Source organism: Antechinus flavipes, chromosome 4, assembly GCF_016432865.1.
Source record: "Antechinus flavipes isolate AdamAnt ecotype Samford, QLD, Australia chromosome 4, AdamAnt_v2, whole genome shotgun sequence".
Taxonomy (NCBI): Eukaryota; Metazoa; Chordata; class Mammalia; order Dasyuromorphia; family Dasyuridae; genus Antechinus; species Antechinus flavipes.
The window spans coordinates 417,819,375-417,891,463 of record NC_067401.1 but is presented as its reverse complement, the minus strand read 5'-3'; positions in this window follow the sequence as shown (position 1 = coordinate 417,891,463).

The following is a 72,089-nucleotide window of genomic DNA, read 5'->3' as shown; positions in this document are numbered from 1 at the left end:
ATCCAAGACATAGTAAAATAGTTAAATGTTCCTGATGAGCATGTGGTATGTTCTGTGTTTTCTTTGAATTAGAATAAGTAGCATCCTATCACCCATTAGTCAAAAGTTGGCTTGGAGAGAAGGAGTAAGACAGTCCAACAATCATCCTTCAGAATATGTTTTGAAGTCATTAAATTTATGGAGGACATATAGAGTTAGCTCTGAATCAATTGTTACTGAAATAAAAAGAGTTATTATTTGGAGAGATATTGGATATTAATGGTTAGACTGATTAAATATAATAAACATAATATTTCCTAAATTAATCTCTTATAAACCCAGTCTATTCTGTATTATCAATAATGTAGACTTTCACAAAAGCAAATTTTCTAGAGAACTGAAGTTTTTTGATTGTCAAAACTTTTTTTTAATTTTAAGAGTCTTTATGAAAATCTTCCCTGAATGAATTATATTGTTATATTTAAACAGGTAATTTTTAAGCAAGAGGAGGAAAGAGAAAGAAGAAAAAGAGACAGAGAAAGACAGAGATGGAGAGAATGTTCCCAAAGTCATTAAACCGTGCTTACCTTTTGACTTAGCAATACCAATACCAGGTCTTAAAGTAGTCAAAGAAAAAAAGAAGAGAACTCCTATATTTAAAAATATATATTTAGAACAACTCTTTTTGTAGTGACTAAGCTCTGGAAACTAAGAGGATAACTCTCAACCAGGTAATTGACAAAGAAATTATGGTATATAAAAGTAATGTAATAGTATTTTGTTATAAAAATAAAGGAACATTTTCAGAGAATACTAGGAAGACATATCAACTAAAACAGAGTGAAATGAGAAAAATCAGAATACAATTCATGCAACAATAACAATATTATGAAAAAAACAACTTTGAGAGACTGAACTCTGATCAATGCAAAATATAGAGAACTAGGGATGAAGCATGCTCCTTTATAGAAAAGGAATGGACTCAGGTTATACATATAAAATATTCATTTTTCAGATTTGGCCAATGTGATGATTAGTTTTTTTTTGACTTTTCATATTTGTTACAAAGACTTTGTTTTATTTTTCTCTAATAAGGGAGGAGCAATAGATATAGGGTAACAACAAAAAGAGAAAGGGAGAGAATTGATGAGGAAAATGGGGAAAAAGAGAAGGAGAAGGAAAAGAAAAAGAGAATAAGGGTTCTTTGAGCTCTACAAGATTATAATTAGTTCAGTTATATAAAGATATTGTATCTATTATGGATTACGGAGTATCTAATTGTTCAGTTATATATCTAATTAGATTATTTTCCTCATAAATTCAAATGTTTTTCAGTCATCATTTTCTTGATCCTTTTAGTCTTCCAATGAGAGATGCATAAGAAGAGAGGGGTAAGAGCTCTGAACTTAGATTTAGAAGTGCAGCTATGTTCAAATCTTAGTGCTACATTTAATTACTGAGGTAATATGATAGGTACATCAATTTACCTCTCTGGGTTTCAAAATTCATAAAATGAGGCATCTTGATGAGATGATCTGTAATGAAAGTCTCTGATCGAAATCTGTGATTTAATGATACAACTGATTTTCAGAGACAGATGACCTTTTCAGGATTACCATCAAAAGTAGCAAGTCAAATAAGAAAACCAAGTCTCCATACTGCCACTGCAGAGTAGTATCTATCATTGTTGTCTATATTTGTAAAATATTATTGTTTATTTCTTTTAAAAATGTATAAATTAAATGCAATTGCAAAGCATTAATTAAAGAAATAAGGTACAGTTTAAATTATTAGAAGGACATTCATTGATCATGCTGACCTGTGTCAACAAAATGAAAAATGATGATACTATCTAAATTAATTTATTGATTTTAATTCTGTACCAATTAAACTACCAAGAGGATACTTTGTAGAGATAGAAAAAAAAAAACAATAAAATTTATTTGGAGGAACAAAAGGTCTAGAATCTCAATAGAAATAATGAAAAAATAATGAAAAGGAACTAGACCTTCCTGGACTACAATTATACCATAAAATAATGATTATGAAAACTATTTAATACTAGTTAAAAATTAGAAAAGTAGATCAGAAGAAGAGACTAGATAAGAAAAAAATTATCAGTTGTTGAACTTAATAACACAGTGTTCAATAAATCTGAGAAGATAAATTATTACTGGTAAAGAATTTCCCCTTTGACAAACTTTGGGAAAACTAAAAAGTAGTTGGGTAAAAATTAGATTGTAATCGATATCTTAATACTATATCTTATTTTTCTTGAGTCATTTCAGCGATGTCTAACTCTTCCTGACCCCATTAGGAGTTTTCTTGGCTGAAATGGTTTCCTTTTCTAATTCATTTTATAGCTTAGGAAACCAAGGCAGAGTTAAATGACTTGCCCAAGATCACATAGCCAGTAAATATCTAAGAATAGATGAGTCTTCTTAACTCTATCCACTGTGTCACTTACCTGATCCTATGTATAAGAAAAGAACAGTACTAAAAATAAATTTATGGTAGTCATGATATAATTGTAATGACCAAGGTTGTAACAAAGAAGAGATGAGCACTATCTTCTACTATCCTTTTTAAATAGAAGTTTGCCTTGCTATGGGTGGAGGACATTGTGTAGACTGTCAGAGTTGTTTGATATATTGGTTATCTTTGCTAAATAGATGTTTCCTTTTGTTTTGGTTTTCAAAAGGATGATGGCTTACTAGGACAGAGAGGAGGGAAGGCTATGGGCAAAAATAAAAGTGATTATAAAACAACTATCAATAAAAAGTTACAAATTTTAAAATAATTTTTGTTAAAATAAAATTTACTTAATTTATAAAATATAAATGTACAAAAGAGAAACTGCATATCTTCCTTCCTTGTTGAGCAGAGCCCATCTAAAATAATTTAACTCTTTCTTGATGTCTCGTGTTCATTTTTTTTGGAACATCAATTCTGTGTTGTGATGCTCTCAGTTGAGCAGGTTAGAGGTGAAGCTGTCCATACTGACTCCAAATGACCTTCAGACTTCTGTGTTTTTATAGTTTAAGATTTACTATTTCTTTCCTTTCTGTTGGCTGTCACTTCCCCATGTGTCTGCTTATGACAGCACATCCCTCCTCACTGTCATTTTATTAATAAAAATAGCAACAATAGTAATAATTCACCTTCATATAGCATGGCAAAGCTCCCCAAATTCAATCTTTGGGGAGTTAGAGGTTGCCAAAGCAGGCAGGAGGTTGGTGTGAGCTAGGGAAAGTTTTTCTTGAATCCTGTCTGAAAGTGACTCTCTATATGACACTAGCAAAACCACATGGTCTCTGAGCTACAATTTAAAAAAATCTTCATCTGTGAAACTAGAATGGTAAAATCTGCACTACTCACCTCCAAAGGTTCTTAGGAGAGAGGCATCTTGTGGAACTTAAGTGTTAGCTTAAATAGGAGTTATTAAGACAGATAAATGAGAAGTTCGGCTCATTTGTCTTAATCTTCCAGACAATTTTAAGTCAATAGTCTTGAATCTGAGAGTAGCTCTTTGCCTCTTCTGTGAAGTAAAATGTATGGGCTTTGTGACAGGTACATCCATTGCTATTCACACCACAATTGACTAAAAGGTGCAGAGAATATAAACTTTCACTGTGTTCACTCTTTACCAAAAAAGGGGTGGGGAATCATTTGACTCAACAGAACAGAGAGCAAGCATCTCATCCAAGGAAGCATCTCTCATGCACATTTTAAGATCACATAATATTCCTTGAAAAATTTAACCCCAGAGAACTGTTCAACAGCCCTCTGGTTATCAATATCGATTGAAGTAATTGCCACTGTTGTGGGAGATATCCTACACTAGGACCAAATGGAAAAGGAATACCCTCTAGATGCTCCTGTTTGTGACTAATATTTTTCAAGCCCTAGATCCTAAGAGACCTTCTCAATGGGACGTATTCTTACTCAAAAGAGATTAGCCTAACAATCCATATAAAGAAAAATGAAATGGATGAAAAATGGCTGCAGTTGAAAGGACAATCCACTGAGTAAGTATATTATTTGTTGTTGTGGACACCATCATCCTTCCACTCACCCAGGTTCTCAACCTTAAGTCCTCTTCCCTCTTGTCATTGCCCACCTCCAGTAAACTGTCAAAACCTGTCTATTCAAATTCCACAACATGTCTAATTTTGCCCCTTTTTCTCTATTCACACAATCTCCAGCCTCTACCTTAGTTCAGGAGCTTATTACCTTTCAGAAGCATTATAATAACCTTCAAAATGTTCTTCCTTTGTCAGTTTCTCCCTTAATAGAAAATAAATGAAATAAATTGGGTTACACTGGCAAAATTATACCTTTAACTGTCCCAAATTGCTCTATGAAAACTCATTTTTTTCAAAAGAATACATCTTCTTCTGGTGATGTTATAGGGTTATAAGTTATATAACACCACAATCTAAAGAATTTGGGAATGAGTAGACTGCAATATCTTTCCAACAGAGACCTTTCCTTAAGCAATGACATGAGGAATATCATCATTGTACAATTTAAAAGGTGAAGAGCCAGTCCAGAAGCTGGGGGGAGAGGGCAGGGAGGAAGAGGTAAGAAATAACATGTATTGCAATGGTACCCATGTAATGAGAATCTGTTATTATATAAAATGGTAAAAGGCTTGGAGGAAAGCCATCAGCATATTGAACAGCTCTTTGATGGAAGAATTTAGGAAGAATATGAACAAGAATTATGTAAAATATAAAGGTGGGTGTGTATAGATTACAATCTCACATCAATGGGATCAGAGATTGAGTGAAATCATATATCTATATCTATATCTTCATACACACACACACACATATATATACATACATATATATATATATATATATTGCTGAGGCAGTTGGGGTTAAGTGACTTGCTCTGGGTCATACAAGCTGTGTGACATCAGATTTGAACTCAGGGCCTCCTGACTTCAGGGCAGGTGCTCTATCCACTTCACCAACTAGCTGCCCCAAAGTGAAATCATATTTAAAATTTGTTCTTTTCTGGTGAGTGGGGGTGGTCAAAGCTATAACTCTAGGACTACCACTTAAAGGAATTGTGTTATCTCCATGCAAAATTGTTTAAAACTTGGTTGCTAAGGAAAATTCATATATATTTATTTTATGTGACATTTTATCCTTCCTGATGGACTATCTTTCTTATGTAAAATACCATAATTTAATAAAGGTCATATGCTTCCATGCACCCCCAACCTACATTATTCTCTTCACACTGAACTTAAAACTGAGGTCAGGGTGCACAGGACCTCACTGAATCTCACTTTCTCTGCTCCACTTTGTTAGAAGGTGCCTTTCAAAGATAACTTTTTTCACTAATCAATTAAAGTAGAGAGAAATTTTCAAAATCACTCAACTATTCCAGGCGAAGGGGCAAAGGGAAGAAGGGCAGGACGAGAGGTGAACTGCCTGATCCTCCTAATGAAAATTTCAAGGAGCCTTGGTTTATAAACACTGCAAAATCCATTCCAAACAAAAACATCAGCTTTCACCAGAGCTTGGCTATTAGCCAGCAGTGAAGGAGAGATTGACCTGATTTCAGGTTGATTGCACAATATGAAAACTGACTTTTTTCTCCCTAGACCCAGAGTTAATAGTTTTGTTTGTGTCCTCCTGATCAACAAAAAGAGAACAATCTTTTAGAAAATGAGCATGCTCAAAGAGAAGCCCCCTGCCTGGATGGACCCCTCCCATGCTGCAAAAAACTTCAAAGGGAATGTATATGTTTTGATGCAAAGAAAAAAATCAGTAGAAACAGCATACACAGTGACTATGGCAAAAGCAAGTGAAAAGATTCTATGAAAGCTCAACTGAGTAAATGAAAGAGCCAAAAATGGTCCCAAGTAAATGGCATTAAAATGTAGGATCATGGATTTAGAGCTGGGAAAAAAAACCTTAAAGGTTATCAAATGGCACTCACCCATTTTTATGGATGAAGAACTAAGGCCCAGAGAGTTTTATACCAGTCATAAGCCCAGTAGTAAGAGTCCGGCTCTAAACATGCGATTACCAACCCCAGATTTTTGTCCATGTATTATGTCCACTATACAGACTTCCCTGGATACAGGCACCAAGAATTGAGAAACAATATTGCTTTTGCCTATTTATCTTTGTTACAAGGAGGGAGAAAGGGGGAATATTTAAATATGACATAAAAGCAAGCAGTATCAATAAAATTGATCATTCTTTTCTTTTCTTCCTTTCTTTCTCCCTTCTTTACCTTCTCTCCTTCCTCCTCTCACTCCCCCCTTCTCATTTTCTTTCTTTGCCTTCTTCCTTACTTCACTCTTTCCTTCCTTTTTCTATTTCCTAATTTCCTAATTTTCTTCTCTCTTTCTCTTATTTCTTTCTTTTAGGTTTCCTTATCTCTCTCCAACTGAAAATGTAGTTTCCACTTCCAGATCTAACAAACCCATAGTGCTGATCAGCAAAATAGTTTTAACTTTCTCCATTTCCAACTGAAACCGCTTCCTCTTTCTGCCTGATAATTCCCCACTGCCAGGAGCTCCCTATATTGGTATCAGACTCTTAAGACTCTCATAGAGTCAAGTTATCTACTAGTTTTAGCCTCCCCAGTAATAAGGAACTACAAACTCCACCCTGCCCTGCTAAACATATTATGGAATAAAACAAGGTCTTACAGTGCTCTACAGATGTCAGAAGGTGAGGGAAGCCTCTAGCAGCTTGAATAATGAAATTCTTATGAGAAAACACAGGCAAGAGTCATATAGAGGGACTTGCAATCCGAATGATTAAAGGCCACAATGAGATCTAGGAGATCAAAGAACCACCTGAATAGTTGGGTACAGTCAGTTAATAAGCACTGAATAAGGTGCATGAGGGGTTGTGTCAACACAGATGGTTAAAGCATTTCACAGGACTGTCCTTCCTACATTCCATATTTAAGCCACACTGGTCTCTTGTGGTTTTCCAAACTGTTCCTCCCACCTCCCCACCTTTGTCCAGGCTGTACCCCATGCCTAAAACTCAGTCCCTGCTCATCAATAACTTCAGAACCCCTTGTTTCCTTCAAAGGTCAGCTATATACATCTCTTCCCATGGGAAGCTTCTCCTGTGGAATTAGTACTGTTTCCATACTCAAAGTAGAATTCATTCACCTCTCTGTTTACTCGTTTGTGTACCCCTATAGAATAAAATCTCCTTGAAGACAGGGTCTGTCTTTCCCGTGGGTCCTGTACCCAGAATGGTGCCTTTGATAGTTGATTCTTAGTAAATGCTGCTGAATTGAATGAATTTGAATTTTATTGATTTGAAGTAAACAATAAAATTACCTTTTAAAGTTGGTGTTAGTTCTTTCCCCCTGATACCAGGGGGACTTTCAAATGTAGATATGCTTTTTCCAGATGATTTATCCTCCTAATTAAATCTGGCTTAGCCTAACATTAAAATTAAATTGCTTTCCCCAATCCTACATCAAAAAAGGAAAGAAATAGCCATTCCTGGAAAGGGGTAGATAACAGAGCAAAGCCAGACTGCTGTGGAACATGGGCCAAGGGTAGTCCATCTTTGTTTGGTATTTAAGGTTCTTTGAAATCTGGCTCTTTCTAAGTTTCCAATCTGGCCACTTTACTCCCCACTCTGACCTAGCTAAACTGACTTGACCTAACCGTTCCTTAAACACAACATTCTACAACTCCTTTCTCTGTGTCTTAGCATGAGCCATTCCCCAAGGCTGATGGCGTGATCCTCAGCTCAGATACCACCTTATGCAGAAGGCCTTCCCTGGTTCTCTAGCAACTAAGATTATTTTCCATCTATTCTGTGTCTACCTTGTATATATCCATCTATTTTAATTTGTTTTCTCATTTAGAACATATATTCCTTGAGGACAGGAACTATTTCTGTCTTTCTTTCTTGAATCCCAAGCATTTAAAGTTCTGTTGACTGACTGACCTTATTAAAAGGGAATAAACTATGACATCTTAAAAAAATATTGAACATAAGCCTCAGTTCTTTTTTAAGACTGCCATTGGCACAAGGTTTAAAGAGGATAGGGAAAGAATTTTGTGATTGGAAGACGAGGCATTTTCTAAAGAAGCTGATATAAGAGAGAAAACTCTCTATACTCTTGGGCAAGTTTACTTCTCTCTGGGTTTTAATTTTCTCATCTGGAAAATAGGAATACTATTTCCTATCTCCACAAAATTTTGCTGAAATTCAAATGAGAAATGCATTTGAAAGTACTTTCGATGGTGTTATATTAACAGCCATATGTACAAATATATATATAGTAGCTCTTTTTGTGATAGCAAAGAACTAGAAACTAAGAGAATAAGATGTATTGAATAAATTATACTGTGAATAAATTACATATGAATAAATTATGGCATATAAATGTAATAGACCACTATTGTACAATAGAACGATACTGTACTGTGATACAGTGATAGTTTTAGAGTTTTAGAGAATATGAATGTGATAGCTTTAGAGAACACTAGGGAGACTTGTATGGAACTGATGCAGAGTGAAGTTAAGAAGAACCAAAAGAACAATTAATATAACCACAACACTGTAAAGACAATGAACTTTGAAAAACTTAAGAACTGAGATCACTGACCAACTATAATTCCAGAGGGCTGACAATGAAAAATGCTACACAGAGAGATGATGGATTCAGAGTACAGAATTAGATATATTGGGGGGGATTTGTATTGTTCAACAATTTGTATTTGTTACACAGTTTTTTTTATTTTGGTTTCCCAGTAGAAGTGGGGAGAAGTTGGAGAAAAAAATTGATTTTCTATCATTAAAAAACTAAAATTTTACTTAAAAAAGACTGCCGTTGGCTTCTGCTTTACCTTGCACTCCATTTCTTACTCTACCTACCTTACAAAGTTGTTGTAAGGATCAAATGAGATCATTTGTAAAGTGCTCAGTATAATGCATAGCACATAGTAGGACTATATGTTAGCTAGTACTATTTCAAAGAGGAGAGACTTTTATGATTTCTATTTCCTTTATTCTTGTCTCATTATGGACCATGAAGTTGTCTATATAGCAGAAAAATTCTTATATACTTTTTGATCAGAGAATTATCATGCAGAATATTAGAGGAGGAGGAGAATTTAGAAATCACCTTCCTAAGCCACAGAAAGAGATGTGGAAAATAAGGCCCTGAGAGATCAGACTTTTATAAGATCACATGTGTATCCATGAAAGAGTAGAAATTGGAATTCACCCTTCTGATCTTTCTTAATTCTAGCACCTTCCCTCTGTTGATTATCTCTAATCTATCTTGTTCACATAGCTCATTTGTACAGTCATTTGCAGATTGTTTCCCACTTAGATTATTAGCTTTTTGAGAAAGGGGACTGATTTTTACCTTTCTTTGTATCCTTAGCAATTGGCACAGTGCCTGGCACAAAGAAGGAGTTTAATAAATGATTATTAGCTAACCTACTGATATACATTTCCCCCACTAACTAATTTTGTGTTTTCTCTAGGTTTGAATTGAGTACAGCTTTGTAGAAAATATCCAGTTCCAGCACTGGGTATTTATGGTGATAAATGACAACTCTTTTACTTGGTCAAAGTAGAAAAGATTAGTGTTTTTGAAAGCCAAAAGCAGATGAAGTTTATTGCTGCAAAATATGATTAAGTGTATCATAGAAATTACAACCATGAGGAATCTTTTTATAAATCCTCATCGAATCTAATATTGAAGAACTTTAATTCAATGCAATATATCAGCTGGTTTGTGTTCTATACAGTTCAATAAAATGCACCACAATATAATCTAATCACTTCCATATATAAGATAAATTTTCTTCCTTTTGGAAAAGTACACTGTGTACATATAGGTATCTAGTTCAAACTCTTAATTATTACAAAATATATAACCTTATTTAAGAATCTGCTTCACTCTTTCACTATCTTTGTTCTTCTTCCTTATAGTTCCACTTAAGGTTTCCTTTCCAATTGGATTTCATTTATTCTTGTTTTCCTTTCTTCAGAGGAGGTAAAGACTATGGGTTATTCAACTTAGAAAAATGGATAAAAGATCCCTAACCAAGATCTGTATTGTTAAAGTGAAATCCCAGATCTGAAAAAAATAACTGCAAGGACCATCAAATCCCTGAGGCTGAGGGAAGTCAACAAAAATTTATTAAGCATCTACCATGTGTCAAGCATTGGGATAATTAGTAGGAATACAAAAAAAAAAAAAAGGCAAAAAATAATCCCAGATCTCAATGAGGTCATAATCTACTAGAAGAGATAACATAAAGATACCTATGCACATATAAGTGACACACAGGAGAAGCTGGAAATGATCAATAGAAGGAAGGCATTAGTATTTAAAGCAATCTAAAGAGTCTTCCTGTAAAAGATAGAATTTTAGCAAGGACCCAGGTTCTAGATGGAAGAGAAAGAGCATTTCTGGTATGGAGGATAGCCAATAAAAATGTCCAGAGGCCAGAGATGGAATATCAAGTGCAAAAAACAGCAAGAAGGCTAGTATCAGTTTGAAGGAAAAAGCACATCAATTAATGCAAGATTTTTAAAATAATGTTAAACATTTGTATAATTTTATCATAATTTACTTTATTGAATACAAGCTATTCCCCAACTGATAAATTGTAAAATGATATGAGCAGACAATTTTTATATGAAGACATTAAAACCATTTCTAATCATGCAAAATGCTCTAAATCACTATTGAATGAAGAAATGCAAATTAAGACAATTCTGGGGTACCATTAGACACCTTTCAGATTGGTTAAGATGACAGGAAAAGATTATGATGAATGTTGGAGGGGATGTGGGAAAACTGGGACACTGATACATTGTTGGTGGAGTCGTGAAGTGATTCAACCATTCTAGAGAGCAACTTGGAACTATATTAAAAGACCATCAAAATATACACACCCTTTAATCCAGCAACTAGTCCTGTATCCCAAAGAGATCACAAAAAAAAGAAAAGGAAGCACATGTGCAAAAGTGTTTGTAGCAGCTATTTTTTCTTTTTTTAGTGACAAGGAACTGGAAACTGAGTGAATGCCCATCAATTGGAGAATGGCTGAATAAGTTATGATACATGAATGTTATGGAATATTATTTTCTATAGGAAATGATCAGCAGGATTATTTCAGAGGGGCCTGGAGAGCCTTACATGAACTGAAAGTGAAATGAGCAGATTCAGAAGATCACTGTACATGGCAACAGCAAGATTATACAATGATCAATTCTGATGGACATGGCTCTTTTCAACAGTGAGGTGATTCGGACCAGTTCCAATGATCTTGTGATGGAGAGAGCCATCTGCATCCAGACAGAGAACTATGGGAACTGAGTGTGGATCACAACATAGCATTTTCACTCTTTTTGTTGTTGTTTGCTTGCATTTTGTTTTTTCTCATTTTTTTCCTTTTTGATTTGATTTTTTGTGCAGCATGATAATTATGAAAATGTGTAGAAGAATTGCACAGGTTTATCATATATTGGATTACTTGCTGTCTAGGGGAGTGAGTAGGGAGAAGGGAAGGAGGAAAAAAATTGTGGTTTTACAAAGATAAATCACATTTGAAAATTATCTGTGCATATGTTTTTAAAATAAAAAGCTTTTTTAAAATTTTCCTTATTTTCTTCTATATGTGCAAATTCATTTTAAATACAAATAATTATGAGCAGGAGTATTCACATTTAACTTTATAATATAAACTTTCATACAACTATCTCTACAATCTGCAAATGTATTGCATCAATTTATATAGCTTGGTCCTTCAAGGTACTCTCAAATTCCAGGTCCTCTTTAAGCATGCTGACTTGCAGCAGTCAGACAGGCAGTTAGATTGTCCATTCCTTGTCCATTCATTCACATAAGTGATGTCGACTCTTTCCCCCAAGACTGAGACCCTGAATCACAGCCTACAGCTTACTTTTCTACTTCATTGGGAGCAATGGTGATGTCAGTGGTCTCCATGGCAACAAGCCCAAATTTAACATTCCTTGGACTCCTGCATGGAGCCACTAATGTCACCAGCTAATTGCACAGGCTACATATAGCACTAGCATGTCATCTTGAATCGGAGTCTGTGAAACTGTTTGAAAGACTCAAAAGTTCAAACCTGATCGACTTAAAGGAAGCATTTCAACAATGTCAGTACATTGTGTATGTCTGTGTGTTTGTATGTGTGAACATATGCACATGTACATGCAAATGTACTTTTTATCTGTTTCATCCAAAGGCCAAAACTAATTGCCTCCCCTGAGTTCATTGAAATCATGAAAAATCAGATGGCACATCTACCCAGGATTCTAAGATCTTCTGAATAAAACACGGAGACAAGCTGACTATAGAGATGAACCCAACTGAATTCATTCAGCATTTATGAAGCTCTTATGGGCTTCCAAGAACTGTGCTAAGACAGAAGCACAAAGACAAAAAGGGAAAAGCCTCTGCCCTCGAGAACCTGACATTCCAGTCAGTGAGGATAGGAAGAAGGAGGAAAAGGGATGAACCACATATTCATAAATAATGCCCAGAGTGTTAGCCAGTCTCAAGGAACACGGTCTATACAAAAGTCCAAAAAGAATCAAAGAATCGCTTTTTGTACAGCAAAATAACTGTTAGGACATGTATACTTATATTGTATTTAATTCATATCTTAACACATTTAACATGTACTGGTAAATCTGCCATCTGGGGGAGGGGATGGGGGAAGGAAGGGAAAAAATGGAACAAAAGATTTGACAATTATCAATGCTGTAAAATTGCCCAATAAAGAAAGAAAAAAAATTTTAAAAAAGAATCAAAGAATTGGAAATTTAAAAGTGGAAAAGATATGAGAAGATTTCTAGTCCAATCTACTCATTTTATAGATAGTAAACTGGAAATGAAAGAGATTAAGTGATTTGCCAAAAGTCACACAAGTAGTAGTGGTAAGATTTGAACTCAGAATCTTTAATTTCAAATCTAGCCTCTTTTCACTATTTTGTGCCTTCTAAAAAAAGTCCTCTTAGGAGAGAAGAGTTTCAGGAGCTTCTATTTGTCAGTGAGTTTGTCCTAATTACATCAAACACAGAGCACTTACCTAATTTCTTCATTTAGATATATGTCCAGTCTAAAGAAATCAGTTTAACCATCCTTTTTGGGAAAACAAGGTGGATGAATAATGCATATTGTCCAGACTGCAGCATGTACTTAGTCAATCTATAAGCACCTTTACATGCCTTCTATGTGCCAGGTACTGTGCTAAGCACTGCAATTAGACAAGTAAACCCATAACTTAGTATATTAGAAAATACAGCATATTTTGTTGTATTCATGTGTCCAAAATATAAACAAGAGCTGTAGCTATACAATGAATTGTGAGAAGAATTGAATAGTGGAAAGAGATTGTGCTGGATCCTTGTATAAGATAAGTGCAGATACAATATTGTTTTTGCCATGTCTTTAGCACCTATCACAATGTCTTACACATAGTAGGCATTTCATAAATATTTTGTTGAATTAAATGGAATTGAATCACATTTAGAAAATTAAACAGCTCTCTTAGGAATCTTGAAAGCATTTGTTAATAAAAAGATTCCATTAGAAAACTGTGTGCATTTGTAGATATATATGCACATGTTTTTGTGTGTGCATGTTTTGCATATGTTGATGTATGTGTACATACATGCAAGCATATGTGCATTAGCCAGTGAGCTCACTGAGGGCAGAATTAGTTTCTGCCCCTTTTTTAGTCCCCAGAACTTAACACAGCACATAGCATATAGTAGGTGCTTAAACAATTTTTCTTTGCAAAAAAAAAAATCTACACAAAACCTAATTTAAGTTTTCTCAAATTAACAATTAATAGCATGCACACAAACAATATTCTCTTGTGCTATGATATAGCTGTAAATCATGAAACCCATCACAATCTAAAAATCAAAATTGCAAAACTAGAGAAACTCTAGAGATTACCCAGGCTAATCCTTTTATTTTATATAGGAAAAAAACTGAGGCACTGAGAGATTAAATGATTTGCCCTTGGTTGCAAAGCTAATAAGTAGAGATTGTTGTTACTCAGTCATATCAACCCTTCATGACCCCATTTAGGGTTTTCTTGGCGGAGATGCTGACATGATTGCCGTTTCCTTTTCCAACTCATTTTATAGATGAGGAAACTCAGGCAAACAGGGTTAAGTGACTTATTCAGAGTAACATAGTCTGAGGTTAGATTTGAACTCTAGGCTTGAACTCTATCCTCTGCACCACCTAATTATCCCAATAAGTATAAAGGCTGAATTTAAACCAAAATATTATCGACCCCAATCTCAGCATTCTCTCCAGTTTTTCACATTTCTATTTTACTTTTCTATTCACATGCTGTTGCCAATGGGCAATGAAAAAATCCACATTGAGAGCACACAAAAAAACACAATATGAAAATCATTGTCAAAGATATATAAGACTAGGAAAAGAGAAAGAGAAAGGCAGGAACATGTTGGTGCCAGTTTGAACCAGCTCAAAGAGCTGATTGTTAAAATTTTACTGTGAACATTTATGCTTTTGAAATTGACAAAAGCTACATAGTCAGGATTTATTTTTTGATTATCTTAAGAAAGTGATGGAGAAAATGTTAATGACATAAAACTTAAATTAGGTTTTGTGTAGATTTTTTTTGCAAAGAAAAGAGATATATTATATACTCATATATATATTATATATATATTTCTTTCAATACATACCAGCACACCCCAGGAATAAGGGATCAGGGAAAAACAGTGACAATGATTCATTATAAGCTACAAAATATTAAAAGAAAAAGAAGCTCTCTAGTACATTCACTGATTCATTAAAAGGTATGGACAAGACTCACACATGATGGGAATAATAGAGGGATTGCACTCTGCACCCCAGGAAGGTATAACAAAACAGATGAGATTCCCCAATCTACCAGTACATTAATGCTAAAAGATAAATACAAAGAGAGCCTAGAATTTTATTTAATTACTATCACCTATTTTACAAATGAGAAAAACTATATTAAAAAAAATCCAGAAAGGATCACAAGGTCACACAAAAGATATTGGACTTGGGGTATCTTGTAACATCAGTGCCATTGTGGACTTAGGAACATCACCCAGGAATCATCGTTGGCAGAAATGAAACTTTTCCACAAGTATACTTTTGTTGAAAAAAATCATATTTTGTACTGTTTGAAATTTCTGCTTTGATTAATTTCTCACTAATTACTTGTTCATTTTGTTTAAGTTAGTTTTGCTTTATGACAGTGGCCCTCACAGTGATGTGACTCTGGAGTTACATTTGTAATCACCATTAACCCAAAGTGCCACATGCTTTTCCATGCCCTGAGGAGGCATGTGTAATAGAACATTCTAATCAGATACCAGAGATCTCCAAAAACAAGAAGTCTCCTAGAAGGGAGCCAGACACAGTTCTGGGTATTACTGATTCATCTCATAAAATCCTACCTTATTCTGTTCAGCTGCACCATAACAGTCTCTACTCCCAATAAGATCAGGGTGAAACAAGAATGCCCATTACTACCATTATTATTCAATATTATACTAGAAATGTTGGCTTTGGCAATAAGAAAAGAAAAGGAAATTAAAGGAATTAGAATAGGCAATGAGGAGATAAAACTATCACTCTTTGCAGATGACAGGACGATATACTTAGAGAATTCTACAAAATCCTACCAAAAAAAAAAATCCTACAAAAACCTACTCAAAACAATTAAAAGTTTTAGCAAAGGTGCAGGATATAAAATAAACCTACACAAATCATCAGCATTTCTATATATTATTGACACAATCTATCAGCAAGTCCATCTAAAATCCATATGCAAAATAAAATATTTGGGGGTCTGTCTGCCAAGACAAACACAAGAACCATATAAACACTCTTCTCACACAAAGTCACATCTAAACAATTGGAAAAATATCAATTACTCATGGGTAGCAAGTTAATATAATAAAAATGACAATTCTAACTAAGTTGGTCTACTTGTTATTGCCTTTGTTAGTGCCAAGAAGAATTAGACAACCTTATGAAATGCAAAATGGACAACTTTAATTACATTAAATTAAAATGTTTTTGCACAAACAAAACCAACAGGAACAAGATTAAAAGAGAAAATAAAAAAGCGGGGGGGGGGGAGGGAATTTTACAGCCAGAATTTCTGATAAAAGCTTCATTTCTACAATATATGAAGAACTGTGTCATATTTATAATACAAGTCATTCCCCAATTGATAAAGGGCCAAAAGATATGAACAATTTTCATATGATGAAATTAAAGCCATTTAAAGTCATATAAAAATGTTTAAAATCACTATTGATTAGAGAAATGCAAATTAAAACACTCTTAGGTACTACCTTACACCTCTCAGATTGGCTAAGATGACAGGAAAAGATAATGATAAATGTTGGAGGAGATGTAGTATTGGGACACTAATACACTGTTGGTGGAGTTGTGAAATGATTCAACCATTCTGGAGGGTAATTGGAACTATACCCAAAGGGTTATCGAATTGTACATACCCTCTGACCCAGCAGTGCCATTACTGGGTCTCTATCCCAAGAAAATCATAAAGGAGGGAAAAGGACCCACATGTGCAAAAATGTTCTTTGTAGTAATAAAGAATTGGAAAATGAGTAAATGTCCATTAATTGGGGAATGCCTGAATAAATTACGGTATATGAAAGTAATGGAATATTATCATTCCAAAAACAATGATGAACTAGCTAAATCTAGAAAGACCAGGAAAGATTTACACAAATTGATGTTAAGCAAAACAAGCAGAACTAGGAATATATTATACACAACAATATTAAGTGATCAACTATGATAGACATCGTTCTTCTCAGCAGTTAAGGGATTCAAGGTAATTCCAATAAACTTTGGATAGAAAATGCCATATGCATCTAGAAAGAAAACTATGGAGATTGAATATAAATCAACAGATGCTATGTTCACTTTTTCTTTTGTTTTTTTCTTTCATGATTTTCCCCTTTGACCTGATTCTTCTCTCCCAACATAATTCATAAAAAAAATGTAGATTCATCTCTGATTAGCTAAGATAATGGGAAAAGATAATGAGAAATTTGTGATGGGATGTGGGAAAACTGGGACACTAATATATTATTAGTGGAGTTGTGAACGTATCCAACCATTCTGGAGAGCAATCTGGAACTATAACCAAAGGGCAATCAAACTGTGCATCCCCTTTGATCCAACAATGTTTCTACTAGATCTATATCCCAAAGAGATCATTAAAAATGGAAAAGGCCCCATATGTGCAAACGTGTTTATAGCAGCCCTTTTTGTAGTGGCAAGGAACTGGAAACTGAGTGGATGCTCATCAATTGGGGAATGGCTGAATAAGTTATGGTATATGAATGTTATAGAATATTATTGTTCTATAAGAAATGATAAGCAGGCTGATTTTAGAAAGACCTGGAGAGCCTTATATGAACTGATGCTAAGTAAAGGGAGGAGAACTAGGAGAACATTGCTTACAACATCAGCAAAATTATACAAAGATCAATTCTGATGGACATGGTTCTTTTCAACAGCAAAGTGATTCAAGCCAATTCTGAGGACTAAGGGAACTGAATGGGGATCACAAAATAGTATTTTCACTTTTTTGCTGTTGTTTACTTGCAATTTTGTTCTATCTTATTTTTTCCTTTTTGATCTGATTTTTCTTGTGTGGAGTGATAATTGTGGAAATATGTATAGAAGAATTGTATATGTTTAACATATATGGATTACTTGCTGTCTAGGGGAGAGAGTGGGGAGAAGGGAGGTAAGAAAAAAATTGGAACACATGGTTTTAGAAGGATGAGTGTTGAAAACTATCTTTGCAGGTATTTTGAAAATAAAATGCTATTGTTAAAAAAAAAGAAATGTATATTTTAAAAGTTAATGTATATTTAACTGGAAAAAATAAAACAAGTTTCCAATCCAAAAAGGATATCTTTCCCCAAAAACTCGTATCTTCTGACCTTGCCTATTACCTACAGCCAAGGACATCATCATCTTTCCAGTTCAGTATCATCCTCAACCTCTCCACATAACCAACCTGCTACCAAGTCTTATTGTTTCTAACTTCGTAACATTTTTCATACATACTCTTCTCTCCACTCTCATCAAACTTCTGGACAATAGTTTCTGGTTGATTTCCCTGCCTCAAGCCTCTTCCCTCTGGAATCCATCTTCCACTCAGTTATCAGTGATTTTCTATGGCTCAGACTATATAAGCCTCCTTCCCCTCATTACTTAACAAACTCCAGTGGCTTCCTATTTTTTTCCAGGATAAAATATAAAATCTTCTATTTATTTTTCCCTCCACCTTACTCATTACCACTACAATTTGGCTTTCTGGCTGTTCTGTCTCCCAACTTTTTACCTTATTATTGGCCTTTCCTCATGCCCAGAATGATCTTTTTATCTCAACTCCCAAGCTTCCTTCTAGAGTCAACTCACATCCTACCTTCTGCCAAAAAAGCCTTTCCTGATCTCTCATCCTACTTATCTACCCAATTGTTAACAGAAAGAACTATCCCCATTTTATAGATGTGTGTTTATTGATTGACTTTAATTCAAAGGGCTTAGTTCTATGCCAAATACATCTAAGTTCTTTTGAAGAACATCACAATTTATCTGTAAAATATAGAGGTGGCCATTTTCCCATGACAATGTATCAAAGTCATAGTTAATCATTTTTGAAATTAAGGTAAACAGCACAAAACATGCCCTTGAACACTACTGCAATAACAAAAGATCAATAGAGAGGGAAGAACTCACCAGGTGCTTGCTTCTAGTTTTTACCTAATTATTCTTGCTAAATGGTTTAAGTTCAGTTAATTCTACACTACTAATGGACTACAGGTGCTGTCAAAGATCTCTTAATTTTAGCACTCAGGAGTCAAAGCCCCAGTTTCCCCACCTTAGTAACAGTTCTATGGAATATTAAAGTGGCCAGTTCTGAAGGCATGTGGGCAGATAGCCATATCAGTTATACCCCACCATTTATTATTTATCTGTTTAAAAGTTCATTTCAACCTTCCTTGTCTCCACACATTCAAATGATATAATAAAGTTGTGTATGTGTCATGAATCCTTCAATATCCGTCTATTTCTCAAAGGTTTGGATATCCAAAAACTACTTAATGAGGTAAAAGGAAAATTTTTTTAACCTTTCAGAATTTTACCCTGGTTCTTTTTTTTACATTCAAAATCCCCAATATTATGTATCAAAGAAAAGCACATTTGTTTGGTGTCCTAATTGCCTAGGGGCCATTTTTTTAAATGGCAAAGAAGTTGCCAGCAGGAGCACACATCTGAATGTTCCGTTTAAGGATTTTTCAAAGAGCTTTTAGGATATGGCACCCAGGGCTATTCCATAGCTATATGAAGCCCAAGTTAATTCATATCATGGGGCCTCCAAGCCCCAACTTCTTTTAAAATATTAAATAAGGTTAGATGAAATGTCAAGAGAAAAAGAGGAAAACAATTTTTTAAATGACAGGGAGGAGGAGGAAATAGAAGGTGACTCCCACCCACTTTGCCTTGGTAATGGAGTGGTTTATGGGTGGGTTGTACATATGTATATAGAAGAGCTGCTTTCATTAGCACCAACTAACAGAACATTTCCTTCTCTCTAGGCAGTTACAGCTCTGCTGCTGGTTACTAAAGGGGAGAGAACCTTAGTTCAGAAGCAGTTGCTCTACTTCTCCACACCCTAGGGATACCTTTGGGAGAACCCACCAGTTATAAAGAGTTTGAAAGACTTCTTAATCACAGTGTGCAGATTTCACACACACAATCACAGGACAGGGAAATCAGCATTATAAATGAGCCAAGAAAGATGATTTAATCTAAACCAGACCCATATAAAACCAGAAGAAGTAATCACCCAGTCTTCACTTGAAGACTTCAAGTAATGAGGAACTCACTACTTTGTGAGACAGTCCATTTTGCTTTTTGACAGCACTAATTGTTTGTAAACTTATCCTTCTATCAAACCAGTATCTACCTCTCCTTAACATCTAAGTATTACTCCTAGTTCTTCCTTTAGGGACGAAGTAGAACAAAGTCTTCTTCCAAAGGACAGCTTTCCAAATTCATAAAGATAACCACCATGTGCTTCCAAAGTCAATTTCCTCCAGCAAAAACATCCCCAGAGTCTTCAAATTACTATTATATAAAACCATGTCCTGCCTCATCATTATTCTGGTTGTTCTTCTTTAAACCATTTCCCTTCCCACAAGGCAATGTTCTTCTTAAAATGTGTCACCCAGAGCTGAACAGCATACTCTCAATGTAGTTTGAGCAGAGAAGAGTAAATTGGGATTATTATCTCCTTCACTTTAGACTCTATACTTCTTTTAATGCATCTGGTTCAAAGCAATACATATTAAGCACTTGCTGTCTTTCAGGAACTGTGTTAGATGTTAGAGATATAATGATAAAAGCAAAACAGTCCTTGTCCTCAACGAGTTTATGTTCTATTGGGCAAAACAACAGAGATGTAGATCATTAAATATAATATTGTGTGTGTCTCAACCTCCCTCTGGAAGTATATTTTGTATAAACAAATATATTTTGTACTGTATAAATATATGTATATTTTGTAAACAAAATATATATTTTGTATATGTAAAATCTCTCTATGTATTTATATATATGAGGTTATAGGTGTACTGTGAGGTTGTGAATATATATATATGTATTATATATATAATATATATAATACATATATATATATGAGAGAAACACACAGAGAGAGATTGATTGCAACTGGGAAGAGAGGAAAAATCAAAGTTTTCTATTAAGAAGTAACATGACCAGAGCCTTGAAGGAAGCTAAGAATTCCAGGTGGTAGAAATGAAGAATGAATTCCAAGAATGGAAGCCCATACCTTTAAAGGCACAGAGAAAGAAAAAGGGATACTGCATGTGGGAAACAATCAGTAGAGCATCTATGGTTAGATTTAGAGGTCATGAAGAAAAGAAATGTATAATAAGTCTGGAAAGCTAGGATGGTATCTGATGAGTAAGGGCTCTGACTCATTCATCTTCTTCAAGCAAGTCAGAATGAGAGACAACACTTCCATTGTTAAGGGAGAAATTGTACTTTTCTACCCTCAGCAGACCTCCCTGGAAATAAGTACCATTCTCCTGAGTACTGTAGTTTAAGAAGTCTATTAATAGATATATTTACATTTATATAGCTCTTTAGGTTTACAAATCACTTTACTCTTGTAATCTCATTTTTCCTCATAATAACCCTATGAGGTAGAGCTACTTTTAATATATTTTTATAAAAGGATACTGAGACTGAGAGAATTTAAGTGATTTGTAACTGACAGCTATCCAGAGCAGAATCTGAACTCAACTCTTCCTGATTCTAAACCACTGTGTCAACTGACTGTCTCTTGTAGACAGTATCCAGAGCAGGGCAAATGGGATAGTGAAAAGTCTAGAGTTCATGACAAATGAGGGTCAGTTGAAGAAACTGGACAATAAGTACCAACCTCCTTTGAGTGATTACAGGTCTCTTCCCAGAAGCCTTAAAATATGCTGGTGCTTGATGTAATCAGCACAATGTTAGTGGCAAACAAAAAGATTCAGAGGACCTCACTCTGCTGAATCTCATCCATCACAGTGATGAAATCTTTGGTGAGCATGTATATTCTTTTAGTAGTTACTGATGTTGTCCCAGGAACCTTTCTTTTTTAATTACTAATGTGATTTTAAACTTTATTAGTCGTAGACCATGAATAAATTTTAATTTGTCTCAATGTTGTAAATGTGAGATTCTGGAAGAGCTAAGTTATACCAGTTCTGACATTCTTTCTACAAACAAGCCAGAGGGGGAAAAAGAAGTGTCAGGGGGCAGCTGGGTGGTTCAATGGATAGAGCACCAGCCTGAAGTCAGGAGGATCTGAGTTCAAATCTGGTCTCAGACACTTAACACTTCCTGACTGTGTGACCCTGGGCAAGTCACTTAACCCCAATTGCCTCAGCAAAAAAAAAAAAAAAAAAAAAAAAAAAGAAGTTGTCAGATAAATGGGAGAATGGCTAACAGAAATTGCTAGGAGAAGCAAAGAGTCAATGGAGTAACTTTATTTTATGCCTCAAAGCAACAAAAAACAGCATTTCATGGAATATTTGGTCATCACATTTTTGTATTATGAGTAATAATATTTTCAAAAAGACTTACATTAAAATAATTAGAATTTGTGCATCAATATTAGTTCTTCAGGGTTATATAATAGAAATATCCTATAAATAACTTGATAAGATCCACAAATCTAATCTCCACATACTCTGATACTTAAAAGATTTGATATAAAAACAGAAATGGATAACAATTGGGAGAAATATGTGGCAAAGCATGGTTTAAGAAGAACAAATGAGAGAAATTGAAGTTAAATTCCAGAAAAGCTCCATGTTTTTATATCATTTATATATCATATAAATTTATAGCACATTATTTATATATTACATAAATTAAGTATTTCTATATATTTATTTTTTAATTGTTTATTCTGGGACATGACAAATACCAAATAATGCCATAAAGAAAGAAATGGATTGTATTTTAATGGTAAAGAAGAGACTTATTATCGATGTGACAGTCATTTTTGTGTTAACTGTTTGTACATGTAGACAAACCATTAGAAGCCTCAAAAGTAAGATCAGAATTAATTTTTTAAATGAGAGGAAATGATAATGGAAAATATAGTATGCAATTGAAATAACTTTGAACTACTTAAAGAAATTATTTAAAATGGAAAATGGACAAGAGAAATTATATAGCATTAATTATAATCATTTTTTGAGAAGTTTAACCAATTAAATACCCACTTCTGTATTTATAAGTGGTGGTATTTAGTTGTGGGAAAGTGTCATAGCTAATTTGACAATTTATTAACCACAAAATAACAATAAATCTCTAGCTTTTTCTTTTAAAAAGAGAGAGCTTAAATGTTATGAGACCCAAACAGACCAAAAAGTACCTTAGTCAAAAACATCTCACTTATTTCATTCCTCTTCAGGTCATAGTCCTGGCTCTCTAGTCTTCTCTCTCATGTATACCATAGAAAACTCTTTATGCTGGAACTTTACTCCATCTCTTAATTTTCCCTTACTAGAAGTAGCCTCTGCCCTGTGATCTCTCAACCTGATGAGTTGGTTCCTTCCAAGTATTCCCAGAACAGCTGTCTTCTTCATCTCTCTCCAGGCAACTCTCTGACTTTTCTCTACTATACCCTCCATGCATTTTCCCATTCTTTATCATCTTGCTTTTATGTGCTATTTTGTCCTATTAAAATGTAAGCCCATTGAGAGCTTAAAAAGCTATCATTCTTTCTTCTTGCATTTGTGTTCCTATAGATGAGCATAAGACCTAGTACACAGTATTAACAAAAGATTGTTGACTTTATTTACTTTTCAAACAGAAATAGCTGCCAAAGGCAACACTGGGTAAGAATATAAAATTATTTACAAAATCTTTCAAAGGGGGATGATGAATGATTATGAGCCATATAATTATATAAAGTTAAAAAAAAAAGGAGTATTAAGGAGTAAAAATCAGTTTAAAGGAAGTATGACAACTAATTAGAGTCATCCCAGAGGCATTCAAGGAAAAAAAGGAATTAACTTGAACAGAAGGAAAGTAGGAACTACCACATCTGAACCCCAATATCACAGTTCAAGAGAACTTAAGATTGACACTAATGATGATGTTATATTTTATAATCACTCATCTTCCTCCTTTGAAAGATTTTTCAAATAGTGTATATGTAGGACAGAATATGTAGCTGGACCAGACCAACTACATGTAAAGGAAACATAAGTTGGAGGCAAAATGTTATTGTGAGGCTATTGAAGGTCCAAGGTGCATGTTGTCTCAAAGAGGGGAAAATACCAGCAAATTTTTTTAAAATCCCAGACTTAATTAGTACAAAATAAAAGAGAAAAAATCCCTTTGACAATGTCCTCAACAAGTACAATTTCAGTCTTCTCCTGAAGACCTCCAATGAGGAGGAAGGCAGCTGTCAGCATGTTCCTTTGTAAGGAAGTTTTCCTTACATCCAACTCAAATTTGCCTCTCATCAACTTCCACCCTTTGTACATCATTTTGCCTTCTGGGGACAAGCAGAACTTGCTTAAATCCCCTTCCAAATGACAGCCTTTCAAATACTTGAGGACAGTTATCATGTTGCCCTTAAGCCTTCTCTACTCTAAACTTAATATCCCCAGTTCTTTCAACTGTGGACTCGCATTTTTATAGTAACTCATTTCTAAGGAATGTTGAGATTTACAAAGCAGTTTACATACACACACACACACACACACACACACACACTCTCACACACACACAGAGTATGAGGTAGGCAGTACAAGTAACAATAATCCCATTTTATAGATGAGAAAGGGCACAAAGACTCCCCAAAGTTGAGGATTTGCTAATGCTTATACACTAAAAGGTAACAAAGCCTTGAATCTTAACCCTGGTTTTCTGACTCCAAGCCCAATATCCTTTCCTCCTGTACCATACCAACTCACATGATAGAAATTCATTCTCTTTCATCATTCCAATAGCCTTTTATAAATATTCTCTAGCTTTGCAATGTATTATCTGACTGAGATCCTTGAACTGAACACAATACTCCAGATATGATCTGGTCAGAGACAGAGTATAGAATGACTATTGACATTTTTGACTGCAGTGTGATAATAATAATAATAGTTATTATTTATATAAATGAGATACTCTGGTTCATGCACTGTGCTAAGTGTTTTACAAATATCTCATTTGATCCTCACAACAACTCTGGGAGTTTTATAGTTTGACCATTTTGTAATTGAGGAAACTAGTAAATATTCGGGGCTGGATTCAAATACAGATTTTCCTGACCTTCTACCTAAAGTACTATTTACTGTTCCAGCAACTGCTCCTATTATTGATACTATTAAAATGACTAAAACCCCAAAACTTCTTTAATATTAATTGCTGTCTTCTCTTCCTTCCTTATCCTGTACTTAGAAAGGTAATTTAAAAACACTTATGGATAATTTTACATTGATCCCTATTGAATGTCTTCTAATTCAATGTGACAACATTCTAGGCTGCTGAGATCCTTTTCAGATATTGACTCTAGCATCTAGTGTGGTCATTTTACCTCCCAATTCTGTGTGTTTTATAAGTTTCATAAACATGCCATTGGGTCATAAAGTCACCTCCACAGAGGTATGAATGTACCTTATCCCTTGTTGAGAGGACACATAATGCTGATCTGAAGGTTGTTAATAAATAGGTTTGCCCCCAAGATGACCGGTCCCTGAGAGTTGGGAGAGATGGCTTTATGGCTAAAGTTACCCTTTCCCCATTGCTTATTAAAATTTCTTTTGTTTTTCCTGCCTTCTCAATCTCCATCAGGCTTCCACACCCAAGTTAAATGGAATTTCTCCATCTCCACCATGACCATCTGGGAGCAAAAAATGGCAACCTGTAGGAGGAGCATGTGACAAGCTGGCAATGCTTGCTCAGGTAGCCTGAGAGAGGAGTTCATGGACCACGAGTTTCTGTCTTTCTTCTGCCTTTCACTTTTTTTTTTCCTGAGCACATCGGAAACTCCAATTCCTGAATTCAAGAGCCAAACATCAGCCTCACAAGGGAGAAGATTTTGCTTACAATGGATTGATCCGAGAAGAAAAAGAATCTCACCAGAGAATCACCCTTCAGCTTTTAGACCTAATGATGGGACAACTCATGCACGGAGAACATCTTCTGATGAAATTAATATTTGGATTGGGAGTGGATCAATGTCATGTTATGGCATATCATGGAACCCTTACCAACCCTCTGATTACAACAGGACAGGTCTGAGGTGAATGGCAAGCATTTGTCCAACAGTCCCCTAAAGAAACTTTATTTCCTGGGGGAACCTCTGAGTGCTTTATGTTTCTGTATCTGTTTAGAGTCTCTTGTGAGTCCTTTGCATCTTCAGCAGGCTCTTTTTCTGTACTCGATGAAATAAAGGCTGTCCCATAGCAAGTACCTATATCGCACATTGCCAACCCATACAAGATTAGAGATCCTTTTACCCACTTTTGAGAAAACCAAGATATGAGCCAAACCTAAGTTTTATTTTTGAGATTTCCCCAGGGTAAATACTGAGGATGGAAGCATAAGTCAAAGAAAGAACATGCCTTATGGGGTTAGACCAGATCCAATTCATGTGTGCTCTTTCTGGGACACATGGGTCCCATATTCTTTGGAGAAGCAGAGGGCTGGATAGTCCATTATGTAGTTTTTTTGGAAATACTACATAATTCCACACACGTTGCCTAGAGCAATTTTAGGTGATTTTTCTCTGAGGAAATGTGTTACATTGATTAAGGTCAAGATGGGCCAGAGTGGTTAAGACACTCTAAAACTAAGATCTATTATCTAAGGAAGAAAAATGAGACTGAGGCATTCTCTGAGGCTCCAGGTACAGTCGTCTGGTCAGTAATGAAGAGATCTGAGTATCTGTGGGGAATCTTCACACACTTCAACAAAGAATGAGAATTTTTAAACCAGGCAGAAGGACCATCGTTGTGGGTATCTAGGTCCTTGTCATGGATTGACTTATTTTCATGACACAATGAGGTATTGATCTCCGTGATTCCCCAGCCTCATGCCCCTTGACTCCCTCCCTTAGGCCTTCCTTTCATTTCCTCTTAGCCAAAGCCTGCTTGATTGGCACTTAAGCCACTCTCTGCACCTGTGTCCCTAGACCTCAGTTATTTCCCCTCAGAACTGATAGGCAATCATAAAAAGAAAAGGAAGGGGGAAAAAAAATCAAAAGTGTCCTTGTTTTATTCTTGGCCAAATGTGTTTATTTGCTCCCTGTCTAGCGACAGGTTATTGTCCATAAAAGTAACAAAGCTTCCCTTGAAGGGATCTTTGTTCACTTCTGATATAAGCCAGGCGTACCTGAGCCGTATAAAGCCAATCATCCTTGACCATTTGCAATGCCCCTGGCAACCTCCCTCTCAAGAACTCAAATACATCTTCCCATCTCCATACCTCCTGGGAGGCCCAGTCTTTATGAACTTTGCTTCCACCCTGAATCCCACCAATTTGCCATGTTCCCCAGGGGGTTCTGCTCACATATCAGAAAGTGTCCATCGTCCCTGTGCATTACTAGTCCACTCCTGTTTTGCACAACCAGCATTTAAATAGACACAGTACAGAAATAATTAAATCTGAATCCTATTCTTTCCTGGTGACAACTCAGCAGACAATTAATGATGATAAAAGGGCCTGCCAGCTGTTGCCTGACATGCCAGCACAGGCTTACCCATGCCAATGAAGATGGAGGCCTGGAGGGCAAATCCCTCTGGTCTCATTTCTATTTGTCTTTAATCTTTCACTGCTAGAAAAGTAACACTCACTTTGGGGAAAATCAGATTCTTTCTTCCTCACTCTCGAAAGCTCCAAGTAGGCAATCGGAAGCAATAGAATGTCTAAAAAAAGAGAGAGCTTCCATAAAAACTAATTTAAGCTCCATCACTGGGGACAGTGAGTCCGAACCTGTCAGCAGAGGAAGTAGAGGAGTCCTCTTAATCACTGGCCACATCGGTGATTACAGGTAGATGCTGCTTCTTGCTGCAAGAATAGATCAATTACAGGCAGGGAATATGAGGAGGTACAGCTTCATGGGCTTTTCATAATTTGGCTACTTCCCTCTAAACTAACCCCCATTACACTTAAGCTTAATATTGCAAGTCTGGGTGGGACTGGAAGCCAGTAAAACAAACTATAGCTCAGAGAGAGACCAGGGCTTTAGGGGATGGACACTGAAGGGAAATCACTGGGATAAAATCAAAACCATGAAGATGAGAAGGAGGAAGGAGCCAGAAAAGCTAGCTGGACACTCCAGCTTCAAAAGCTAATCCCAAAGCTCCCTCTTGAAAGAGCTCCTCTACCAGCTTCATTATTTGCCATCTATTCTGTCGTTTTAGTCCCTTTTAGAATCCACTTGGTGCTCACTCCCTAGAGGTCTTTATTTTGAATTAGAGAAGCGGTCCCCACATCTGCATCATTTCCCTCATCTCAGACTTCTTAGTCCTGCTTCTGAGCTCCAGGGGCTGGGACCAAAGCCATACCTGACTCACTAATATACCAGCAAGAAGCCAAGGGTTTTCAGGTAAAAGAACAGATGATGCTGAAAATCCTGCTGATCTACATTAGTATCATTCTCTTTCCAGGTTCAGGACCAGGTCACTTAATCAAAGGTGGTTCAGCAGATAAACTTCTAGGCAAGGGAATCTAGACATAGGAATTCCATTCCCAGCTCCAGCACAACCTTGTAGTGTGATCTGGAGTAAATCACTTCCTCTCTCAAGGACAGTTTCCTCATTTATAAAGTGCAAGGATTGTACTGGATTATCCCTGAGGTTATTCCAGTTCTAAATTTAGGAATTTCTATAGCTGGAGAAAACTTGGATACAAATGAAAGAGATTTAATGGACAACTCAAGACTGTTAAGTTTGGAGTCTCAATTCCACTGCTGATTCACTTAGAACTTCAGACCTGTCTGAACCTTAATTTACTTTTCTATAAATGAAATCGAATCAGATGAATTGTAATTGCTTTAACATCTAATAGACTACAATTCTATAATTCTTCACTTACACCTCCAATCAAAACATGCAATACTGTGGACAATGTCACCTATTTTCTGAGACTATTGAGCCCTGCAGATTGAAAATCTATCTAACTGTCCTTAAACTAAACATTCTTAACTTGGAATCCATGAATTCTTTCAAGGATTGTGGGGTTATATTTCATGGAGTCGAACTTGAATAGGAAAAAAAATCATCTTTTTTTCATCATCCTCTGACTAAAATTTAGCACTTCTTTATTTAAAAGCATTACTCTGAGAAGGATATATTCATTAGACTGCCAAAAAATTCCATGGTGCAAAAACAGTTAAGGAAGAAAGAAAAGAAACAAGCATTTATTAAGCACCTGCTATGTGACAGGCACTGTTGTTTTACAACTATTATCGCACTCAGGGAGATTACTCCTATTACTGTCACCATTATTACAGTTGAGGAACCTAAAGCAGACAGTGGTCAAGTGACCTGCCACACAACTAATTAATATATTGTAAGAAGCACAGGAATAAATCATTCAGTTTTTTTGGAGTGTGTGTGTGTGTGTGTGTGTGTGTGTGTGTGTATAAACATCAGTCCCAGAAATTGAACACAGATGTCCTGATGCCCATACAGACGCTTTTGACTAAGTCTTCCTGCCCAGTGGAGTTGAATCATAACATCTCCAAAGTAAGAAGATCCTTTGCTCCACATTAAATCTGTAGCAGACTACATAGTGATGTATACTAGGAAATTGTCATCACATTTGAGTTAATAATCTTACTTTTCTTAATTAAAGAGTTTAGACTACGTATACTCCTCAACCAGTTTGTGCTTTTTCTTATCAAGATAGACCCTGTAATCTTAACATTGGCAAACCTAAAATTCTATCACTAAAATAATTAATCCACATTCTTAGTAATATTTATATTGTGGGTTAGTGGTGAATTTGAATAACAAAAAAAAGGGAAGAAGACTTCCATTTGACTTTATACTTTGAAAAAAAAAACAATCTTCTGCCCCCACTTTCCTTCAGATGATCTAGTCCCCTACCACAATCTATGTACCTGATAACTAGTGGCAAACCAGCAGTTCTCCCTTAGCCTTCTGGACTTCTTGGACAGACTAATATGGAATGGTTGGTACTCACATCCAACCACATATTCTTGAAATCATACTTGGAGGCTACTTAGTGTCACTGAAAGCAAAGCAAAACAAAAAAATAGAATTTTGTCAGGTGTGGTGGAAATATGCTAGAACATTTATGAAAGTCGAGTGGGTAGATTATATAAACTTTGAATGGAAAATAATACTACTTCAGTGTAATACAAATTGTTTGGTTAAAAACTATTTCTTATATGTCATGAGTATTATTATTATATATTAATATAATGAATAAATCAGTATTGATAAGGGAAGGAAGGAAGGAAAAAAGAAATGAAAGAAACAAAGAAGGAAAGAAACAAAAAAGGAAAGAAGGAAAGAAACAAAAAAGGAAGAAAGGAAAGAAGGAAGGAAGGAAGGAAGGAAGGAAGGAAGGAAGGAAGGAAGGAAGGAAGGAAGGAAGGAAGGAAGGAAGGAAAGAAGGAAGGAAAGAAAGCAAAAGGAAGAATTTTGATCTCTTAGCTCTGGCTGTTCTGCAATACTTAGGTCATTTAATCCCAAAGCTAAAAACAATGAAGGAAAATGAATATTAAACAAATGAAGAAGGAAGAGAGGGAGGGAGGGAGGGAGGGAGGGAGGAAGAGAGGGAGGGAGGAAGAAAGGAAGGAAGGAAGGAAGGAAGGAAGGAGGAAGGAAGGAAGGAAGGAAGGAAGGAAGGCAGGCAAACAAATACCAAAGGAAGGCAAAAGGAAGAATTTTGATCTCTTAGCTCTGGCTATTCTGCAATACTTAGGTCATTTAACCCCAAAGCTAAAAACAATGAAGGAAAATGAATATTAAGCAAATGAAGAAGGAAGGAAGGGAGGGAGGAAGAAAGGAAGGGAAGGGAAGGAAGGAAGGGAAGGAAGGGAAGAGAAGGAAGGAAGGAAGGAAGGAAGGAAGGAAGGAAGGAAGGAAGGAAGGAAGGAAGGAAGGAAGGAAGGAAGGAAGGAAGAAGGGGAAGGAAGGAAGAAGAAAGAAAGGAAGGAGGGATAGAAAGAAAGAAGGAAAGAAGGAAGGAAGGAAGGAAGGAAGAAGGAAGGAAGGAAGGAAGGGAGGGAGGAAGAAAGGAAGGAAAGGGAAGGAAGGAAGGAAGGAAGGAAGGAAGAAGAAGGAAGGAAGGAAGGAAGGAAGGAAGGAAGGAAGGAAGGAAGGAAGGAAGGAAGGAAGAAGGGGAAGGAAGGAAGAAGAAAGAAAGGAAGGAGGGATAGAAAGAAAGAAGGAAAGAAGGAAAGAAGGAAGGAAGGAAGGAAGGAAAGAAGGAAGGAAGGAAGGAAGGAAGGAAGGAAGGAAGGAAGGAAGGAAGGAAGGAAGGAAGGAAGGAAGGGAGGGAGGGAGAGAGAGAGGAAGGGAGGGAAGGAGGGAGGGAGGGAGGGAGGGAGGGAAGAAGGAAAGAAAAAAGTAGGAGAAATCCAGGCAGGCTGGAATTCTTTCTTTACAATATCACCCTGTAAATTTAGAATACCTCTGGATAAAAACTATCATCTATTCGCCAATCCAGTCCACTTCCAAGGCCCTGTTAAACTTAATTCTGTATTCCCCAGCTATACCCCTGCTTGCTGACTTTGATGGCAGCTGTTGAGATGAGCTCTAGAGAGAGCATCCCTTCTCTCTGCTGTATTCTCTGTTCTCATATCCCAAAGAGGCCCAAAATAATGAAATTGCACACTGAATTATAATTCAAAGATGGATTCTGAGCAAACTGGGATTTCCAGACCACCATTAAACAGAAGCACATGCAGCAAGATCGCATCAAGAAATGAGTTGCTGCCCAGTCACTGGTCTATGATGATGAGAAACTTGGCTCCAGACAGACAGACGGAAGGAGAATGGCAAAAGAAGCTTTCTCAGTCATAAACAATTTCTCTTTATTCCTCTTCTGGGTCCCAAGGCCTGTGATTTGGCTTATATTTTTCATTTGTGGTGATGTGTTTCAGATAATAAAACTGTTCTTTTAAAATAATGGAGACTATATTGAACCTAAAAATAAATATAAAGAGACTAAAGTCCCTGAGTGGGAACAATTATTGGAGAGGACTAGCCAAGCTCAAAACAGCTGTTAAGGGATCTTGGCCCAGGCAAGAGGAAGCAGACCTCGTGGCTGCTGGGGGCTGAAAGGCAAACAAATACCAAAGGAAGGCAAAAGGAAGAATTTTGATCTCTTAGCTCTGGCTGTTCTGCAATACTTAGGTCATTAAACACCAAGGCTAAAAACAATGAAGGAAAATGAATATTAAGCAAATGAAGAATTACCAACCAGCAGAAAGAAAAGCTATTTCTGAGTTTCTAGGAAGAGCAAAGCTGCCCTCAGGTTTGCTATTGGATATAATAAGCCCCAGAGCGTCAGCCAATGACAAGCAGCCAAATTGACATGACATTATTTCGATACTGTTTGTCTATTCACTGATGCATTCAGAAAGAAAAAATAGAACGAAATGAAACTTCACTGAATTCCAACGACAATGGGCACCACGGATGGGCAGACTGCATTGCTGTGAGAGAGCTGGGCACAGCCAGTTGGCAAACACAAGATACACATTATAATTTTTTTTTAGAAAACCTTAGCATAAAGGCAATTCTCCCAAAAGGTACTGTGTCTATAGTGCTTCCCATAATAATTCAGAGAATTATGGACTTAGAGCCAGGAGGGAAGTTAGGGGTCACCCTGTTCAAATCACTAATTTTTAGAGTTGAGGTTCAGAGAGGTCCGCTGATATGCCCAGTGGCATAGGGTCTAAAGTGGGACAAACCTTAAAGATCATCTTGCCCATCCCCTCATTTTAAATTTGAAGAAACAGAAGCCCAGAGAAATTTACTTAAGGTTATATCTGTTCTAAGTAGCAAGACTATGTCCTATCCACTATACCATGCTACATCTACAATGTTGTCTTTCAGGGAAGTTTCAATGTTTCTCTTCTTCAAATAGCATTGAAATCATGTAACAAATACCTCCACAAATATTTTTTAGAATCCTGTGGGACTCAGTATTGTGAAAGGGAAGCAGACACACAAGAGGTAGAGATATACAAGAAAAGATCATTCCAATGTAGAGGACAGAGGATGGTTGGAAAATGTAGAAAGGACTGAAAGCAAGAGAGTTAAAGATGAAAGAGCAGAAAAGACTAGATCTGCTGGAGCCAGGTCAAATCAGCTTTTAAAAGTGATTGTTCCATTTATAGTTGCATGAAAAAATGCTCTAAATCACTATTGATTAGAGAAATGCAAATTAAAACAACTCTGAGAAACAACCTCACATCTCTCAGATTGGCTGAGATGATGGGGAAAAAATGATAAACGTAGGAGGGTATGTGGGAAAACTGGGACACATGCATTGTTGGTGGAGTTGTGAACTGATCCAACCATTCTGGAGAGCAATTTGGAACTATGCTCAAAGGGCTATCAAATTGTACATACCCTATGACCCAGAAGTGCCATTATTGGGTCTATATCCTAAGGAAATCATAAAGGAGGGCAAAGGACCCACATGTGAAAAAAAATGTTTGTAGCAGCTCTTTTTTGTGGTAGCAAAGAATTGGGAAATGAAGAGATACCCATCAATTGGGAAATGGCTGAACAAGTTGTGGTATATGCGGGTGATGGAATATAACTGCTCTATAAAAAAATGATAAACAAGCTGATTTTAGAAAGGCCTGGAAAGATTTATATGAACTGTTACTGAATGAAACAAGCAGAACCAGAAATACATTGTACACAATAACAGATGATCAACTATGAAAGACTTGATTCTTCTCAAGTTCAATGATCCAAAGCAATCCCAACAGACTTTGGATAGAAAATGCCATCTGCATCCAGAAAAAGAACTAAGGAGACTGAATATAAATCAACACATGATATGTTCACTTCTTTTCTCTATTTTTTATCTCTCCCATAGTTTTTCCCTTTTGCTCTGATTTTTCTCTCCAAACGTTATTCATAAACTAATGAATTCATAAATTCATAAAAATAAAGAAAAAAGGGAAAAAAGAATGATTGCTAAATTTTCAATGTGAACATTTGTATCTCAGGAATCAGCAAACCTATAAATCAGGACTTACTTTGTTGTTTTGTTACTTGTATAGACTTAAGAAAGTGATGAATAAAATATTAATAATGTAGATACAGCTTTAAAAAGTGGGTCTTACTTGGCTCTTTTCAACAATGAGGTGACTCAGACCAGTTCCAACAGACTTGTGATGGAGAGAGCCATCTGCATCCAGAGAGAGGACCATGGGGATCACAACATAGTATTTTTACTTTTTGTTGTTATTTACTTGCTTTTTGGTTTTTTTTCTCATTTTTTTTTCTTTTTGATTTGATTTTTCTTGTGTAAGATGACAAATGTGGAAATATGTACGGAAAAATTGTACATGTTTAATGAATTGGATTACTTGCTATCTTGAGGAGGGAGTTGGGGAAGGGAGGGAGAAAAATTTGGAACACAAGATTTTGAAAGCCTGAATGTTGAAAACTATTTCTGCATATATTTTGAAAAATAAAAGGCTATCATCAAAAAAGTGTGCCCTACATGTTTTTTATAGAAAACCAATTGTTAAACACTTATTAACACAGCATTACTAAAAGTCCAGTTTACATAGGACTTAGAATATGTGAAAGGGAATATGGTGAACAAGAATAGAAAAATAGGTTGTAATGAGACTCTGGGGATTTTTGAGTCTCATACCAAGAAGTATATATTTTATCTTTCAGGTTGAGGGATAACTGGAGGTGGGATTGAAAAGATCTGGGTACTTACTGGCTGACAGAAATCCTGACTGATATTGTTTTTTCTTTTTCTTTTTTCTTTTTCAACAAAGTGAAAGAGGTCATTCTTTGCCTAAATCACTGAATGTATATTGTCTCAGATAAACTGAGATGTGGGACAGAACTGAGCTTAAGAAGGCCAAAGTCTCTCCCTGCATCCTAGGCCTCCAGTCATTCTGATCAATATCTTGCTCCAGATGGCTCTGGAGAAATAAATGAGGCTGGTAACTTTGCACAGAGCAGCCTCACTTAAATCCAATTGACTTGGAAGTCAAGACACAGCCTTCCTGGTGTCATTGGTCCTCTTGGAGAATGAAGAACAAAAACTTCAATTTTAAGCAAGTCATTTAACCTCCCTGAGCCTCAGCTTCCCATAAAATGGAGATAAAAATCACTACCAATTTCTAAAAGGTATTATGAGGATCAAAAGAGAGCAAAGACTAAGTTCATAAAGGCTGAAAAGATTTGAAGATTAAGAAGCTACAGAAAGGACACCAAATTTAGAATCAAAGACCTGGGTCAACCAGTTCTGATACAAAACAACTATGTCACCATGGAAAAATCCTTTCATAGCCTCACTGAATTTCACTTTCCCAAGGAATTACATGGTGACAATAATATTGGTTTTATCCAACTTGTGGGATTGTTGTAAGAAAAGCACTTTGAAATTACTATGGCATGGGATGGAGAAGACAGATTGCAAACTGTCATTTTCAATGAAAAAGTGCCATACAGGAGAGTAGAGGGTAGTCACAAATTTTAGGAAGGGGCAACATAATAATGTTCAAAAGCCATTTAGAAGCTATATCTGAACAAAAGTAGCCTCTACAATATTCCAAACAAGTAGCCTTCACTGGATGTCTTCCATCAATAGAAAATCCACTATGTTCTAAAATATTCCATTACTATCTTTGTAGCACTCTATTGGGAAGTTTTTCTTTACATCAAGTCTAAATCTACCTCTCTGACATGCCCACATATTGAACCTACTTTTGCCCTTAGAGACAAATCAGAGCACACCTAAGTCTTCTTTCTTCATGAATATTTTTACTGGATTACTAGGCTACCCTCTCCCTCAATTCTCCTTTTTTTCCTCATAAATCCTCATTTTTCAATTGATCTTCATTTAAACAGAAACTCATTGTTCTTCCCCAGATATTCTCTAGCTTATTAACAGCCTTCTTAAAATGTAATATCCAGAACAGAATATCCAGCCGTGAACTGGCCAGAGCATGTTTGTTACTGTTTACCCCTGTGTATCATGCCTCCCTAAATGAAGTTTAAGATTATTTAACTTTTTTAGCTGCCACATCACATTGTTTAGTCATGTTGAGCATAAGGTTCACTAAAACTCCTAGATCATTTTTTTCCTCAAATAAACTTCCATCTAGCCACACACACCCCTATGTTACATTTTCAAAACTGATTATTAAACCTAAATGTAAGATTTTATATTTATTGCACTAAATTTCATCATTTTAATTACATCTAATGTTTCTGTTTATTGACATCTTAGCTCCTGACTTTTTTTGATCCAAATATCAGCAGCACATCTCTCCTCCTTTAAACCATCTATAAGCACTAGCTCTAAAAGGAGGAGAAGCTCTTGGGTGATTTTAGTAGAGCAAGGTCTAAAAATAGCAGTAAGTAATTAAGGAGTTTGCTCTTCCTGACTTTTTAAGCCTTGGAACATGAGCAAAGGGGTATACAGCACTAGAAAGGCATTTAAAGAAAGGGGTTGCCCCTAGGATAAAAACTTGATTTCCTTTGGGGCCAGGATATAAAAAAAAAAGTAAGAAAGAATAACTCAAAATGAATTTTTCAAAAGCCTTTAATAGAAGATGGACTCAGGCAAAAGAACTTGGAAAAGCAAAAAGGAGGGGACAGAGGAGAGGAAATGCAGAAAGAAAAGAACTCAAGTTGGAATAAAAGAAGGAGAGAAGAACAAGAACAAGAACAAGAAAAACAAGAAGAAGAACAAGAACAAGAAGAAGAACAAGAACAAGAAGAAGAACAAGAACAAGGAGAACAAGAAGAAGAACAAGAAGAAGAACAAGAACAAGAAGAAGAACAAGAACAAGGAGAACAAGAAGAACAAGAACAAGAGGAAGAACAAGAAGAAGAATAAGAACAACAAGAAGAATTCTAGTGATTCAAGTAAACAAAAATGATACTTCGGGAAGACTTAGAAGTCATCACTAAACTTAAATATTAGTCCTTAAGTATTAAGTCTAAAGGAAAGAAGAAAAGGGAGAGAGAATCAGCATTTATATAATGCCTACAATTGTGCAAGGCACTGTACCAGACATTTTTAAAAAAAACAAATACAACAACCCTATAAGGTAGATGTGATTATTACCCCAGTGCTATAATTAAGGAAAGTGAGGCAAACAGAAGCAAAAGTGACTTGCTCTGAGTGACATAGATAGTAAATATCTGAAATTGGACTTGAAATGAAACCTTTCCAGACTCTGGGCCCAGTACTCTTATCTGCTGAACCTCCAGTTGAATGAAGGAAAAAAAGATATAAAAGGAGAAGAAAAGGATATAAAATTTGAATCAGAGAAGGACGTTTGTAAAACAGGGGAAAGGAAGTAGAGTATCGTTAGGACAGTGCCAAAAGTTAAATAGATATCCAAGGTATGAACCAGGCAAGGAGAGTTGATTGGTGCAGCTGATTACAAGAACTGAAAAGAAAGATAAAGAATTAACAGTCATATCTGTCAAAAGTAGAGAAATCAATTTTAGTGACCTGATTACAATGGGTGATTTGGATGAAGGGAGAGATTCAATGAGGTAGAAGCCATCAAGGATCATTCTAGGCATGAAAGATATTCAAAGACCCATAGATAGGAGATTCCTCATGAGGAATGGAGAGAAGATGGATCATGAAGTGTTGAGTAAAATTATGATGATCCTAGAAAAGATAGTTTGGCATAAAAAGAGCTTTAAAAGCCTAATAAAGGAATATATATAATCAATCCTAGATGCAATAAGGAGCCACTGGAGACATGAGTAGGAAAGTGACATGATCAGATATGGACTTTAAGGAAACCATTAATAGTGGGGAATGATTAGACTGAAGAAAGACTTGAAAGAACAAATAAAAGATCACTGCAATAATGCTGGAAAGAGGTAACAAAGATAAGAGAGAGACAGAGATAGAGACAGACAGACAAAAAGACACAGAGAGACAAACAGAGAGAAAGAGACAGGGACAGAGACAGAGAGAAGGGGGAAGAGGAGAGGGAGAGAGGAAAAATTAAATGTAAAAGATGTCATGGAAGTAGAAATAGCAAGACAGAAACTGATTGGATACATGGAATAAAGGCAAATGAGAAGTGGTGGATAACACTGAAGTTACAAACTTGAGAAACTAAAAGAGTATTGGGTTTTTGATTTTTAAAAATAGGGAGTTTAAGGAAGAGTTTCAGGGGAAAAGATGAATTTTATATATTGAAATTATTGAGTTCATATGTCTCTGGGATGTGCAAAATGTCTGATGCCTCTTTTCCCCATGAGTTTTAATCCTGGATTAGTCGCTGCTTCTTGGTCATTTTAAAGTGAATGTCCCAGAGATACATCAAATTCAGCATGTCCAGTACAGAACTTATTATATACATCCATGCATTGTGTGTGTGTGTGTGTGTGTGTGTGTGAGAGAGAGAGAGACAGAGACAGAGACAGAGAGAAAGACAGACAAAGAGAGAGAGAGATGTAATGAAAGCCAAAAGTGAAGAAATTTTCCAGGAGAAGGGAATGATTGACAGTGCCAAAAGCTGCAGAGCAATTACATAAATTGAGGACTAAAAAAGGCCATTGGATTTATCAGGAAAGAGATCATCAGTAACCTTGGAGGGAACTATTTCAGTCAAGTGGTAAGATTGAAAAGCAGAATACAAGGGGATAAAAGTGAGCAAAACTTTAAAAAGGTAGACAAAATATATAGATCATACTTCATAGAAAATTGGCTGTGAAAGGGAAGAAAGATAGAGAATGATAGCTTGAGAGGAATAGCAGGGTTGAGATATTTGAAGGATGAGGGCAACTTGGGAATGTATGAAGGTGATAGGGAAAGAGCTGATGGAAAAGAGAGATTAAAAATGAGACGAACCAGGAGAAAAGATTAAAGGGAAAAACTCCCAGAGGAAACAGCAGGGTTTGGGATCAAGCAGAAGTAGAGGGGTTGGCCATGATAAGGACAAGAAGCATATTTTTTTTATCAAAGGCCATAGCAAAGGAGAAAAAATTTAAAAATAGAAGGTCAGCTCATTCTGCTAAGAGGAAGAATGGGGTAGCATAAGAGACTTAAGGAGATACGAGGAGGTTTAGGATAGTTGTGGACAGAACTTGCCAAACCTGATTGACTTTGACTAATTCTAGTGATTCAAGTAAACAAAAATGATACTTTGGGAAGAATTAGAAGTCATCACTAAACTAAAGATTATGAAATCTTAAGCAAGAGACTTAAAACCTTAGGAGTACACCACTGTCAAAGAAAAGAAAAGCTTTAGAAGAGAAAAGCAGATTTGGGGGAAGGAAAGCTGGTTAAGAAGATGATGTCTGAGAATAGGATTTGAATTTCTAGGTCATGGATTAAAATATAGAGATATAGGACTGTAGGCCAGGGATGCTAAAAATGGATTTGCCTGCAACCTATCAAATCAAATAAAAATGACTTTAAAATGAGAAGAAAGAGAAAAGAGGAAGTGCTTCCACATAGCAACCAAATTTAATACCGTAGAGATTAGTTATAATGTAAAAAAAAAAAAAAAAAAAAAAAAGGAGGGAGGGGGAAGCTGGGTGGTTCAGTGAATAGAGCACCAGTCCTGAAGTTAGGAGGACCTAAGTTCAAATCTGATCTCAGATACTTTAACACTTCCTAGCTATGACTCTGGGCAAGTCATTTAACCCCAATTGCCTCAGCCAAAAAAAAAAAAAAGCATTAGATATGATTAGAAATTTACAAAGCCAACAAAAGAGCCATCAATAAAACCAATTGCCTCATGCATCTATACACAAATACACAAAATATGGGTGAAAGCAAGGTGATCTAGTTTTCGATGCAAGGGAGCAAATTTGACTTCATAGATATCATTGATGGGATAGGGTTCATAATTTCAATATAACTCTGGAATGCTATGCAATATTCAAAAATAAAATTTGGCTGAGTTAGCATTGTTTATATATTAAGAAATATTCATATGAGGAAATCTAAGAAACATTAAATCAATAAGTACTTATTAAGCACCTACTATATAATAGGCATTATCCCATTAGTTTGTAAATTCCTTGATGGCAGGGATTGCTTTTATTTTTCATATTCATATCCCCAGCATAACCATGTATACCACTTAGTAGGTGCTTAATAAATGTTTGTTGATGATTGATGGCTAGGTACTGAAAAAATGAAGGAAGCATAATGAGGAGCATCTGAATGAAAATCATTGTAGGAGAACACGAAAGCATTACTCTCAGCAAAGTCTACTACAGCCCATCTGGACAGAAAGAAGAAATAGATGAAGAATTTGGGAAATAAATGACAAGCCTGGCACAGAGGCATGATCTACTCATAACGGGGGGCTCAAATTATCCAGACATCTGCTAGAATTCTCTCTCTGCCAAAAAGAGAACAGCTAATAATTTCTTGCCTTGCTTTAATGACAATTTCATTCTTCAAAATGGAAAAGAATTAATGAGTGGAACTACTCTTCTGTTCCTAATTTCTACCCACAAATAGGAACTGGTTGCTGGGAGAGAATTGACAGGAAACTTGAGGAGGAGCGGCATTTAATGCTTGTTGGTTGATTGATTGATTGTCTGAAATATACCAGATTTTAAGAGAGCTAATTTCAAAGAGATCAAAGAAAAGAAATATAGAACCCTATGGACACAGAGAGAGACAAAAAAATAAAAGATCAGACCAAGAGGGATGGGAAGCTCTCCAAAATGAAATTCTAAAGATTCAAAGAGAAACAATTCAGATGAGAAGGAAAGGGGAGTTGTCTAAAGACAATGAAGCAGATGAACGGGGAGCTCATTAGTTAAGTTAGATTTATTTTTAAAAAAGATAGAAGCAGGGACTGATAATGAAAGATGAATACAAAAGCATGGTGAGTCTCACAAGAATTATGTCAGGAGTACTAAAACTCAGAATGAGCTGAAGCTGTCAAAGGGAGCTGGAGAACAAGAGAGGAGGAGGGGAGCTTTATTAGGGAAAAGAGGAAGATCAAAGAAAGGCTTGGATTACTGAAGTCCAGGGTTAATATGATGATGGTAAAGGACAGGGGAGAGAAGGGAGAACTACTCACTCTTATTTCACTTCAATTTTCTCTGACAAGAAGAATGATCCTTGGCCTGGAAAGGACAGAACATGAACAGTTAATGGGAAATAGAAACCTAACTTAAGCAAGGAGAGGGAAAGAGAGAATCTAGATGTCCTTGATGAGTTCAAGTCACCAGCCTCAGGTGAACTACATTCTAGGCAAAGTAGCAGTACCGAGATTGCTGAGCGGCTGACAGTCGTTTTTGAAAATTCATGGCAAGTGAGAGTGGCGTCAAAGCACCAGAAAAAAGCAAATGGTATTCTCCTCCTCGCCCTCCACCCCATATTCTTTTAAAATAGTTAACAGCAGAATTTGTAAGCCATATTTAAATGAGCTCTACTTTATTGTTAAAACCTGAGAAGATATTCCAGAAGTGTTCGTTAATGGATTTTTTTTTAAAGAAGGCAGTGATCACAAGAAAGCATGACTTCATTATGCCAGTCTTATTTTCTTGAGAGGATTACTAAAATTTGTACATTAAAATTAGACAATATTACTTGAGATAGAAGAGAGACAAGTCTATTTGACAATGCTGTGATTATTGATAGAAAGTATGGCATGGAAGATGTATACTTATCATAGGTATTTATCACTGTCCTGGAGAAGATCCAAAGAAGAGTTCAAGTAAAGGAGGAATTTCCTGCAGATAAAAGATATTCTCCAGATTTTCTTGTTTGTGGGTGATATCAGAACCACTTCAGCGGATGCTAAATGAGATACTTAGTCACTCAAAAGAGTTTGTTCCTTACAAGGAAAACCAAATTGATGAATAATACATATTATCCAGCGTATGATATGCAATTGAATAAGAAATAGAGATAGACACAGAAACAGGAAATGGGAAGAAAGAGATAAATGAAGGAGAAAGAAAAGACAGAGAAAAGGAAGGGTGGGGAGATGAAGAAAAGGTGAAAGAAGGGAAAGAGAGAAAGAGAAAAAATGGAAAGTAAGGAGGAATGTGGTAGAAAAAAGGGATAGGGAAGTGGGGAAAAGGGGAGAGGATGAAGAGAAGGGTGAGTGAGGGTAGAGAGAAAAGGAAATGAGAAAGAGAGGGGGTGGAAAAAAGGGTAGAGGGAAGAAAAATACACAAGACTTGGAAGAAGATCAGATGGGGAAAAGAAATATATAAGGATAAAAAAAGGAAGAGAAAGAGAGAAAGAGAATGGTAAATGAGAGAGAAAGAGAATGGTAAATGAGAGAGAAAGAGACAGAGAGATAGAGAGATGAGAGACGTAGAGAGATGAGAGACACAGAGAGACAGAGAGACAGAAAGACAAAGACAGAGAGAGACAAAGAGAGAGAAAAGGTGAAAAAGAGAGAGAGAGAGAGAGAGAGAGCGAGAGAGAGAGAGAGCGAGAGAGAGAGAGAAAGTGGAAAGTCAGAAAGAGAGGTCCAAGCTCCAATCTGACATCTGTAACTTAATCACACAGTGCGCTAATAATTCTCTAAGACTATTAGTTGAAAAAAAGATGCTGAATTACAATGGTCAAAAGGATTTCTTCATTCAGGAGTCCTTTATATCAATAAAATCCCAAATTTGAAGAAAGCTAAATTTCTCTTCAGGAAATTATTGAAATTATTAAAATGGTCCCAGGTTCTCCTTGAAATAAAGACCTGTCTTTTAAAAATCTTATTTTTCTAGTCGTGTTTTATGGCTGATATTTGTAGATTGCTAATCACTAATGAACTAAAATCATAGAATATTTACAAGGCACATGGTGAAGAAGCTGAGTAAAAAAATGCCATAAAAATTAATAATCAAAAATAAAATGGACTGATCTATGATAAAAGTGTGGATAAAAATGTGGTGTTCTACTGATTTCTTTATGACACCAAGAGAAAATGAGAAGTCTCCAGTATATTAAGTTGCTCCTAGTCATAAGTTTAAAGAAGTACCATAGACAAGAGTCTCAGATGGGCAAAGAGCTACAATCCATATCATTGCAAGAAATATTGCAGTGCAATGATATTGCAAATGCATTTCAATACTAAACTTGATGATCAGGGGAATTTCCACAAAGAACTTGACAAAATGTCCCCTGTTATTCTTGAGGACAAGAGGTAGAAAGGAGATCTGGATAAGATTATAATGAAATAGATTAGAGCTGGCTGAACAGTCAGATGGACTGTTCATTAGTGCTTGGATATCAATCTGAAGGAGCTCTCTAGTGGAGTGAGTATTTCAGGGATCTGTTCTTAACTCTACTATTGAATACATTTTTGTTGTCCAAATACTTAAATGAGGCACCAATAAAACACTTTACAAATTTTCAGAAGTTGCAAAATTAAATGGGAAAGCTGACACATTGGGTGACAAAGTTCTTTACAGGGTAGAACAATAGTATAGTGGATAGAGCTCAGGGCCCAGATTCAGGAAGATTTGAGTTGCAAGTCTCTCCTTAGACACTTGGTCAAATCATTTAGCTTTTGTTTGCCTCAATTTCCCCAATGTAAAATGAGGGTAATAATAGCACCTGCCTCCCAGGGTTGTTGTGAGAACCGAATGAGATTATATTTGTAAAGTGATTAATGCAATGTCTGGAACATGATAAGTACCATACTGTATAAATGCTAGCTATCACTATTATTAAAGTGGGGCCAAATCTAATCAGATGAAATTTAGCAGGGATAAATGTCAAGGCTGACATTAAGGTTCAAAATATCAATTTCATGAGTGTAAGATGGGGGAGGGACAAATAAAAAACAATCCATCTGAAAAAATGGGGCATACAAGATACTGGAATCTCGGTATTAATCATCAAAACATGTTAGGGTAGCATTAAAAAAGTTTATTTGAGGTTAGGCTGAATTAACAGAAATAGTACCCAAGACTTTGACCAAACAATGAGGTGAAGCTGGATGAACAAACCAAAGAAGAGATCCTTCAGTTACTCACATGTTGATCAATCACTTTGGTCAATTAATTGAAATTGAATTGAAAAAGAGAAATAGGCTGGTTTGACTTTAGGAAATTGCATGACTTTTTTGACTCCAAGCTTTTCTCTGAAACAAAGGCCCTCTTTTAACCATCAATATAGTTCTGGTGATTCTGTAAACTGAATCAGGGACCATCACCATTTCTAAAGAATTTAAGTTGCAAATTAAGACAACTGTGAGATACCACTACACACCTGTCAGATTGGCTAAGATGACAGGAAAAAATAATGATGAATGTTGGAGGGAATGCAGGAAAACTGGGACACTGATGCATTGTTGGTGGAACTGTGAACGAATCCAACCATTCTGGAGAGCAATCTGGAATTATGCCCAAAAAGTTATCAAATTGTGCATACCCTTTGATCCAGCAGTGTTTCTATTGGACTTATACCCCAAAGAAATACTAAAAAAGGGAAAGGGACCTGTATGTGCTAAAATGTTTGTGGCAGCCCTGTTTGTAGTGGCTAGAAACTGGAAATTGAATGGATGCCCATAAATTGGAGAATGGCTGGGTAAATTGTGGTATATGAATGTTATGGAATATTATTGTTCTGTAAGAAATGACCAGCAGGATGAATACAGAGAGGCTTGGAGAGACTTACATGAACTGATGCTAAGTGAAATGAGCAGAACCAGGAGATCACTTTACACTTCGACAACGATATTGTATGAGGATGTATTCTGATGGAAGTGGATTTCTTTGACAAAGACTCAATTTCAATTGATAAATGATGGACAGAAGCAGCTACACCCAAAGAAAGAACACTGGGAAACGAATGTGAACTATTTGCATTTTTGTTTTTCTTTCTGAGTTGTTTTTACCTTCTGAATCCAATTCTCCCTGTGCAACAAGAGAACTGCTCAGTTCTGCACACATATATTGTATCTAGGATATACTGCAACATATTTAACATATATAGGACTGCTTGCCATCTAGGGGAGGGGGTGGAGGGAGGGAGGGAGGGGAAAAACCGGAACAGAAGCGAGTGCAAGGGATAATGTTGTAAAAAAAATTACCTTGGCATGGATTCTATCAATATAAAGTTATTATAAAATAAAATAAAATATTAAAAAAAAAGAACCATGGTTGTTTATTCAAAACTAAAAAAAAAAAAAAAGAAAGAATTTAAGTTGCAAGTCATAAAAAAATGCATATGGTGAACATGAACAGATTGAACTACATTACCAATGCAAAAGTGATATAAAAAAGGTTATCAGAAAACTATGTGACCACAAAAGAAGGTAGACCAGTCGTGTAGCAAGAGCAAAGAATAGTTCTCACAGTCCATTGGTCTCCATATAGTGTCAAGAGAAATGGAGAAAAACCCTAACTCCTTTATTGGAATTTTAATAGAGGGTTTATGGAAGGATATGAACAAGAGTTACACAGGATAAGAAGGCATGGCTACATTTCAATCCATACAATTGGATAAAAGACCTACATCAATGAGATCATGACTCATCAAAAATATCAAATTAAATGAAGTGTTGTCATGTTGAAGAAGCATTAGACTGGTTCTGAGCAAGAAGTAGAAGCTGCAGGCAGGCAGATTTTTGGCTTAATGTGAAAAAAAATCTTAACAATTATGGCTATTGAGAATTAAAATAGGTTTCCCTGGAAGGCAATGTGCTTCTTCTCAATAGAAATATCCGAGCAAAGTCTTGGCTAGCCAGGCACATTGGTTATGTTGGGAGAAGAGGCGAGAAGCAGTTCTTATTCTAGGATGATTTTGGATTTGATGGTCTCTAAGTTTCCTTCAAATCTGAGTTTCTAATTCTTCAAAGATATAAAAGACGAAGGGAATTTATTTATAATAGAAAGGAAGGAATGAAATAATGAAAGAGGGAGGGAGAAAGGGAGTAATGAAAGAAGGAAGAAAATAGGAATTTATTATGTGCTAGTTACTGTACTAAACACTTACAAATATCTCATTTCATCCTCCCAACAAGCCTGGGAAATAGATATTTTTATTATCCTCATTTTACAGATGGGGAAACTGAGGCAAACACTGGTTAAATGATTTTCAGGTTAATTAGCTATCTAATAAAGGGCAGAGGCTGGATTTTGAATTCATGTTCTTCTGACTCAGGGTCCAGGGTTCTATCCACTGTGCCAAGACCTAGCTGTCTCTTGCAATACAGAGAGTTTCAGAAAGCAAAACAGAAGAGAAAGGTTGTGAACTGGAGAGTGGTAAAGCCAAGAGTTGGAAGATGTTTTCGAATCTATCAAATCCAGCTCCCTCATTTTATGGAGTAGGAAATGATGAAGAGAGAGAAAGAATATGAAGGTAGTTATACTGATATTAGACATGTGTATAAGCACTCTTAGGTTTCCAAAACATTTTATACATATTATTTCATTTGATCTTCACAATTATCCTGAAAAGTCCCTGGTGTATGGGTGAACTTTATTCTGCTCCATGTTTCAAAAAGTCTGCTCCAAAGTCCCCAGCTTTACTGTGTATCATTCTGGGTCACAGCTATATGTCCTTAAAGCTCCTGTTCCTTTCTTTGGAAAAAGAAACTACTTAAGGTTACTTATGGTCAATGTCAATCTGAACCCGACAATAGTAGAACTAGGGTGAGTGAGCTATTGCCCCTATCTGTCATTGTCTCTATCCTTGACCTTCCTATCACCATTTTTAAACCATACTTTTGTGTATGTGCCTCCTTTTTCTAACTCCCCTCTATGTTTTTTGGAGGACTTCTCTCATTAGAATGTGTTGTTTCAGAAAAATTTGCCTTATTTGCCTGTATTTATAGCCCCAGGACTGATTATGGTTCCTGATATAGAATAATAATCTAGAATAAATTTTTATTCATTCATTCATTCATTCAAACCCTGTTTGTGAATCTTTCTTCAGAAATTAGCCTCTCCAGATAGCCCATGTTTCAAAAGTAGAGATAAAGTTTTCCCATGATATAAAAATGAAGTCAAAGATTTTACAATGACAAGGGGCTAAAATATATAGAACCATTATAGAACTTTATCATTAAACAAATTTTAATCAACTTCAATTGCTTCACAACAATTCTATGAGCCAAATAACACAAAAATCATCTTCATTTTATAGATAAGTAAACTGAGCTGAGATTCAAGGGACTTCAAAAAAGAACCAGAAGAGTCCATCAATGCCTAAAACAGCAACATCCTTAGGACAGCCTAGCTGGCACAGTGGATAGAGCACTGGCTCTGAAAGCAGGAGGACCTGAGTCTAAAATCCAATCTCTGACACTTTCTAACTGTGTGACTCTGGGCAAGTCACTTAACCCCAATTATCTTAAGTAAAAACCATTTTTAAAAAAGATTTAAAATAGTAACATTCTTTATTTGTTTCATTTAAGATAAGATCTCTTGTAGGAGGATGCAGTAGCAATCAAAGGTTACTAGGGCAACCCAAAGATACTGATTCCCCTAAAGCAAGAATGAGAAAGGCACAGAAGAGAAGCTAGTAGGGAACCTCTGACACAATAATCTTCAGATCATGGTAAGAGGAAGGAATCTTCAGCAGTTTTTCAAAGGTTTCCCTTCCCATCCTGCAAAAACTTACTGCAAGTGGATATGTGGGTCCTTCTTCACTCTATGCATTAGAGTTTTATTGGAAAAATGGAATCTACACTCCGAGTAGGGAGGAAAGGGAAGAGTCTGAATGTTTTTGCACCTTTAAGTTCATGGGTATAGGAGCCCAAAGTAGCTAGGAAAATGAAAATGTCTAGTCTGGAAAATCCCAATAAATATAGAATATTTCAGAGAAAGGGCAGGATAGAAGGGAGGGCAAAAGGTAAAGTGACTAGGGAATAAGCAACTTGTGGAAAGGACAAGAATTAGACTTGAAAATAGTACTGGGTTCTGGACAACAACACTAAATGGTTGACTTAAAATTTACCTCTATTTACCTCAACTTCCTCAGCTGCAAAACAGGGATAATAATAATATCTATCTATCTTGTAAAGTTATTGTAAAAATAAAATGAGCTAACATTTATTTGAGGTTTTTAAAGGAAAATGCTTTAATCTTCACTTTGAATCTATAAATTGTCTATCTGAAAGTAGACAGCATCATGAGTCCTTTGGAATTGTGGTAGATTCTAGTTACTATGTCTTGCACAGTTGATTACTAATGCAATATTTCTGTTACTCTGTAGCTTGTTCTCCTGGTTCTTCTCAGTTCACTTTGCATCACTTCATATAAATCTTCCCAGGTTTTTCCAAAACCATTCTGCTCTTCATTTCTTATAGCACAATAGTATTTCTTTATAATCATATATCATAACTTCTTCATCCATTCCCTAATTGATGGGTATCCCCTCAGTTTCCAATTCTTTGCCACCATGAAAAAAATTTCCAATATATATTTTTGTACAGACAGGTCCTATATCTAGATTTTCCTTTTTTTAGTTTCCCCTAAATTCTGTTTTCAATGCATTCCATCAATTTTAATATATTTTCTCATTGTTGTCATTCTCTTTAATGTACTTTGCATAGATCCTGGTTCATAGTAGATGCTATATAAATGCTTATCCTCTTCATCAAGAACCACAATATTCAATCCCCTCAGTTTCCTGACTATCCCTCCTACTCCATGTTTACATGTCCTTCAGCACATAAGACCACAGGATCACAAAGTTAGATGGAAGTTACCTTAGAGACTATCTAGCATCTCCCCATTCACCATTTTACAAGTCAGGAGATAAGGCCCAACCTTAACCCAGAGGTTAAGGTAACAAAGATAATATGTCAAAGGAAGAATTTGAGTCTAATTCTTGGCTTTCAAAAACAGTCCTCATAACCCATTATCAAGATGCCTTCTATAGAGTCAGAGAGTCCCATATGAGGAAGGAACTTCAGAGATCAAGTGAGGTTCAGTCCAGGGACTTGACTCTTCTCAGCAGGAGCCACAAGAATTCAGAAATTCTCACCTAAATTATCAGCACACTGTTGAAAAATTTTCTTTTCATAAAAGCAGCATTGCTACCAAAATAATCTGGCCTCGCTGAGGAGTGCTGCCCAGGCTCTGTTACACTGTTAACTGCTGACATTGCCCTTTAGGGAGTCACTCAATACTTTCAGTGAAACCAAAGCCTGGGGCTCCATCTGCTAGAGGCATATGGGAGTTTTTTCACTTAACAGCAATAATTACCAATAAGCATTATATAATATGACATTGCTGCTGAGCCCCATACCTTCTATGTTCTCTAAGAATGGACCCAGAGCAGGCTAAGATATTAATGTTTTTTCTTATTTTTATTCAATTATTTAGCAGAAAACTTCTTCAGGCTGTTTTGAGATTTGGGCTTCTTTCTAATAAATAAGTAAATAAAAATAAAATACCAAGAGGAATTTAAAAATCCTATTTTGGTATAATACAGAGAGAGAACTGGATAAGGCAGGTCTGTTTTCAAATCCCAGCTCCTTGACTAGCTTGTTGTATAGCTTGTATAGCTGTAAGGAGGTAAGTCTGCCTTTTGGGGCCTCAGTTGCCTTCTCTGTAAAAAGAGAGTCAAACCACAACATCTCTAAGATTTCTTCCAGGAGCAGTATCTGACTCTCATCCCTTGAAACAATACAGAGTTTCAGAATTATAGCTGGAAGGGACCTCAGAGACAATCTGGTACATGTCCCTCAATCACAGAAGAGAAAACTAGAATCCAGAGAGATTGAATAATGGTGGTGAGTATAATAGTACAGAATTCTAAGGCAGAGAATGTGAGATATCATTTCTAATCTAACCCCCTTTTCTTATAGATGAGAAAACTGGGGTCTCCCTGCCTAGTAATAAAAATAACCCACTTCAAATGTCAATTCATTTGACTTCTTGCTATATCCTAAAGCATAAACCATCAACAAAAATATATGCGAACATTTCACTAGATCCTCCTATTATTTTTCTTAGCAGCTTTCAAAGGGACTGAATAGCTAGATAAATAAAAACAACCTTGTTCTCCTTCTATCTACCTAAATCAGTGACCTGCCTCCAATTAGAAAGAACTGATTTTAAACAAAAAGAATGGAAGTAGCTGAAGAAACTAAACTCCATTCTAAAGATAGCATTCATTATTCTTTCATTTAACCTTTTGGATCAGTATCACTATTTGGTCTACCCAACAATGAAAGAGAAAAGAAAATTATCTGGATAAGGATAGAAAACTATCTCGATAAGAAAAACTATCTGAATACTTCAAAGAGAGGATCATGGAGGAAGGGGGGAAGGATGGAGTCATTTGAAGAAAAAGAGCAATTGGGAGAGGCAGGAGGAATTATTGGTTTTTAAGAAATTAAAAAATTTTAATTTCTGGTATATATTTTAATTCTTCATTTTTAAAATCAGTTATATTTTGCTAACTCTCTATACCAAGCCTGTTTAACAGATAATTCTCAGTCTTCCTTGTCAGGAAATTCACCAATGCTTTAAGCAAGAGTAATTCCTTCAGCGGAAATGGGTACGAGACTGTCTGTCCTAGGTACTCACAAATGGACATATGTGATACATTATAGACAGAAGATTCTAAAAGGAGCAATGGGAACTCCAGAAGAATGCAGGGAAATGCCAGAGATGAAGAGATAGTAGCAATAGTTATATAGGCAAGAGGTTTGTAGAAACTAGTGGATTCACCATGCTATCTGGTAATTTTTCTTTATAGGAGCATAAGATCATACAATCAGCCTTTGGCAATCCTCACTGGCAATCCCCATCTACATAAGGGAGATCAAATAGAGTCATCTTGATAGTCACCACCTTCCAGACCAACCTTACTACTACATCAAGTCAACAAACATTCATTAAGCACCAATTTTATCCACATCAGGTCTTAAGTGCTAGGGTGCTGTGCTAAGATCTTTTGAGAATCTGAAGTTTTGCCTCTCTACTTCTAGGAAAGTAGCGCTTTGCCAGTCATGGGACTTAATCAGTCTAATTCTGAAGGAAGATAGCATTGTCTTCTGGGCTTCAAGGCATTCATTCATCAGGCAAGTTACTCTGCCTTTTCTGCCCTCTTGCTCAACACACTGTACTGATGATCTAGCTCAATCGGACCCATAGATTCACATTTGTGGAAGCTTGGGAGGAAGTAGCCTCAGGAAATGATAGAGGGAATGTCCTGCTATTTATTTTAATTCTTAGTTATTTGTCTCTAATTCTATTTTAAGCAATTGTTCTTTTGCCTGATTATCATGTCACATTTTTGATATTGTATGATCAGGGGATTCAGAGGAAAGTAAGGGCATTTTGAATAGACAATGAAAGCAAGCAAGTTCCCAAAACTCCACTCTGGCTTGTGGTACTACAGCTATTATACTTAATCTAGACAGATCTTGAGTGTTTCTTTGTGCAATGGACATAGTGGCTTAGAATGAAGAGACACATTACTGCTGGTTTTGGGCTTTATATATATAATTTATATTTATATATATAATTTTATATTTTATATATTTCATTTATATTTTTTCCTCCATTACCAAGCTAGGAGAGTCCTTTCTACAGTGCTTCAGGTTAATCTCATTAAAAATAATGCCAGCAAAATAATGAAGAAAATACTGAACAGTGTAGGTCCTTTCTTGAATGAAAAATAAATTTCATAAGCTACCCTTGCTGAGGAATCCAGCACATTCGACCTTCCAATAAGGGTAAGCAGAGTTTTCTATCAGAGTGAAATAGAAACTATAAATCAAACATTTCATATCCAGAGTACAAGCTGGCTTTGGTGAGTAAAACACCCCTTGCTTTACAGTCTTACAGATTTGGAGTTTCCTCTGTGTGTGTGTGTGTGTGTGTGTGTGTGTGTGTGTGTGTGTGTGTTTACCAGATATCAGACTTCCTTGACTATGAAATTATATGTATGCTGGTCCTTCATCTTAAATCTGTGAAACTACCTTCAACAGCCATAGTCTTGACTAGTTGTGACAAACTATCCCAGATAAAGAAGCAAGTCAATAATAACTCTGGCTGTGTGCAAGATTCTATCAAATATCTAATGGTAGAGATGGAACTGGTAGCAAGAGAGCAATGGAGAACAGATTAGAGAACACTTACTCGTGTGTATTTTTGAGATGTTTTTATGATGATAACTTAGTCTGACCTTGAAAACTGAGGATCATAGATCTGGAGCCACAAGGCACCTCGAAGATCCCTTCTCTATTTTTTAGATAAGGAACTGAGGCTGAGGAAGGTTAAGTATTTCATGAAGAAAGATTACTCGAGAAATGCCCTAAATGGAATTAGAACTTAAATTCCCCCTTTACTACATTCAGCACTCTTTCAGGAATATCCTGGCTTAACTTCCCCAGAACTGAGTCTTCCTCCATGTTAATATTTGCTGATAGGGCCCACTCCTGAACAATATATTTTCAGGAGTAATGTGAGGAGGAAAGAAGCATGTAGTATTTCTCTCTCTCCCTCCATCCTTCCACTACCACCATCCTAGCCACCATTCCCTGGGGATGCCTTCCCTGTTTTGCTATTTGCTAAGCAAGGATTGCTCAGAGTTATTGGGCTGATTGATGTCCTTTTCTGGTCAAAAACCTAAGTGAAGAGGAAATCCTCCCTCAGGAGTCTGGTTTAGGACAGCATAAAATATGCTCCTGTGACCACAATTACAATACACAAACTCTCCAGAGAAAAAGACCGTCCTCCAGTGAATCTTTGATCATCTTAATGGAACCACTGTAGAACAACAGGGCTGCTGAAAGTGGCTTCTGGAAGATAGTGACAAAGATGCTGCAGGTGGCCAAGCCTCTGGAGAAAAGAAGGAATAACCTTACAAATAGGTAACTGAGCTCCCCATCAGCCAATCAGCAAGCATTTATTAGGTACTCAGTATGTGTCGGGAACCTTGCTAAGGGCTGGGAATATAAGGGGAAAAGCAAAAAGAATAATATTTGCCCTTCAGGAGCTAATATTCAGGAAACATAATGAAATAGAAAGCTGGAATTCACAAGAAAATGAGAGAAGGGGAAATGGAGGCCTCAGACTCTTATTAGCTATGTGATCCTGCACATGTCAATTAACCCCAATAGCCTCAAAAAAACAAATAAATAAACAAACAACCTCCTGAATCCAGTATTTTCATTGACCATCTCCTATATCCAGAATATTCTCCCTCCCATCTCCACCTCAGGATTCCCTTGATTTCCTTTAAATTTAAGTAAAAGCTCACCTTTCTGAGAAACTTTTACTGTTCCCTTTAATTCTAGTGCCCTCCCATTGTTGATTATTTCAAATTTATACTTTACATGACTTATTTGTACATTGTTGTTTATATGTTATTTTCCCTCATTAGACTGTAAGAGGTTATCTTTTACTTTTCTTTATATCCCCAATATTTTGCACCAGGCCTGGTACTTAGAAGGTACTTAATACATGCTTATTGATTAACTGACTAAGTCCAGCTTTCATGATGATATTTTTGGCTGATATTTTTCTTTTACTTTTTTATTTTTAAGGGTTTTTTTTTTCAAAACAAATGCAGTTTTCAACATTCACCTTTGCAAAATCTTGTGTTCCAAATTTTTTTCTTCCTCCCTTCCCCTCACCTCTCCCTTAAATGGCAAGTAATCCAATTTATGTTAAACATGTGCAATTCTTCTATACATATTTCCACAATTATCATGCTGCACAAGAAAAATCAGATCAAAAAGAAAAAAATGAAGAAGAAAACAAAAAGCAAATAAACAACAAAAAAGTCAAAATACTATGTTATGATCTACATTCAGTCCCCACAGTCCCTTCTCTGTATGTAGATGGCTCTTTCAATCCCAAGACCATTGGAATTGGCCTGAGTCACCTCATTGTTGAAAAGAGTCACGTCCATCAGAATTGATCATCATATCATTTTGCTGTTGCTGAGTATAATGATTTCCTGGTTCTGCTCATTTCACTTAGCATTAGTTCATGGAAATCTCTCCAAGCCTCTCTGAAATCATCATGTTGATTATTTCCAATTGAACAATAATATTCCATACTATTCATATACCATAACTTATTCAGTCAACTTATTTGACCTATCAACTTATCCCACAACTGACGGATATCCACTCATTTTTCGTTCCTTGCTAGTACAAAAAGGGCTGTCATAAATATTTTTGCACATGTGGGTCCTTTTTCCTTTTTTATGATCTCTTTGGGATATCGGCCCAGAAGGGACACTTCTGGATCAAAGGGTAAGCACAGTTTAATAACCCTTTGGGCATAGTTCCATATTGCTCTCCAGAATAGTTGAATCAGTTCACAACTCCATCAACAATGCATGAGTATCCCCCTTTATTCACATCCCTTCCAACATCCATCTTTATCTTTTCCTGATGTCTTAGTCAATCTAAGAGGAGTATAGTGGTACCTCAGAGTTTGCCTCAATTTGCATTTCTCTGATCAATAATGATTTAGAGAATTTTTTCATATGACTAGAAATGGTTTTAATTTTTTCATCTGAAAATTATGTGTTCATATCCTCTGACCTAAATCTAGCCTTCTTTTTATTGTGTTTTACTGCCTTCTTCTAGAGGTAAGGTAGCAAACCTGAATGACTGGCAACATGGTAGTGCCCTCAACAAAAATGGAGAGTTGGGGGGAAATTAATGAGTTTGGATGGGAAAGATAATGAGCCTTGTTTTTGCTTGTTGAATTTGATGTGCTTATGGGAAATCCATTGAAATGTCCAACAGGCAAATGTTTTTTTGTTTTTTTTTTTTTAATTAAGAGAAATCTATTTCTTTTTCTCCCATCCTTCACCTCTTTGGAAAAACAATAACAAAATCTTCATAATAAATGTGCATTGTAAAGCAAATGAATTCCTTCATTGTCTGTATCCAATACATGTATATGTGTATGTGTGTGTCATTCTCCACCTTGATTCATCACCTCTCTGTTAAGACATAGAAGATAAAATGTTCATCATCAGTCCTATGGGACAATGATGGTCATTGAATTTATCAGAGCTCTTATGGCTTTCAAGAGATATTTGTTTTTATTACTGTTATTACATAAATTGATTTATAATTCTCCTTATTTCATTTTTTATCAATTTTTACGAGGCCTTCTATCTCCAACTGTGTCCTTAGATAATGATGTGAGTCTGAAGCCTAGAAATGAAACTAAGTTTAGATATAGAGATCTATAGGTCATTGACATAAATATGATCACTGAATTCAAAAGAGCCAATAAGATCACCAAGAAAGAGAGTGTGTAGAAAAAGAAGGAAAAAGGCCCAGATCAATGCCTTAGTGTTAAGGACACTCACAGGTATGGGACAGGGCCTACATGACTGATGATCTAGCCAAAGAGACTAGGAAGAACAAACCAGCAAGAGAGAGAATCATATCATAAAAAACCAGAAAGGAGAGAATATTGAGGAGCACAGGATGGTCAACAATTTTGGGTGCAGCAGTGTCGTCAAGAAGGATGAGGATTAAAAGAAAAAAGCCATTAGATTTATCAATTTAGAGAGCTTTAGCAACTTTGGAAAGGGAGGTTTCAGTTGAGTGATGGCTATTAACAATAAAAAATTTCACTTCCCTCCCACAAAGTCAGAGCGGGAAAGTAAGGGTCATATGGATGGGGTTTTATTTGATTTCCTTGAATACTGGCTGTTCAATAGCCTCCTAGACTAATGCAATCTAAATCCCTTCATTCTACAAAATCTTTCACTTATTCTTCAATTCTACAATCCAATAGCATTTCTGTTGCATCACTCTGACTCTCATCATGCACATATGACATTTTACTAAACATAACCCAATAATGTCAAAAGGAAACTTGAATCATAGGCCACGTGTGCTACCTGTACCATGTCAGTAGGCTTTTCAAAACCAAATGAAATTCCAGTCTTAGAGCATGTCCTCTTTGTTTCAGCAAACTGGACATATGCTTAGAAAATTCCAAAAGATACAGACAACCATCAGCTAAAGTTATATATTTTTGCTGTCTGTATACTGTTTATTATAATAGGCTTTGTTGCAGCCACATTCTGTCCATCTTTGTTGCCCTAGTCCCCTAACATGCTGTCACCAGAAAGTCTTGTTAAAAAAAAAAAAAGGTTTGATTCAGCAAAATCACTGTACTTTTGTTCCTCTGAAAAAGAATTAGTCAATGCCCAGTTAAATGGTGTCAGAGACCTAATTAGCCTTCATGTTTCCAGCAGAAAAGATTGAGAGTCCATCAGTCCCAAAGAACAATAATATAAAATTGCCACAAGAAACCCTTGAGTTCTTCAGGGATAATCTTATGCACTGTAAAAATATCTCTTGGGCAAACTAACTTCACAGAAAAGAGTTGGTTCCTGAGTTAGTATGCAAAACTAGAAGGAAAAAAGAAAACCCAGAAACTAAAAAGCTTTGCATGAAAATATTTCATCCTGTGAGGAATACTTGTTTATAGGGAACATGCCTAGGAAATCTGTAGGGACATCTCCTAATATAGAAACTGAGAACAGTCTTGTCTTCAGAGGCTAAAGAAATTGGACTACATTTAGAATTATGGATTTTCACCAATGAATTATCCCTAAGAGATTATTTGATCCAGAAGACCCTCTCTAAAACATCCTTGGTCATCCAGGAGACATTTTCAAATGGGTAATAATAATAATAATAATAATTTTTAAAGCTAGCATTTATATAATTTATGCATTGCTTAATAAATATATCTCATTTGAGAACCTCATAATAACCCTATGAATAGGTGTTCTTATTATTCCATTTTATAGATGAGGAAACTGAGGTAAACAGTTAAATGACTTGTTCAGGACCACACAGCCAGTTTAAGTATCTGAGACCTCATTTGAATTCAGATTCTCCTCGCTCCACATCTAACATTCTCTGCATTGTGTGATGGGAATGCCTAAATGGAACCTACCTCCTTCTAAGGCAGCCCAAATCATGAAGCATTTTTGTTATTTTTTGTCTTGTTTTTATTTTATTCTGTTATTTTTAGGGGGGGAGTATTGTAGTAACAGAAATTGGCTTTTCTGTAAGATCCACTCATTGTCACTGCTTCTCTCCTTAAAAGCCAAACAATTGAAATCTCATGCTTCTTCTACAGCAAATGTCATGTTACCACTTAAGCTTTCTCACCTCTAAGATAAAATTCCCCATTTCCTTAAGCCAAACTACTAGAAAGGCTCCTGAGCATTTTTTGTAAACTTGCTAACCTGAATTGAATTGTGCTCCAAACTGTCAATGTCTTTGACTAAATGTGTCACCCCAAACTGAGTGCAATACACCCTGCACAAGGGGGAGAGCAGCAGGTAAGTTCTGTACCTGTCCTTAAATGTGGGTGGCTTGGCAGTACTGACAATTGGGTCACTGTGCTCTGGGGGAGGTCACTGTGCCTTGCTCAGCATGAACACAACTCCCAGGGGCCTCTTCCTCCAGAATTTCTGTATCCCTCAGCAGCAATGCTAATTTATCTTTTCATCTTCTCAACCCATAAATAAAACCACTAATCAGACAAGGCAAAGAAAACTACCACCAAGATATTTTTTCTTCTTTCTTTCCCTGCTGAAAGAGCTAAGAGAAAGAAAATTTGGGTTCGAATCCGAGATTTCCATTCACAGCCTGTCTGATTTTGGTGGAACTCACTTAATGACTTTGAGCCTCGGTTTACATTTATATAAAATTAGGAGATTTAATTAGATAATCTTTTACATTATGTCATTCTGTTAAATATCACCTACTTCCCAGAGTTGTATAAAGATCAAATGAAATAATATTTGTAAAACCCTTGGCACATAGTGAGCTCTAGATAAAACTTAGCTCCTCCTTTTATTCCTTCTTCTTTTCTTCTTTCTCCTTCTCTTCTTTCCCTTTCTCCATTTATTTCTACTACTCCAACTATTACTGCCAATTTATCTCATCATAATGCAACTTCACATATGCATATTGATATTCAAATGAAATATAATATAATGTGCTTCCAGCAAACAACCTATGTCCTGAAGATAGTATTACAGTGAGTTTCTGCATTATAATTTTAGATTCCAAATGGTATGATCTTAAGATGTGAGAAAAGCTGTAATTATTAATACCTCTAAGAAGATTATATAATAAGAAATTATAAGCCCTTAACCATTTAGCAATAGGACATAGTAGATAGAGATCTGGTCTCAAAATTTAAAAAACCTGATTGCGTTCAAGTCAAGGAATAAAGTGATAAGAACTAACGTTAGCATTTTACAGATATTTCATTTGACCCTCACAACTAGCCTGAGAAGTAGATGGCATCATTAATCCCATTTTACAAATGAGAAAATTGAAGGCAGACTTGCCCAGGTCAGACAACAAACAAGCTTCTGAGTCCATGTTTGAACTCATAATTTCCCAATTTCAGGTCCAGTGTCTATCTACTATACCACCTAGATAATTGTAAAATGATCAACAGAAAAAAAAAAAATACAACAATATGAGAGCCAGAACAGCATAATGGATGGTGAGCCAATCTTGAAACCAGGAAGATCTGAGTTCAATTGCCCCAGAGGACACAAGTGGGGTGAGCTTGGACATAATCTCTTTGCAATACTCTAAGCCCATCAATTGAAACCAGTGCCAATATGTATTAATAGAAGGAATTTCTCTATGCCAGTGAAATCATAAACTCTGTTCCTATCCTTCTCTTTATCAAACTTGATCATTAGTTTTCTAAGGTTAACAGAGATCAGAAATAACAAAAATCATGGAATTGTGGGCTCTTAGAACCAAAAGGGACCTCAGGGTCCAATGAGGACCTAAGGCATGAAAACCTTGGGCATTACCCTATAAATGGACACCTAGCATCTCTTTGGACTCTACTAGAGACAAGGCAATTTATCCCATTTTTATAGATTTTCCATCATTGAGGAGATATTTTCAGTATTGGAGTGTTATATATTTCCATATTCATTCTTGGAGAACACACTCAATTAGTTTTAACATGACAAGAGGAAAAGGAATAGATTTGTAGCACTTTCCAAGGTTGTTGTTTATTCATTATCAAAAAGGATCATGACATAACTTCACATGTACCTTCTTAATGTGGGGGAAAGTGGGGAAGGAAGAGAGAGAATCTGAAACTCAAAGATTTAAAAATAAATGTAAAAAGTTGTTTTACATGCAACTAGGGGAAATAAAATATTAAAAAAAAAAAAAGACCATGAATTGAAAATACAAAACAAAAGGGCAAAAAAGGACCATGATATCAGAGAGGTGATATGATAGCATTCAAGTTAATTGGATTTAAGTAAGAGAGGGCTGTACAAAGTTCCCAGCCTCATTCTATTCTCTGGAGCCTTCTGGAAGGAGGTTGGAACTAAATGGAGCCCCATTTTATGGAATCGTGGAAAGAGTCCAGGCTTGAGAGTTAGAGGATCTGGATTTAAATCCCAACACTTACCACTTGGTTCAACTTTGGATAAATCTCTCTGTAACCTAATTTCCTTCTCTGTAATTTGAATGTTGAACCAGATGACCTCTAAAGTTTCTTCTAGATCAATATACATGATTTTATAATCCTAAGGGAACTGGTTTACATGTGAAGACATTGAGAACTTGGGTAAAAGAAAGGGGTCAGAAGAGGGACAAGTTTGTTGAAAGGAGATGTGAAAGAACATGTAGAAAAATTTAGTCTTTTTCAACATTTGTCTCTAATTTAACAAATCCAACAGATGCCCTGGAACCATGATCTATGACAAAACTTTCATAAAATCTTGTCTGATTAGGATTTCTCAGCCCTTCAATTGCCCAGGCTTCAAATCAAACATTCTCCATAATGGACAAGAATATCACATGCCGCCAACACAATAATGAGAGCTAATGTTTGCACATATGAAGTTTTGCAAAGTACTTTATTTATGTTGACTCATTTAATTCTCACAACAATCCTGTGAGAAAGGAAGGTGCTATTATTATTTCTACTTTATCCAAGAGAACTGAAACAAATAGAAATTAAGCAATTTGCCCGGATTTACAAAGGCAGTGTCAAAGGCCAAATTTTGAACTCAGGTTTTCCTGACTCACTCCCTGACTGCCTCCTGGTTGTCTCATATTCTGGCACCTGAATCATGTTCCATTTACTTTCTTCTTGACATTTAAGCTTAAATTAAATTAAATCACACTTACTCTATTTACTGCCTTTTCCCCACTAAATAAATAGGATAAATGAGAGCATACCAAATCTCCGTAATTGAAAGGGACCTTAGGTCCTATCTAGTCCAACTTAAACCTGAATAAAAATCCTCTCTACAACATAGCTTATAAGAAATCTGTCTAGTATTGACTCAAAGACCTCAGAAACAGACCTAATGCTAACTATGGAACTTATCCATAGGATAGGATCCTCCAGATCCTTTCATCTAAGTGTTGCATGCTTCTTATTATTCCAGCTAACAACATTTAATTAATATTAACTTAACATTTATGGTCAGTTCCATATTTCTACAACAAATCAGCAAATTGGACTTCATGGGAGACAACAAAGTTTTAATTGCTTCAAACAAAAAAAATGAATATATCATTTACTTTTTATCTACCAACTTTGTACTTCTATTCAAAACCAGGGGGAAAAACAGATACTGAGTCCATCTGGTATGATTAAACTGCTCTGAATAAAAGACTATCTGTTTATTGTTCATGATGCCATTGTCTTCTAGAATGTTTGGGGGAGTTTTATTCAATGTTTATTGCATTGCCTTTGTAATTACAATTTAAGCTATCCACATGAACTTGGCAAGCATCATAGGGCAGAATCTCTAGACCTTTCTCTTTTCACCTTCACAGCCCCTTTATTAAAAGAAAAAATTAGCTTTCAGCCTTCATTAAAGGAAATCCTTGTATTAGACCATCTAAGTCTTTTCAATGGAGAACCCCATCTTCATCAATCCATTAGGGTGAGCCACCTGAATATTTTTACAATGATAATTTCTGGTTGATTAAAGCCTGTTGATCAAACTCCCGATAGTGATTGTTTGGGGAAATGATTGTTGACTTCAGCTATTTGTAGGACTGCCATTTGTAAATGGAATTATATTTGTTCTGATAGGGCAGAACCAGAAATTACAAAGAGGTTAATTGAGATTTGATATCCAAGGGAGGAAAAAACTTAACAATCAGAACCTGAAGTAGAATGGCCTGTCATGGGAAGTAGTAAATAAGCATCTTTTTCTCAATATCTCTTCCACCAGAGGCTGATGACTACTTTGAGATAGAAGGGATTATCAGTCATCTGTAGAACTCAAGCAATGTTAAGTTTCTGTGACTCAGTGATTTTAAAATAATACGGGGACTCTATGGTTGAGCTTTACTGCCCTTCTAGGTCATACATGAAAGCTATTTGTATTTGGTTCCATTTGATTTTGTTTCTTTTTTACTAAAAATAAAAATGAGAGAAAGAAACTCAGTCTGAAGACAGTCAGTAGAGCTACAAGTTGGACACTGTAGGGTTATATAATATTCTCCAAAAGATTCTGATGATTGCATTCTTAAAAAGTGATTTCCATGTGAGTAGAACCAAAAGAACATTGTACACTGCAATAACAAGATTATGTAATAATCAACTATAATGGACTTGGCTCTTTCAACAATGAGTCCAATAGACTTATGATGGAGAAAGCAATCTGCATCTAGAGAAAGAACTTTTGCTTGCTTGTTTTTTCTCTCTCTTATTTTTTTTTCTTTTGATCTGATTTTTCTTGTGCTGCATGATAAATGTGGAAATATGTTTAGAAGAAGTGCACATGTTTAACTTATATTGGATTACTTACTATCTAGGGGAGGAGGAAGAGGAGGAAGAAGGGCAAAAAATATGGATCACAAGGTTTTGCAAAGATGAATGTTAGAAACTCTCTTTTAATATATTTTGAAAAACAAAAAAAAAACTATTATAAAATAGATAAATGAATGAATGAATAAGGGAGAGGAGAGTGATCTTCCCCAGGGGACTTGAAAAACAAATCTTAGTGGATTTTTCTCTCTATTGACAGAGCTGGTAGAAGGATTCTGTTGCATTATCCCCAGGTCAACTTCATCCATGGGAGTGACAATCAACAGAGAATAAAAATGTGCAGAGACATCCTAATGCTAGGCTATAAAGATAGCCTAACGTCCTTTTTATCTAGAACAAGTAAATAGGAAACTGAGTTACTTACTTACCTTTGCATATAATAAGTATACTAGAAAGAGTGCTACTCCTGTAGGTAGAGGATCTGGATTCAAATACTCCTCTTTCACTTATAATCTGTGTGACCTTGAGAAAGATTACTCATATTTCTGTTGAGTCTCTTCCACTACAAAATGAGAGCATTGAACTAGTTTGTCCCTAGGTCCCTTACAATTCTAAGCCTATGATGGAGTGAATTTAGTACTTGAATGCAAATCCTGACTTCTCCATTTAATGACTGGATGATTTTGAACAAAATCATCCATCTGCATGGCCCAAAATACCCTCCTCTATAAAAGGAAGGAACTGGACCAAATGACTTCCAAGGCTTACTCCTTTCAGCATTAAAACAATGACCTTATGAGTTTATGAATTAATGCGTGTTGTGTTCAAATGCTCATCTCTATTTTAATCCATTCATAATGAGTTCTTATTTTCTGTATTCTCTCTCTCTCTGAAAATCAAAAGATATTTTCAGTCCTGAAAAATTCATTTTGTGAGTTTTGTGAGTTTCCAGATGAGTTAAAACTTGTGGCCTCTTGACCACATCTTTCACACTTTGTAAATTTATTTGAGGATGCTTCAAATATTGCTTATCTGCTTAGGGTTTACAGAGGCTCAGTTACATTGGGGACAAGGAAGTAGAATTTCCCAGGGGAGATTAAAAATGTGTGAAAATCTTCTCTAAGACTGACTAATTGCTGGGTTCACATAGCAAAAATGTTGGGCAATTATGCAGTGAATTGTGAGCAGTGTCATTAATTAATCAATCCAGAAAACACAAGTCAAGAAGTGGCTGAAACAGAGAACAGGATCTGGAATAGAGATGGGGCTTGGAGGAGGAGGAAGGGGCCAATGTGGAGTTACTGATGAATTAGGAAACCATAGGTTATGTCACCTCATAGATATATAGTCCTAAATTACCCACTTTGACCATCCAAATGACCACAAATTGCCAGATAATTGCTCATATCTCGTTTGCTATCATGGTTCCTTATCGATTTCACAGTTCCTTAATTTAATGGCATTCCTAAATTCATTTGGGTTTTTATCAGATTAGTTTTTCTTCCGCACAGCTGTAGGGCATTCTTCACTTTAAATAAATTCGAAATACAGAATTCGAGGCTTATGGAACTGCTAAATTAGAAAACTGGTTCTTATAACTCAAAGCCCTAGCTTATAGCATTTTCAGCCTAGAGCACATCATCCGTTAGCTAGACAGCAGCATCTACTGGCAAAGTCCCACTTTTTAAGAATTGTAATTTAGGTATAAGAAGGAAAGCAAAATTTTGAGGGCTACAAGTGTTTAATACAAGATATTTCAGATCCAGCACAAAACCCGCATGTATAAGGGAAAAGGGAGAAAAACAGTGAAAACAACAAGGACAGAAATTTTAAAACTAGAAAGAATGACCAAAAGCTACAATACCTAACATTTATTCAATGCCCACCATGACCATCACCTTAAATTCTTCTTTACCCAAAAGTTTCAACAGTTCAAAAGAATATTTTTCAGTAAGAATATATTACTAATTTTACCATAGAAATCAGTGGAAAAATCAAGGAACCAATGGAAATTGTTGAGTGCCTACTATGTACAAATTGCTGGGATATGTGATTCAGAGGATAAAAAGGAGACATAGTGTCTGCCCTTAAGAAGCTTATGCTTTAAGGAAACAAGCTATATATATATATATATATATATATTATATAACCTGGTGATTGGGTTGTTCTTGTTGTTGTATTCATCCATAAAATGGAAATCATAATACTTATAGTATCTCTCTACAAGGTTGTTTTAAGAACACTTAAGATCTATTCAAATATAATTGATTATAAAGCTTAAGAGAAGAGATAATTTTTAGCTGAAGGAATGAATGAGTGAAAACCAAAAGCCTGAAATACTCATTGAAGGCTAAAACTGCCTAAGTTAGTAAATTATTATTTGTCAAATGAAAATAGCAGTCTGTAGTTACTGTGAGAGCTCAAAGAAGAAAGATTTCACTACCAGTGAAACCAGAAGGAAGCCTGTATTAAGGGAGCAAAATTTGAGTAGTGTCTCAAAAAATGGATGTTATATAGAAAGGTAGAAAATAGTGGAGAAACTATCTCAGAGACAGGAGAATAGCATAAACAAAAATGCAGAGGTCAGAAAGTGGAAAACATGCTTAAGTAATAGTTTGATGGTGCATAAAGTACATAGGAGCTTTCTATCTGAGAAAAGCGTCAAGGAGGCTAGGAAGAGATTGAGATCACATTCTGGAGAGCTGAAATAAGGAGCTGACATATATTAGACTTTAAACCTATAGGTGACAGGAGCTGTTAGAAGATTTTGAGCTATTAATGATAGATAGCATTTATAAGGCTTATAAATTTCTTTTAAAATGTTGTCATTTGAGCATCACAATAACCCTAGGCAGTAAGTGTTTTTATTACCTACATTTTATAGATGAGGAAACCTAGACAAATATTAAGTGACTTGCCTAGCAAGAGACAAATTCAAGTTTTTCTGATTGCAGGTCTAGTGCTCTCTCCAATGTACCACTTATCTGCTTCTGAGGAAGATGACATAATGAAAGTAAAATCTATAAGAAGATATGTCCTGGAGTAGCTAGATGATGAAGTGGATAGAGCCTTGGAGTCAGGAGGACCTGAATTCAAATCTAGTCTCAAACATTGGATACTTACTAGCTGTGTGGCTCTGGACAAGTCACTTAACCCCAATTGCCTTAGGAAGGAAGGAAGAAAGGAAGGAAAGAAGAAAAAAAGGAAGGAAGAAAGGAAGGAAAGAAGGAAAAAAGGAAGGAAGAAAGGAAGGAAGGAAGGAAGGAAGGAAGGAAGGAAGGAAGGAAGGAAGGAAGGAAGGAAGGAAGGAAGGAAGGAAGGAAGGAAGGAAGGAAGGAAGGAAGGAAGGAAAGAGGGAGGAAGAAAGAGAGAAGTGAAGGAGGAAGAAGAAGAAGATATGTCTATAGGGGAGCAAAAATTTACAAAAAAAAATTTACAACTTTCATTAATGGTAACTATCCATTCCATAACATGAAGGATCACTGTCTCTTCATCTCCACATGTAAGCTCTTTTGTTTTCTTCAATACAGCTTCTATTCTCCAAAACTCTTCTTACCCGAACATCTCACCAATACTTCCTCTGTGCTTTCTTTTCTACCCCTACTCTCTGTCCACTAGTCACGTTTTCCTTTCCATTTATCGCCAGGCTTACTGCCAACAGCTCTATTAGCAAGTTAAATGGTCACTCTGCTGTCATTCAAACTCCTTACTTCTAGAAGCTGTTGGAAGAACTCCAACTTATATTATTGAACTATCTTCATAGCCCTTTGGATTCCCAGAGTACTTTGTAATCATCTTTATTAGCTAATTCCCATATAAACAATATGAATTGAGTTAATAATGGTATCCCTAGGTTGCAAGTGAGGAATCCAAGAAAGAGAAAAGTGTAGACTTTTGTCCCAGACCACTCAGACTAGAATCATTAACTCATATTCTTCCAAGGAAGAGTGGTAGTTGAGGCAGTAGGTTCAGGAATATCTAGAATGGTTTTCAGTGCCTTGTGGAGAAAATCTTTTCAAGATCATCAGTAATAACTAAATGTTAATGTAAATGTGCCTTACTTTACATTTTAAAGAATGAATACATCTTCCCAAAGTTGACTCTCTAGAAAATTCTTGTCAAATGACTATTGTTTTCCAATTGATTACTATTAAAAATCAGAGATATGTTATTACAGGGAAAATATCTCTTAAGGAGTTTTTTTAAAAATCTTATTTTGGTTTGGTATTCACTATCTACTATCCTATATTATTAACTCTTTATATGGATATTTACTCTCATAGTACCCATGAACATTATATCTTTTAAGAACCAAATTACTCATCCTATTTCTTCTTTATATCATCTTACAAAAGTTTCCTTCTTTTTGCCATGTTACAAAATGGTTCCTATCAACATTAGGGAGGAGAAACTGTATGGGTTCAGGGAAGGTTTCTTGAGAAAGTGAAGCCCCTGAGAACAGCTCTAAGGATCATCGCTTATTTCTCTTATAGCTAAAAAAGCAATAAATAGTTGATTTCCTGCAGTGGTAGATTCTAGTGTAGTGCTATTGCAAGCCACAATTATAATTGATATCTAGAAAGCACTTTAAGATTTGTAAAGCACTTTACATGCATGATCTCATTTCAGTCTTACAAGGTAGGACAAGTTTAAGTATTCCATTTCATGTGTAAGGAAACCAAAATCTCCAAGAGGTTAAGTGACTTGTCTAAAACAACACAATGCAAATATTGGAGGTAAAATTTGGATCTACTTCTTCCAACTCCCATGAGTTCAATGATCATCTCAATGTATATAATTCTCAGATTTATAAATTCCTTTATAATCTCCTTTCTGAGGTCACCAACTGCCATTTTGAAATCAATATCCAATAAATGCCAGTGAACCACCATTTTGAAATGAATCTCCAAAACAGGACTCTATCCCTGAGCTCTCTACTATTCTAAAAACTTCCTATTATTTTAGAAATTACCACTATCCCCCTAACTACCCAGACTCATAATCTCAGTGTTATTCTTGACTCCTTTCTCCCATTCATTCTACATATCCAATCTGTTGCCAAGTCTTATAGTTTCTCTCCTTACAACATCTCTCCTACATGTTCCCTTCTGTCTACTCACACAGCCACCATCTTAATATAATACCTTACCACCTCATGCCTGGATTATTAAAATAGTCTTCCTCTTGGTCTCCCTGACTTAAGCCTCTATCCACTCTAATAAATCCTCAACTCAATTGTAAAGTGATTTTTTTTTAAAAATTCAGGTCAGCCTATGTCACCCTTCCCTCATTTGATATACTTCAGTGACTTCCTATCACCTCCAGAATCAAATATAAAGTTTTCTCTTTGGCATTAAAATCTGACTTCTTCCTACCTTTCTAGTCTTTTTATGATTTACTCTCCCCTATTCTCTCAGCTACAGTGACCTACTTTTTGTCCCTTTCATACAATAATCCATCTCCCAACTCTGGGCTTTTTCATTGGTTGTCACTAATGCCTGAAATGCTTTCCCTGCTCACCTCTTGACATCTTTCAAGTCTCAACTGAAAACCCATCTTCTGCAAAAGGTCTTTCCTAGTTTCCCCTTGATGCTAGTGCCTTCCCCTCTGAGATTACCTTCCTTTTGCATTGCATATACATCATTACATGTGCATGTTGTCTTACCTATTAAAAATAAATGAATTCCTTGAAAGCAGATGCCATGTTTTTGCCCTTTTTAAATCTCTAATGCTTTATATAATGCCAGGCACACAGTAAGTGCTTAATAAATGTTCATTGACTTGCAAATTGATTCTTGTCCAAGCATTCCATCAACAATATCATACTGCTCAATCCCTAAGCAAACTGACATGATAATAGTATATCAGGTACTTAAACATCCTGGCTACTTTTTCTTCTGGGTAAATTACCATAACCTATTGCAGTGTTTCTCAGTGAGACACACCAAATGGAATACTGTGGGTGTGTATATTTCCATGGAGTATGGTATCAGAAATACTGGTTTTCTCATACATCAGGACCTTTTAGGTAAATAGTATAGCATTTGAGAAAGCAGACACTTGGAGAAATTAGCCACTGATGAGATGAATACCTGCAGAATCAGCTGCCAGCTGCTTACCTGAAGTTTTTGGCTGAGACTCTCCCCTTATCTGAATACTCACAGTGTCTAATAGAGCTGGGCTATAATAGTTCACTTTGACAGTAAATACCTGCCAAATGCATGTTCTGGTCCAAAATGAAAAATGCCTTAACTTTGAGCCTTCAGGAAAAGGAAACAAATTAGTTCCTAACACTGTAAATTTTACAATATAAAATTCCACATACAATAATTTTTTTGTTTATCTACTCACATTGGAGAATGCTATTCTGATGGTTCATCCTTGTCTGCAAAGAACCTCAGATTCTCAAAAATTCTGTATTTCAAACATGAGAACCAATCGGTCTTACATTATTGTAAAGGTTTATAGGGTGAATTGTGTGTTCAGTGATAGACTGTATCTCTGTTATTCAAGGACCATCTTATATAAATTTTCAGAGACTTATTACCCAGCAGGTTCATAGTTTCCAGGAGTTGGGTGGAATGGTTTTGTATAGTACAACAATTCATTAAGACCATATATGAATCCTGAGGTTTTGGTCTGCATTAAAACAGATACTTGAAGTATTAAAACAGCAAGAAATGGGCTGTTCTATATAAGCAAGCTCTCTCATAGCTGATATTCACCCCTCTGCCCCTTTCTTTATGTGCTAAAACATTTTCACTCATAATGATTTTTTTTTTGCTGAGACAATTGGGGTTAAGTGACTTGCCCAACTAGGAAGTGTTAAGTGTTTGAAGTCAAACTTGAACTCAGATCCTCCTGACTAAAGGGCAGGTGCTCTATCCCTGCACCACCTAACAATTCCTACAATGACTTTTGAAGGAGTTCTTAGGCTCACCTTTACCTTTTCTTTGTGATATTATGAATCGGAATCGTTTGTAACCACCAAGTGATATTATGGAGGTGGATTCCTGGCTATCTGATTAGTCAGTTAAAAAAAACACTTATTAAGTGCCTACTATGTGCCAACCACTGAGCTAAGCATTGGGGATACAAAGAGAGGCAAAAGTCAGTCCTTTCCCTCAAAAAACTCATACTCTAATGGAGGAGACAACACACAAAATATAGACATGGATATTTTATTTTATTTTTTATTAAAGCTTTTTATTTTCAAAACATATGCATGGATAATGTTTCAACATTGACCCTTGCAAAACCTTGTGTTCCAATGTTTCCTCCTCTCCCCCAGATGGCAAATAATCCAATATATGTTAAACATATTAAAACATATGTTAAATCTGATAGATGTATGCATATTTATACAATTAAATTGCTACACAAGAAAAATCAGATCAAAAAGAAAAAAAATGAGACAAAAAACAAAATGCAAGCAAACAATAACAAGAAGAGTGAAAATGCTCTGTTGTGGGCCACACTCAATTCCCACAGTCCTCTCTCTGGATGCAGATGGCTCTCTTCATCACAAGATCACTGGAACTGGCTTCAATTATCTCATTGTTGGAAAGAGTCACGTCCCATATAGACAGGATAAATCCCGTATATAGAACTAGAATTAAGGGGGATCGACATAGGCTTTCTGTACAAAGTGGAATAGCTGGCTATCAGTCATTTACAGGAGTCACCTGCCAACCACACCATTCTTAATTTTTTTTTAATGTCACGGAACCTTTTGGAAGTCTGATGAAACCTGGGGGTATACTCTTCAGAATAACACTTTTAATGCATAAAATAAAATAATTAGGATTTCAAAAATACACATTATATTGAAATATAATTAATAAAAAAATAAGTTCTCATAAAATCAGGTTAAGAACCCTGATCTAGAGATTTACTTGCCAAACAATTCTTTGATTCCTACCCTACTTACTTTGGACATTGCTCTTCCTTTCCTTTGAATTATATTCTATTCCCAGTTAATCAAAATTCACATTCATAGACAAAACAAACATTTACTCAGATTAGTAACCATATTGTAAAACAGAAGTGCTAATAAGCTTTAGAATTAGTTTTTATTTACCCATTCTCTACCCAGTAGCACTAGTGTCCCACCTAAATCATCTAATTTTAACCCACTTCCATCAAGCAGGCAAAAGAGGACATGAGTAAAATGGGAATGTTTGAGGATCTCACTTGCTCATTCACTGATCCCTGTAGGGAACATGGAATCTTCATGATTTAGAAGGTACTTTTACCTTGTCAAAGTAATTCATCTTCTCATCCAGCTCAAATGCTATAGTGGTTTTCATGATTTCCCTATTACCCCTGAGCAAGACACTTCTGGATTCATCTCACTCTGTGCTTTAGACATAACTAGATCTTGTTCATACCCAAAAGGTTAAAGGATCGGGTAGGAAGGTAATAATGTGTTCTCCAAGTTCCTATCTCTTCCTATTCATCATCAATGTCATCCTTTCCTGATGGGATCACTATCACTTTCCTGCATCTGTTATTCACCAACAAATAAAATTGCCATTTATATATTGAAGTGTTGGCAAAACTCACAATTTTGAAATTTCATATTTGGAAAGCAGCTCAAAGGTCACCTCACCCATCTCTCACTGAAGCACAAATACTATCAACAATATCCCCATTGAAAAATTATCATCCGATCTCTAAGACCTCAATTAATAGTTAGCTAATTATTTCCCCCAAAAAATCATCCCACTTCAGAATAACTCTGATTGTTTAAAAGCTTTCCTCTACATAGTACCTCTTCTATATAACAATCCTTCTAGAATTTAGCAAAAGTGCTATTTTATACCTTAATATTTTTCTGTTCTCATTCCTACAATTTATTTTCCTACAGCATCATCTCTAGACTCCAAACCACCTTAGTCACACTATTGGACAAAATCCAACTTGTCAATGTTTCTCCCAAACTGCAGTGTCCCAGACTGGACACAATACTAAAAATATAATCTGATCAAGGCAAAGATTTGCTGATCACCTGTTTTTTTATTGTCTTCTATTAGTACAGTCTTAGATGGCACAGTTTTTACTTTTTAGTAAACCCACTGAAAACCTTAAATCCTTTCACATGAATTGTCATCTAAACATAGCTTCCTTACAACTAGCTATGCATTTTTATAACTTAAAATACAAGATTGTTTATATTCTTTTCTTAAGATTCAATGTATCTTATTAAATTTGGCCCATCAACCTAAACTATTGTGGTTTTTGCAATAACAAGGCTCCTTCTAATGTGTTGACTATATATCTTAATTTTATTCTATCTGTGTTGTTATAAAAATTATTGGAAAAAATGTTGAGGTAAGGTAGATAATAAAAAGAGCACTGGATTTGGAGTCTGGGGACTTTGTTCTACTACTTAATACCTCTGTCCATTGAGCAAATTACCTAAACTATCTAGACAGAGAGACAGACAGAGAGACGGAGATGGAAGCAAAGAGTAACAGAGAGAGAAACAGAGATAGAGAGACAGAGAGGGAGGAAAGGAGAAAGAACTGGTCCAAAGACTCTCTAAAGGTTCTTTTTTTTTAATCTCTGAACCAATGATATGAAAAATACCAAGAAGAAATCACAGTGACTTACCTCCCTATAGGTTGTTAGTGATACATTCATAAATGCCCTTTGAGTCTAGTCAATTAAGCAGTTTTTACCCCTCTGAAATGTATTATATCCAGTCCATACGTCTCCAGCTTGTCTATAAACATATAGTGAAATATTTTGCCAAATGCCTTGCTGAAAGTCAGATGTACTATCACTATCCATATTTCTGATCTAATAAACTTATCAAAGAAGGAAATGAGGTTAGTCTTACATAACTTGTTCTCAATATACCCATGTTTGATCATAGTGAGAACTAATTTCCTTTCTAAGTACCAGATTGTTCTGTTAGTCATTCATTCCAGTATTTTGCCAGGAATCAACCTTAAGCTTACTAATTTATAACAAGAATAATTCATCTTCCTTGCACTATTTTGAAAATAGGGATGAGATTTTTCCCATCTCCATTTTTGAGGTACTTTCCTTACAGAGGTTATCCCTATACTAAATGACCATAGGTTTACAAGATGAACAAATAAACCATAAAACATTTGTTAGGCATTTGCTATTTCTAAGGTACCAGGCTAAATTCTAAAAACAAACCAGATAGACCCTGACATCAAGGAGTTTTCATTGTAATATAGGAAGACAGTACAAATAAGAGAGTTACAGACAGGGAGGAGTATTTCAGACATGGACATCAGAGTTAAAGGTGTAAAAGAAGGAGAAGGAAGAAATAAGTGTGAATGAGGAGGGCATGCTATAGAAATGACCAAGAAGCAACATGGCAGGCTTGAGTGAGACCAGGCAAGATGAGGTATATATATTCAATAATCAGATCTCAGAGTCATAGGAATAAAAGGAGATGGAAACTAGAGAGCAGGGGGGAGCTTTTGTTTCCAACCGAGGGACTGACCTATCCTTGCTGCAGTTAAGGTAGTAGCCTCTAATGTGATTGCCTTTTTAATTTATTGATTATAATCTGCTTTGGACTGAAAAATCAGTTTGCCAACTTATTAGAAA